We start from the raw sequence: 72089 nt of genomic DNA, 5'->3' as shown, positions 1-72089 counted from the left end.
TGGTGAGTTTTTACTCGGGTCTTGGTTCTATATCATTTGGCTATATGTGAGAGAGTAAATTATGTAGTGATGACCAAGGAGCTGAAGGGAAGAGCAAGGTAACTTACCCAAATAAGTCTGGGGATGTGAAGATTGAGGACGTAGAAGAGTGCTTGGTGGATGGAAGAAGGTGTCCTGTGATCATCCTGGGCCCTCAGGCCAGTATATCAAAGCAGCTGAAATATGCAAGGGAGGGGTGCACACAGGGTGCAAGGCCAACAAGAGAACTTGATCCAGGTCACTGGCATAAATGAAAGAAAACTGGCATATGACTGATCACGATCACACAGGCACACCAAAGATAAAGGCACAGGCATATTTATTGTCAGGCCTCTGACAGGCTGCTCTACACAGAGAGAGATCAGTAGCACCAGCAAGCAAGAGAGAACAGCAGCAAGAGAAGGAGAACAGCAGGAGAGAGAAAGCAGCATTGTCTTTTATATGCCAGAATCACGGTCACTGTTAGTGGCGCATTTAGCCCTTATGACTGGTATAGTGCCGCAGTCTGGCTGGGCACAATCAGGAGCCACTTGTCAAAAGAAACTAACTTTATTTTTAGAACCACACACGCCAAACAAAACAGCCTCTCAGGAAAAACCCTCAGAGCCTCAACTGCCACCACCGGCTTTCCACAAGCCTCTCTCTCCCACACAAGCTTCTCTCCACCTCCCACAATCCTCCTGCTCTTGAGGCCAATTGGCTGGGTCACGTGGGCGGAGCCAAAAAAGTCCCCCAATGAGCAGCTCCGTGGTCTGAAAGGGCAGGGAAACAGCCCAATGAGCATCACCGCAGAGGAGCCAATCAGCTAGATGTTGCGGGGGCCGCTGTGAGCCAATCATCAGCCGGCAGCTGGAAGTTTGCTGGCAGCTGGAAGTTTGCTGGGGCCCCTTCGGCTGTGGCTCTCAACATCTCCCCCTCTCTGTTTAAACAACAAGCACGTGGCTTAGGGACCGTGCCTGCCTTAGGTTGTCCAATAGTACATATGGTCCTTAGGTTGGTACCATTGCAATTGGATCTTACCCGTCACTGACTACCGGTGCAGTATACAGCCACACCTGTGGAGAGGTCTTTGTACCAGCGGGGGGGTGAGGTTCTTTGCCTCACCTCTGTTGGCCCCCAAATTTTAGCTGGACGATCATGACAAGCAGAAGGGAGGAAGATACACCAAGCCAATTGACGGCTCCTTTTGGAAAAATTGTACCGCCATTGACATCATCAGCAAAAATACCCCAACACTACCACAAGTCACTGCACCAACAGATAGTTCACAATGCATACAGGTGAGCTCACAATGTGTCCAGGCAAGTTCTGCAAGCAGTTCAGTGATGGCTATTGTAGAAGCTGTAGATTGGTTTTATCTTTGACTTCACCAGCACTGGGATGAAGATAGGAATTCTGGCAATAATGGCTAAAGAAAAAATTATGTAACATTACAGAAGGCACTAAAAGAAAACAATTTTCTTAACAATTTACATTATCTTTAAGAGAATTATTAAATATAATGAAAAGGAAAGGTGAAAGTAAACAAACAGATCTGTTAACCTTCTTTTTTGTTTACATATTAAAACAATCCTCAACAGTTGTTTACCCAATTTAAATTAAACCATATAAATCACGTGAAAAAAAAATATTTGGATCCATTTTATCATGAGCGCTCATCATATATGATATATGGACATACGTACTTTCAAACATATAACACAAAACACAAGTGTGCACACATAATATAATACATACAACACATAACATTATAGTAAAGGCCTTATAACTTTTTACAGGTGAAATCTCCATTGCAATGTTTAAAAACTATATAGTCAAAAAATAGAACTGATCAGCAAAACATTAACCTAGGTCTGTATGAGCTCAAAAAACAAAATAGAACTTCATGATATGGCAAAGGGCAATAATAAAATAGATATTGAAAAAAGCATCCTGGTTCTGTTGCAGATGTAAGAATAGCCAAACTGGAGTTTTGGATATCAGTTGTTATGGATTTGAGCCAAATCATCTTCTTTTTGGTCTGTAGAAATCGCTTTAGTTAATCTTTCTGGAATCCAAATCGGCTGCTGTTCTCCCTGTGGAAACACACAAACAGACCCCCGACTCCAGACAATTACTGGGTCAGGACCTTTCCATTGTCCTCTTAGAATATCCTTCCAAAGTACCTTGGGCTTATGCACATTTTTTGGACACATATGCCTTTCCGCAGCACTAAGTCCTGATGAATCCAAATTTAAAAAGTTTAGAGTAAAAAGGGTTATTTTAAGTTTATCTTTGGGGAATATATACCCCTTCCCAATTCCTTCTTTTTGCTTTAATAAGTACATTTTAATAGTTTGATGAGCTCTTTCAACTATGCCTTGTCCCTGTGGATTGTATGGGATTCCTGTTATATGAGTAATGCCAAATGTTGAGCAAAATTGTTTAAAAGAGGTAGAAGTATAACCAGGGGCATTATCTGTTTTTAACTGCTTTGGAACACCCACAGTGGCAAAATTTTGTAAGCAATGAGCTATAACATCTTTAGTTTTTTCTCCGGCATGAAGGGAGCCCATCAAAAATCCAGAAGAATATCAACTGTAACATGCAAATATTTTAATTTTCCAAATTCTGGCAAGTGTGTGACGTCCATCTGCCAAATATGGTTAGGTATCAATCCTCTAGGATTGACTCCAAGATTAACTTGTAGTAAAAAGGTCACACAATTTTGACATTGTTTTATTATTTGTCTAGCTTGTTCCTTAGTTATTTTAAAACACTTTTGTAAAGTATTAGCATTGACATGGAACTTTTTATGAAAATTTATAGCTTCTTCTAGTGTAGAAAAAATATGTATGTCATGTGTAGTTTTATCTGCTAAATCATTGCCCAAACTAAGGGCTCCAGGCAATCCTGTATGTGCCCTGATATGTCCTATAAAGAATGGATCTTTTCTGTCCCAGATTGGACTTTGTATAGTGGAAAGCAAAGAGAAAACAGTAGAGGAAGGGGAAATCCTACCAGCATCTTCAAGAGATACTATAGCATTAACTACATACTGACTATCGGAAAATAAATTAAATACAGAATCTTTAAACATCACAAAAGCTTGTAAAACTGCATTAAGCGCTACCTTTTGAGCTGATTGTTTGGGTATTAAAAATGTAAAAGTTTGATCAGGGGTAACTACTGCTGCTGTACCATTATTTGACCCATCAGTGAATGTATTTGGAGCATTCATGATAAGTGTTTTTCTTGTCATTTTTGGAAAAATTACAGGATGCAATGACCAAAAAGACAATAAAGGATTAGATGGTAAGTGGTTATCAAATGAAACATTAGATTTGCACATGATTATTGACCAAGTATTTAACTCATTAGCTAACTCATCAATTTGATTCATAGTATATGGAGTAATAATTTTATAGGGAGAAATTCCAAACACTCCCTTTGCTGCTTTTATTCCTTTGAGTATTAATTGTCCTACAGCCTCAGGATACCTAGTAAGAATAGTGTTAGGAGAATAAGATAAATGTATCCATAATAATGGACCTTCTTGCCAAAATACTCCTGTAGGAATATTTTTTGTTGGTAGTACAATAAATAATAAAGGCAAACTTATATCAATTCTGTCCAAATGCATATTTTCCATATATGTTTCAATGACTTTTAATGCCTTTCTTGCTTCAGGCATTAACATTCGGGGTGAATTTGGATCTGATGGACCTTTTAGGATATCAAATAAAGGTCCCAACTCTCCTGTTGGTATACCTAAATAAGGCCTTATCCAATTTATGTCTCCTAATAACTTTTGAAAGTCATTAAGTGATTTGAGTTGATCTACTCGTATTTGAATTTTTGGTGAACGGACCATGTTTGAGGATAATAGAACTCCTAAATAATTAATTGGAAAATTTAATTGTACTTTATCTATTGCTATCTCTAGATTATAATTTTTTAATAAGTTTGTAAGTGTGGCATAACATTCCAGCAATGTGTTTTTATCTTTGTGTGCTAATAATACATCATCCATATAGTGAAATATTTGTAGTTCAGGATTTTGATTTCTAAGTGGCTGGATTACTTTGTTAACATAAATTTGACACATAGTTGGGCTGTTAGCCATCCCTTGAGGGAGTACTTTCCATTCATATCTCTGATCAGGACCTTCCTGATTCAGTGCAGGGATAGTAAATGCAAAACGTGGACTATCCTCAGGATGAATTGGAATTGAAAAAAAACACAATCTTTAATATCTATAACTAAAACATACCAGGTTTTTGGCAAAGCAGACAACTGAGGAATCCCTGATTGAGCAGGTCCCATAATAACCATCTCATTATTAATGGCTCTTAAATCTTGCAATAATCTCCATTTACCAGATTTCTTTTTGATGACAAAAATGGGAGTATTATGGGGAGATACAGAAGGTTGTATATGTCCTTCTGCTAATTGTTGTTTGACCAGGCCATGGGCTGCTTGTATCTTTTCTTTAGTCAGGGGCCACTGAGGAACCCATACTGGTCTTTCTGATTTCCAAGTAATTTTTATTGTCTCAGTGGCCCTTTCTGAAAATCCAACCCATGTCTGTCTGTTACTTGATCTATTGGTATTGGTGCTGCTATACTTTGTTCTTGTTTTTCTAATCTTTTTCCTTTCCTAAAACCTTGTCTAGTCATAATAGTGGGTGCATTTTGGTTGATGTTATTTGTTAATGTCAAACCTAATTGATCTAGGACATCTCGTCCCCATAAATTTACAGGAAGATGATCCAATACATATGGCTGTATAGTTCCTTCACATCCTTCAGGATCCTTCGAATCTAATACCATTGCACTTCTATGGGGATTAGTCGCCACTCCTAGGCCTCGAAGCGTTTGAGTGGCTTGTTGTAATGGCCAATGTTTTGGCCATTTTTGACGAGAGATGATGCTAAGGTCTGCACCTCTATCCAGTAGCCCATTAAATTCATGTCCTTGAATATTTCGTTTTAGCATGGGGCGAGAATCTAAATTTAAAGAAAGCATAGCCCAATCTACACCTGTGGAGCCTAATCCCTTGGAATCTCTTTCTATAGTACGACTGGAAAATTTATCATGTAGGCTGGGTATTATTAGTAACTGTGCTATTCTATCTCCTGGTGAAATTACTGATATACCCTTTGGAGAACTGGCTATAATTTTTATTTCACCTTCATAATTGGGATCAATTACCCCAGGACTTATCATAAGTCCTTTTAGAGTAGAAGAGCTGTGTCCCAATAATAAGCCTACTGTTCCTTTGGGAAGAGGTCCTTTCACCCCTGTGGGAATGATTTGAACTCCCATCTCTGGAGTTAGTTCTGCTCTGGCGGAGGCGCAGATGTCCAACCCTGTGCTCCCTCTGGTTTGTCTGATGAGGGATCTGATGGAAAATGTGCCCTGGGCACTATCCTGATGGGGTTGCTGGGTTCCTCCAGTGCTCCGTATATTTGTGGTTTTGGGCCCCGGAGCATTGGGCCCCCCTGTCCATTTTTTGGCAATGGAGCCCGATGCCTTTCTCCACGATATCGTGGATAAACACCTGGTCCTTGTTCGTTTTTTGATAATGGAGTACCCTCTATGGTGGTTTGAGAACGGCATTCATTAGCCCAATATCTCCCTCTACGGCATCGTGGGCAAATACCTGGTATTCTACTCCTTTGATACCTAGTTTTGTTAAACCCTCCTCCAATGGGGCAATTCCTTTTAAAATGTCCTGTTTGTTCACAATTGTAGCATGTTCTTGGCCTGGCATCTAAAGCCTGTTTTACTGCAGCTGCCACAATTTGCCCTTGTTCATTGATGTCTCTGGCATCTAAAGCCTGTTTTACTGCAGCTGCCACGACTTGCTCTTGTTCATTAATGTCTCTACATAATTTAATATATGTGTTTAAATCTTCATGTTTCCATGGTCTAATGATATCTCTGCATCAACGATTCGCTTGCTCATAAGCCAGGTGTTTTAGTAATGGCATTGCTTGTTCTGTATTCCCAAAAACTCTGGTAGCTGTTTGAATAAGCCTATCTACAAATTCAGCATAAGGTTCATTAGCTCCTTGTATTACCTTAGATAATTGACCTTGTAAACCTCCATGTCCTTGTAAAGTCTTCCATGCCTTAATTGCATCTGCAGCAATTTGTGCGTATACGCCAGGATCATATGCAATTTGTTGCCGCTGATCCTCATAAGGTCCCTTTCCTAACAACATATCTAGATTTCTCTGAGGATAACCAGCTGCTGCATTTCGCCTAGCCGTCTCCTTGCAAAATTCCTCATTGGCAACCTTCCATAACAGGTATTGTCCTCCATTTAGCACAGCTTTACACATATTAGCCCAATCTGCTGGCGTCATGTTCAAGTTGTTAATGGATTCGACCATGCTTACAGTGAAGGGTGCTTGAGGACCATAGGTTGTTACAGCCTCTTTTAGCTGCTTCACTCTTTTGAAATTTAAAACTTGGTAAAATCGCTGCCCTCCTGCCTCAAATACAGGGCATGTTAATATTTGAGATCTTGTCTCAGGATCCCAACTATCAACTGCGGGGGTTGGGGACCTCCCAGCATATGGAGGTGGCCTTGTTAGTTGGACACTTACGTCCTCTGGTGATAGAAAGGTGTTAGTAGCAGTCTCCTGTTGTAACTTTCCCCCTGATGCCTTTTTCTGTTTTACACTTTCTTTCTCTGTCTGACTAGCTTGAGAGGCCTTCTCTTTTACTTGAATCTTTTCCTCTGTCTGACTAACTTGAGAGACCTTCTCTTTTACTTGAATCATTATGTCTTCTTCTTCCTCTACCATTGTCTGAACTGAAGGCTTTGGACTAAGCAAACAAGATATGAACGTCCACAATGGCAATGTGCCAACTGGCAGAGTCCCTGGGCTTTTCTTTTCTATTCTTTTTAAATCTTCACCATGATGGTTCCATTGTGATATATTTAACAACTCCTCCTTAAAAAGCCAGGGGCTACATTTTTGTATTGTATCAACGTATGCCCTGATTGTTCTTGATTTTACTGAGATGCCTCCTTCCTCTAACAATTTACTGAACACTCTTTCAGTTTGTTTTTTACTAATTTCTGATCCCGTATTTCTACTATAATACAACCCAACAAGATAACGCCTAACAAAACTGAAACTGAGTGAAACAAAATTGGAACAACACAAAATCATTATAATAGCCTCCTGAAATGTCCATCCTTCCTTTCTCCCTATCTGTTCCTCAGATGTGAGCGGTTTTTCTTCCATCTTACACATCTCCAGGGACAGGCAACTTAAAACAAAAGTGAAACAAAATAACAAAAGAAGAACCTTAAAATGGCTACCCATCCTCTCGCCCTGCCCTCAGGGGCGAGCAGTTCACTTACCCTCAGTCGCTCCCCGTGCGAGCCACCAAATGCCCGCAGTCTGGCTGGGCACAATCAGGAGCCACTTGTCAAAAGAAATTAACTTTATTTTTAGAACCACATACGCCAAACAAAACAGCCTCTCAGGAAAAACCCTCAGAGCCTCAACTGCCACCACCGGCTTTCCACAAGCCTCTCTCTCCCACACAAGCTTCTCTCCACCTCCCACAATCCTCCTGCTCTTGAGGCAGATTGGCTGGGTCACGTGGGCGGAGCCAAAAAAGTCCCCCAATGAGCAGCTCCGTGGTCTGAAAGGGCAGGGAAACAGCCTAATGAGCATCACCGCAGAGGAGCCAATCAGCTAGATGTTGCTGGGGCCGAGGAGCCAATCAGCTAGATGTTGCTGGGGCCGCTGTGAGCCAATCGTCAGCCGGCAGCTGGAAGTTTGCTGGCAGCTGGAAGTTTGCTGGGGCCCCTTGGGCTGTGGCTCTCAACATTTAAAGTTGTGTCCTTTGCCAGTGCTCAGGGGGCTGGGGTCCACTCAGAGCGCCACAAACTGCACAAAGCTTGACTTACAATTTTCTAATTGCTAGATGTTGACCATATTTTTCAGACCTTTTATATTTTTTTCTTCTATGAAGTGCCTGTTCATTTCTATAGTCCATTTGCTGATGAGGTTATGTTTTTGGTGTTAACTTTTTTGAGTTATTTGTATATCCAGAGATTAGGGCTGTATCTGAAGTACATGTGGTAAAGATTTTTCCCATTCTAGTTGTAGTTGGACACAATACATTTATTTTATTTATATGTGGTGCTGAGGATCAAACCCAGGGCCTCACACATGCTAAGCTGGCACTTTACCACTGACCCACAACCCCAGCTCCCCTCTCCCATTCTATAGAATTTCTTTTACATTCTTGATTGTTTCCTTTGTGGTGAGGAAATTTTCAGTTTCAAACAGTCCCATTTATTGATTCTAGATTTTTTTTTTTTTTTTTTTTTTTGCTTATGTAGTATTTTTATGCGTATGTAGTATTATTAAAGAAGTTGATTCCTTACTTAACATGATAGAAAGTCAGGCCTACTTTTTTTTTTTTTTTTTCTAGTAAGTATATTCTCTGGTCTAATGCCTAAGTCCTTGATTCACTTTGAGTTTGAGTTGAGCTGAGAGATAGAAGGTTCAATTTCTTTCTACTACATAGGGATTTCCAATTTTTCCCAGCATCATTTGTTGAAGAGGCTATTTTTCTTTCATGTATGTTTCTGATGCTTTGTCTAGCATAGCAAAAACAGTTTTTATGTTGGATGCCTCAGTGTATGTCTTCTTCTCTGTGGTGTTCTTGTCTTTTTATGCAAATACCATGCAATTTTGTGACTATATTTCTGTAAGATAAAATTTAAGACGTGGTATTTTGATGCCTCCTGCATCTTTTTGTTTTTTTTTTTTTTTTTTGGTCAAGGATAGCTTTGGCTATTCTGGGCATCTTATTATTTTTCCACATAAACTTCATGACTGCCTTTTCTATTTCTATAAAAAATGTCATTAGAAAGAATTTCAACAAAAAATTACATTAAATCTGTATGGTGCTTTTGGTAATATGGCCATTTTAACAATATTAATTCTGCCTATCCAAGAACATGGCAGGCCTCTCCATCTTCTAAGACATTCTTCAATTTCTTCTACTGTTTTCCTTGTGTGGGGTTTTTACTTCTTTTGTTAGATTATCTGAGTCCCTAAATTTTATCTTGAGGGTACGATGAATGGTATAGTTTTCCTGATTTCTCTTTTAATGGATTCATCATCAGTGTATAGGAATGCAACTGATTTATGGATGTTAATTTAATATCCTGCTACTTTATGAGTTCTAGAAGCTTTCTTGATGAAGTATTTTGGGGTCTTCTAAATGTAGGATCATGTTGTTGGCAAATATGGATAGTTTCAAGTCTTCTTTTTCTAATTATATCCCTTTCTTTTTTCTAAATGCTCTGGCTAGAGTTTCAAGGACTATGTACAACAAGAGTAGTGAAAGAAGTCATGCCTCTTTTTAGAAAGAATGTTCTCCACTTTGGAATGATGTTGTCCTTGGGTTTTGCAGACACAGCTTTTATAACATTAAGTAATGTTTCTACTTTCCCTAGTTTTTTAGTGTTTTAAGCATGAATGAATGGTAAATTTTGTCAAATGGTTTTTTTACATCTACTGAGATAATCATGTTTAAGTCTATTGATGTCAATCACATTTATTAGAAACAACCCTGCATCCCTGGAATGAACCCAACTGATCAAGGTACAATGCTGGAGATTTTTCTGTTATATCCAATGGCCTGATTCCCAGATCTATTTTTTTTTAGATGAACAATGTTTTAATGCAAATTTTTAACCATAAAAACCAAATGCTCCATTCAATTAATAAAATTACAAAAAGATGTAATGATAGCAATTAAGTCTTGAAAATGCAAATTTTATAGTCAAGGACAATTACCTCATTTATAGTATATTGGAATGGTGCCAGATGAAGGTAATTTAGATTTCTCCAGCTCAGTTACATCATGATGGATATCTTCACTTCATTAGTACAACAAAGATGGGGAGAAGTTAGACAATACATTTTTTAAGAAAGAACTAAAGAGTATTTGACCTTTTTAGTATAAGTAGAACCAGAATTCATTCACTAATTTATCAAGTGAGTAATGAGTACCAATTATCTAAAATATTAGTGATGTATTTTTTTTCTGCCTTAGAGGAAAGAAAAAAAGTCCTTATTTTCAGCATCCACAAAACATTGGTGTATAGAGATCAGATTTCTTCAAAATCAGGCCAGGTTCTTGGTGGTTGGTGAGTATCACTATGCTCTATGCAGATGACCTAATTCCATGTTGATTGGAGCAATACCAAGGCTCCGGTTTCAGAGGTCTTAGTCCATAGAAGGTGGGCTCCATTCCTCAGGGCTCAATGTGAGGCTGATCATCATGGTGGGAGAAGGTGGCAGAGGGAAGCAGCTCACATCACAGCAATCAGGAAGCAGAGAGAAAGCCCAGATCTGTTTTGAGTGTCCAGAATTAATTCCCAAAAATGCTTTCTTCTCACCTTGCTGAGAAGCCTGAATATCTGACTTCACACCACAGAGCATCCAAGACAGTGACCCTCTCTAGTTAGCCATATAGAAGGACTGCAATATTTGAACAATGTGTTTTGTACTATTAATGTGAAGGTAATCTTTACCCAATTAACTTTTTGGTTTCATAATTTTGTTTCTTTTTTTGGTCAAAAATACAAGCAGAATTGCTTGCCCTCCCTACCATACAAGTGATCACTGGTGTTATGATCTAAATATTTGTGCCCCCTGCATTTCATATTGGAATATAAAAGCCTATGCAATCATAAAAACAGATGGAGTCTTTGGGGGTGATTAGGTCACAAAAGCACAGCCCATAATTGAAATACTTCTGAGAGATCATGAGGAAACTGTTTATATTCTTTTATCTTTCCACTTTATGTCATATTCAAGGTTATCATGTTGCAAGCAGACTGTTTCTTTAGTGGATACTGACCTGTGCACCTTCATCTTAGACATCCCAGCCATCATAAATGTAGGCTATTTGTAAATTACACATTCTAAGGTAGTTTTTGTAGCAGGAATGGACTAAGACAGAAATTAGTACCCAGATGAGAGTATTATAGGAAAAAATATTTGAAAATGTACAATACATAGAGGCAGAAAGAATTTGAAGAACCATTCTAGAAAAACCTCTACTATCTTGAAGGAACTGCACAGAGTGAATCTAATGTGGGCAAGGAGAAGCACGTCAATCTTCTTGGAGATTACACAGAAGTCTTTCTAATGATGTCTTACTGGAAATGAGGACTATATCATTTTGGAATTGAAAAATGGTTATAAAGTGGCAAATAACTCTGTTGACTTGTACTCAAAATTCTTTATGGAAAATAGAATTTTAGAGCAATGAAATGTTACTTGGCAGAAGATAAATGTGAGCAGTGGGTGATCTGGCTTCTCTTTACTGCTAAGACAGAATGCTTACTTAAAAGGGAAACAGATTTTAGAAAATCCACTGACAGGCCATATTAACAATGAACTATATGTTGAGGGAAGAATTACAAGTGTGGGCCAAGCAGATATTTTTGATAGAGATTAATGAGAATATAAGGGGACTAGGGTGATAACGGAAAATGACTTCTCATGCATTTTTAGAATCTTAAGGGTTGCCAATCCCATCACAGGGCCACAGGGCCACAGGGCCAGGACCTTGAACACAGAAGGCATCAAAAGAGAATTCAAGGCACCTTGGAACTGTAGAGCTTATCCAGTATTACCTAAAATAGACACAGGCGTATCTCAATCTACAGCTGTTAGTAAAGGTATTACTGTTAAAGCAATAAAGTCACACTGTTTATAATAAAAATTGGCCCAAGGTATTTTTTAAGAGCAGGAATGGATTAAACATGTGACTTTGCTTAGTAATAAATATTTGTTGCGACACCTTGCCCGCAAGGAAGACGCAACTCAGGAATCTTCTTTCAGCAGTTTATTCAGGCCCTTGATATTTCTTCTTCTTCTCAGATGCCCCTCCCAGCCTTAATAAAGCATCTCAAGCCCCAATGCGAAGCTGCCACGTGGAGCTTTCTCATAGGGTGGTGAAAAACCATGTGCCAACTCTCCCAAATAAGGAGTTGTTTGTCACAGACCACAGCGGAGCCAGCGCCATCTTGTAATGGCGACCATAGTCTGCAGAAACGGCAGAAGCGGCTCACCACAAATATTTATTACAATTTTTTTTTTTTTGCATTGTCAATTAAACCCCAGGGCGTACTCTACCAGTGAGCTCCATTCCCCTCCCTAGTCTTGTTTTAAGATTTTTAGATAGCATCTTGCTAAACCACCCAGGCTGGCCTGGAATATGGAAACCTGCTGCCTATTTCCCAAATAACTGGTATTACAGGTGTGAGTTATGTCACCTGGTTACGTCACACTGTCATTTCTATGGCTTGAGACTAATGTTTCCTAAGGAACATATTCAATTCAGTATAATACCCTATAATTAAAGGGTAAATCGTCATTTACACACAAAAATTAATGTTGAAAGTTTGTGCATAGTTTCTGTGGTATTAGAACTTACTTCTTTAGTGAGACTAACACAGGAACAACTAGCAGAGGTGTCTTATGAAAAATGTGCAACTGTCCTGACTTCTGCCACTGCCTTAGTGGGAAGTAGATAAGTAATTATGAGTCAGTCCCTTTTTGAAGATATTTTAGGAAGTGCTCAGTCTATTCACTACATGCTTAAGTACTTAAAAACTTCTTAAGGACCTGTTTTGAAAATCATAGCCGTTCCCTCACATTTATGAGTGGAAGGGGGAAAAAAAGGATCAAACATTTCTCACATTTAGGTAAAACATCATAAAATTTCTTTGTTATCTCAATTGATTTCTATAATGAGGTAAGGCAGAATTACTGTATGTTGAGGTATAAGGAAACTATAACTTGAGAAGAGGATTATGATTATTTCCAGTTAACAAAGCTCTGCTTAGAAATGAGTAAAGTGGGAAAAAAAGGGGACAAGTAGTGTAGGCAAGAAGGGAAATAGTGATACAGACGTCAGAAACACCAAAGTCTACACTGAGTAGTACCAAAAAAATAAACAAACAAATAGGAAACTATTTAAAAGATTCAAAATGAAGAGAACAACATGTAATTACCATAAAGATTAAGGGAAGCATAAGAGTTTATATGATTGGATCATGAAAAAACGCAAAGAAAGAAACCTGTATTGCTACATGGGATTAATTGGTCTTGTCAAAGCTGCATAAGCAACTGGACAGAGAAAGGACAACCTTTCAATTTAATGATCCTGGAGCAAATGGACAATCATGAAGGGTGGATAAAATAACCTTCTCCTAATTCCTTACATCTTATGTGAATATTACTTACTCATGACTTCCCTCTGCCACAACAGAGTAGAATTTGTGTTGACTCATTATTGGGATGTGAACAGATTTCAGTCCTCTACTCCAGTGTTCCCAAAACTACAAGTAGATCCAGAGATTCATAATACAATCATATTTTATTTTTAACAAAAAGAAGCACATTAAAAATATACAACTGGAACCAATACTTTCAAATTTTTACCCTACTCTTTTGCCCTTAGCAAGTAATTACAACATACAATGTTTTTTCTTACAGTGTAAACCAAGGGAAGAAAAAAAGGAGATGATGAAGCCTTGAAGCACCAAAATATTTTAAAGATACAAGATCAAGAAAGAGTGTTTCAAAGTGGACTAGGAGAAGGTCTTAAGCTTGGCCTTTCTCAAATTTTATTTGTTCCTATCCTTACTAGAATTAAGCTGGGTGAAGAAATCACTTTCTCTGTGCTAATCCCAGGGTTGTTGCTGGCAAGAGATTTCTGGCAGGAGGCAAAAAAAAATGGTTCTTGGGAACAGAGGACCATTAATATGGTATTATGGTATCATTAGGATTTAAAATCTGTTGACAGATTCTGGATAGGAAATAAGTCTACATCTCTACTTAAGTCCTGACCAGGAGGCAGAGCTTAAAAAGAAAGTAAAACCACCATGTGTGCTACTGTCACAACTCTTGCTGGTGATGGGAGGATTGAGGGAGCAAAGGCATTAAAGGAGAAGCTGAAGGGTACTGATCTTTCTGTTGTAAGCTATCCTGGTTCCCTTCCAAGATGGGACTGTGGTCTCCAGGGCATGTCAGGAACAGATTTTCATTGTCTGTTTCTTCTTTGAATGACTCTTCCTGAAGTTTAATCCCTGAGCTTCGGGCCCTTTTTGACTGTACCTCTTCTTGAATAAGATCCTCACCCTTCCTTCCCTGATCCACTTTTTGCCTCCGCCTCTGCTGTTGTCTCCCTAGTGCCTGGCCCCGTGTATGACTTCTTTGATGACCAGGCTTCTCAAGCTACAATACACAAACAGAAAGAGGTTGTGGGTGAAATGTTAAGACTCAACTTCTTGCCTACTTGGCCCCCGGCTGTGACCTCTCTCCTCACCTCCAGAAGTGTGCGGATCCGCTCTATGTCTGGAGGCTGTCCAGCCTGTAGCAGCTGCCAGATGCTGTGATTCTCATCCAGGGACACCTCAAGCAAGTCCCCCTCCATCATGAGCTCTTCTAGGGGAATCCGGGTTGCCTCTGGCAGTTCCAACACAGGACCGGTCAACTGTGGCAACAATGAGGATAGCAGTTCCAGATCTAGGGAGTTGGGAAACAAGTTCAGTTAAATTTGTCCTGAGTCTTAACACCACAGCAGAGCTAAAGACCACAGGCATCATTCTTATGATACCCAGTCAACAGCCCACTTACACACATCTATACCTACCACTTTTATCTGAGACCTCCCTTGAAGCTAACTTCTCAAGACTGGTCATGCTTTCTCCAGTCTCCGGAAAACCCTCCACCTGCCAAAAGGACCAAGAATGGGTAGCAATAATTTAACTGAAGAACCAGACCTTATATTTCCTCTCCCAATTCTAAATTTGGGGTCTGCCCCTCCTGGAAGAAGGCAGAATCAGTCAGCTGGCAAGGAGCAGTATTTACAGACTTTGGCTGGATGCAGAATTATGCAGGCAGGAAGGGTGGAATATAAATCAAAACAGGGCCAGAAGACAAGAATTTGAGGACAAGGATTGGGCTGAGCAGCTCACCTTAAGCATAGTATTGCTTCTGGCTTCTCTGACAGATTCAGAGGCAGGGGCTGAAGAATTCGTATGGGGTATCTTGGACTTGTGTTCAGTCTGTAGCTGCTGACGAAGCTCAGCTAGTTGTCCCAACAGAGGAGTCACATCTTTAGAGGCTAGAGCTTGTCTGGCACGGCCCTGCCAGCCAATGGCCCTCTCTGTGAGGCACTGCAGAGCTTCACCCTCAGGTAGACGGACAGGCACTCTCTGCAGGGCTACCAGAAGTGTCAGGATGGTTTCCAGGCGTGGGCGCCGTGAGCGCATGCACAGTGGGCACAGAAATTTGGTGTTCCATTCCCACCAGGCCAGAAGTGGGGATGAGGTAAGACTAGGTCTTTGGGAGCTGAGGAGATGAGGCACCGTCACACACCGACCATGGAACCAATCCTGACACAGGTCACACTGCAGTGCTCCCACCCTCGCCGGCACCTGTCCACACACACAGATGGAGCCTGCAGAGACTGGGGCAGATGATGCCAGTGGACTGCGCTTGGCTGAGTTGATGCGACGAAGCTGCAAGATACCTTCCTTTTCCTTCTGTTCCCCCTCCTTGAAGGCTATGATCTATTTGCCAGGAAGAGGAGGGGGAAACCATGTCAGCAGCCCATTCTCTCTCTGTACTGGCCCCCTGAATACTTCTAAACCAGGAAAAAGCCTCAAGCAGCAAACAATGCTCATGGTCATTCTGTTCAGATACATGCCATTGCTAGGTTTTTCAGGAAGACACCCAGAACCTAACTCACCCCATCTGTATCAAGTTCCTTACCACAGAGCCTGGATCCCTGAGATCCTGAGCAGACAGTCCCAGTAGCTCTGTGTCAGATTTGTATAACCCCAGCTCTTTCTCCACCCAACGACTGCGCTTGATGCGATCTGAGCCAGCATCTGCACATGGGCAAAGGACCTACAGCAGACAGACAAGAGAGATGACTGGCCTGTCTCTCCCCATTGTGCCCAAAGCTCACCTTCTCCTATGAGCTTTTCCAAAAGCTACAGGCAGGCACAGAAAGTGCTGCCAGGTCTCACCTCCAGCAGGGTGTAGCAAGAATTCTTCTTGAGAAAGGTCTTGGAAGCCCTTTCCTTCCAGGAATGTGCTGTCAGTACCTGAAGCTCCAGCTGTTTTAATTCCTCCAAACCTACAGGCAGGTCCCGGCCCACTGCTACCAAACCCTCCAAGTCATCTAAGCACGGGTAGTGGTCACCATTCTGGAAGATGGACAAGAAAGAGCTCAGTTAAATTATGTCAATAATTATGTCTAGACTTGTGTGAACAAGGCTGGCATTATGCTGTATAATCATAGTACAGGGCAAAAGAAAACTGGACAGCAACAAATTATCTTCTGGGGATCCTACTTCCATTAACTCAGAACAAAAATTTTCCTAAGCCAGTAACTCCCTCAAAGTTTGCTTTTTTTTTGGTTTTTCTTTTATACTGGGGCCTCTGCTCAGTTCTTGGCCATGTTTCTTCTTTCCCCACTGATGTTACGTTTAATTCCTCAGCTCTTCAATTGAGCTCTTCAACCTCCCTCTTCACTATATAGCACAACCCAATGGAGTACGAAAACTGAAGTAGAATTCTCTCTTCTAGTGGAATCTAACCCTCAAGCCCCCATCATCAGTTTCTACAACAAACCCAACTAAGTAAAAAAAAAAGTAGATTTTTTTTTTCTCCTAATTGCAGGTCCATAGCAGGAAAACGGAAAGCAGTCCTCACCTGAATTTCATTCACATCAGCTGTCCAAGCATGTGCCTTAGTTAAAGCTTCTTTGAGTGCCTGAATGTTAGGCAGGTGAACGGGGATGTTTTCTGCCTCACGAATTATAGCTTCTAATGTGGCTAGAGGATGTTTCTGCCTATGAATATTTGGGGAAAGAAATACACTATTAAATATTTTAGACAATATTTGCATGCACTTTTTGAGCTTGGTAAAAGCCTAATCAATATAAGTCTGACAAAGAAAACAGCAATGGCCCACATCTGAGGAATGTTCTAATTACTCATGAGGAGTTCCTGGAAACTTACAGCATATACATACATTGAAAACATCTTCTATTATTCCACATTTACTTAGAAGTTTTGCATCTATGATCAGAAAACAAACTGGGCCATGGCATTCCTCCTGGATTATTACCTAAAATAAGGTAAGGGACTGCCAAACATGTCAAAGGATATGGGACTGGATGATAATTTGTTAGGAGTTTAGCAATGCCTAATTGGTAGTCTGGTGTCAATGACACTTGTAACCAATGCTTTGGAGTACCCCTAAACTCTAAGGTCAAAATTACTGTAAGGGTTCAGATGGGAGAGTTTGGGCCCCACCTGGCCTCCAGACAGAAATGGGCTTTTTCTTCCCAGCGTTCTGCAATGGTCAGCAGTTCTTGAAGCTCAGCCAGCGCCTTGTCCACAGAAGGGCTAGAGGCTATCTTGGCACCCATTACCAACAGCCCCTGCATGATAACAAGAGACCTCCTTTTGGTTGAGGGGGCCAATGTCTGCTTCACTTCATTTAGCCATTGTGCCTGCTGCACCTGTTGCTGAAGCTGATGGGCTTCAGGTACTTCCACACCCAGCTTCTGTCCTTTCTCCAATAAGGACTGCAACAGCCCTAAATTAGGGGGCAATGAGGTCAGAGCCTCACGAGCCTCAACCTGGTAGGCCTCCACCTGTTCCAGGACATCCTGTATAGGAAATTAGGAGACAATACACATTTTTGCCATTCAGTCACTCAAACGACCTAGTCTTAACCCATTTCCCATCTTCTCTCAGACACTTTCTTTTGATTTACACTTGTCCTAAGCCATGATCTTTAGCTGAGTAAAAAAATATGTAAAAAAATTATATTAATATATAATATCTGTTTACTATCTTTAACATTAAAGTTGTATTTGGAAGAAATCCCTGGGAACTATAACCTGTAGAAACAAAAACAACAGGGAACCATCCATTTCTATATCTTCTAGAAAAGAATCTGACATTGTAAGGGTTGTTTAGAACAAGCAGGTTTTGAAATTCCCCTTGTCCTCAGAATTCTCCCCATATATCCTGTTCACAAAAATTCCAACTGGAAAGGTCTCTCTTACCTTAACATCCCTAATCTGATGAATTGCACAGGGCAGGCTGCCCATCTGTTCAAAAAGGATCTGAAGCTCTGGCAAAGTGAGTAGCGGGGCTTCCATCCTGCAGGAGCCAGGGAGGAAAGACTAGCTCAGTGAACCTGCTCAGGTCACACATGAACATTCTTATTTCTCGTTCCATGTTATATACTTACAAAGATCTACCTTATAAATTCAGATACTGAACCAAAAAGTTAAGACAAGACTTGAACATTTTATAGCTGACAGAAACAAAAATGAAAGAGCCTTAAAATAATAATATGAGAGTATTCAAGTTTCTGAGGAAATATAGTGTGGAAGCTATTACCATTAGATAGATGGTTAGTAATATCAGGCAGAAGAAACCACATCAATATAAGTAGGTTACTTTTTAATGAGAACAAAAATATGACTGTCTCTTAAAGAGCTTTTAGATCTATTTTTTTATGGCAATTCAGTTTTAAGAGTAGAAAGGAAGAATGAGAAAAGTGTGTAAAAATAAAGAGCCCATCAGACTTGAGTATTAGCTTTCAAACTGAAACTAAAAATAATAAGTCTAATAGAAATGTTTTTACATTAATTTTTATAAAAAAAGGAGTTTATAGAGTAATGATATGAACACTTAAAAGAATAAATATGCTCTAGAAAAGAAATAAAAGTTCATTTTGTCAGAAATGGAAGAGTTCTAAGGGAAGATCAAGTTCTAAGATAAGAGTCTCACTGTCTAAAAATGAAAAATAATTTGGGGAAAACTTAAGATCAATTAAAATCAAAACCATACAGATAATTTATGATATAATTCAAACACAACCAAGAGAAATGATACAACATCTGTAGAGATAGACAGGCTCACCTTTATCTGATCATTATGCAGCATACACATACACTGAAAACATCTTATGTTATTCCACATATATTTACAAGTTTTGTATGTCAATTAAGAAATCAATATTTTCAAAGTTTTATAATTTTTAAAACCCAAAGCCTTCTGATAACAAGTGTCACAGGGGATCAAGGTGAAAAAACTTGGTTTCTTTTGAAAATAAAACAGAGAAAGAAACTAAGAAAAGGCAATTTATTTAATTTAATATTTTAAATTTTTCATCTCTTCAACAAATTCAGTATTGAGAAGACAGGTTCAAAACAAAAGCAGAAGTGAAATAATGTATTTCTAAAGTATGGCAGTTATGAAAATGAAGACATTAGAAGAAAATTTGTTTGAAATTAATGTTATTGAAAATCAACGTGGTAGAGAAAGGTAAAAAAACAAAAAATACCATCTTAATATATGGATTCCTCATTATAGATCAAGTTCATGATTTATGGCTGAGGCATCCTTGTTGGAACTATCCTCCATACAGGTCTGCAACATTGAACTTTCTATTTTTTATTGTACTTCTCCATTTCAATTTTTTTTACTGTCTCCTCATATCTGGAAAATTTATTCAGATTCTTCGGTAGAAGTGGTTTCAAAGAAACGATACACTTATTTTATCTTTTTGATTCTCTGATAGTGGAACTTAACCAAATGACCATTCCTGATGTAGTTTACATTCCTTGTTACTTTTTATCTTTGTAAATATCCTTTTTTATCTTTTTATCTTTGTAAAATTTTATTTTAATTTCTTAAATTATACTTGACTTAATACTGCAATTAGCTATTAGTATTTCTATTTTTTACTAAAACATACACAATATAATCATTTGAATTTGCAAGTAGATGTACCTAATATCATCTATATTTGACAATCCAATAAAATCTGTGGATTTAATCACTGAAATTCATCCAGCTACAGAGCCAGGAATAGATTTCCAAAGAATTCTGATTCCTGAATCTTTTTGTAAGATTTTCTATAAAGTTGGGCAGTAAAGAAATTTTGCTGACATCTTCATTGTTACTGGCATTTATGGTATAATTCCAAACTACATCTTATCATAGTTTGAAACTGTCTACTTACATGATTTCTAGTTCATACTCCACTCGTAACTTAACGCTCACGTGTTATGTACATTCTTTCTATAACTTGCCCAATATTGAGTCTGTATTTCTTAAACTGGGCTATGTAAGTTTCATTTACCAAATAGCCATATATAACATACTAATTTTTGTTCAATAAACTCCTCCTTGTGGCCTATCCATTTTTGCTATTCACTGTTACACACTACACACTGTTATTGCTCTCTCCTCTACATACCTGGTTTCTTGGCCACTGATCAGCCTCAGGACTTGGGAAACACAAGCCTCTGCCTCATGCAGGCAGTTCTTCAACTGTTGAAGGAGCTCACTATTAGGAAACCTCCTTTCATGGGCCTCAGACTCCAGTGCCTTTAGCTCTTCAACACCTACAGAAATAATCCAATTTGCAAGAGGAGGGCAAGGTTATAAAAGGCAGAAAAGAATGTTTAGGAATACTGAAGAAAGAATGTGCTGAAAACATCCTTCCATTTCCCATTACTCACTGCGCTTCCGTCCATCCTCCACCTTTAGGGCCACTCGCACTTTGCTGGCCCAATTGTCAAAAGACTCAGCCCTAACCTTCAGCTTATGCAGCATGGTTGGTAGCTCATCCAAGGTATACCGATATCTGGAGGAAGAGGGTTGAAAAACACATCTGGCCCAGTTCTGTAATCTTTCACCTCTTGAAGACAGACTTCAGACTCACCGTAGGTACTGCTGGCTACTTGAACACTTGCAAAGATCATTGATGTGTGACAGGCAGACAAGGCCATCTGGGCAGTTGTAGCATGCTAGAGCTGATAGGAAACACGTGGTCTTGCACTTGATGCACTGACGTTCATCATCTGGAAGCAGCTCAAAAGCCTCTCGCTCAGCCTCCGTGATGCCCTGGGGGTGTTCAACCCATATATACTGTAAAGACTAGGAGCAGGGTTGTGAACACCCCACCTCAGCCAACACTGAGCCCCTGTTGTGGGCTCAACCTTGTAAGGACAGCTGTAGAGAAATTGGAAGAAGAAAATATGAACACATACAGTCTGCCCTTTCATTTCAAAATGCATGATTTAAAGATATGTCATAGAGTGCTTATACAATGCAGGTCTGTGTCTCTCTACAATAGGACATCCACTGAATTCTGAAGCCCTGGTCTTCACCACCCACCTTCTCTAACAAGGCCTTTCGTAGACGTCGCTCCTCCTGAACCATAATGAACATCTCCTTGTGCACAGCCACTGCTAGATTCAGATCCAACTTCTCTGGGAAGGCAGCCATCTTGCAAATAAGCTCCTCATGGGAGAAGACACAATAGCGCCGAAGCCGGCGGTAGTGTTCAATACACTGGCGTCCAGCAGGTAGCTGCAAGTGTGTTTAAAACTGCATATGGCTAGCTGGAAACCACAATGCTTACCACAGCCACAATTACTCAAATTATTTTTATCTTTCTATCTGCAGGTTCACTATGTTTTAGACTTACCCAGTCAGCAGTACAAAAGTTGACAGCCTCAGCAAAGTTGTAGCCTTGGTTAAAGCCACTGTGGTAAGCACGGGGAAAAGTGATGACAAACTCACCTGCACACTGATTTGTGCGGACAACCTGAAAAGAAGAAAATAAAAATAAGTAGTGTGGGTGAAAACTAATGGCAGGATGTTGACTTACGAATGTTACAAATGCTGTTTTTGATGTTGGAAGCTCTATCTTCATGTATAGGCCCTAAGAAGAAAAGATTGTGAATATTAAAAATAATATTCAGAGAAAATCACAAAGAAAAATAATACACAATTAAAAATACAAAATGTTCACAAACAAGTAAAGAAGATTCTTAGCTAAACAAGATGTGTATTTCAGAAGTCACCAAAAATGATGGAATTAGAAGGTATAAAAACTTTGTCCCTCCACAAAAATGTTTCTCTGGTAAAATGTAAATCATTTAAAAAACTTTGTACTAAATTCACAAAATTCTGCATTTAATTTCTTATAAAGTCCAGAATACTTACAAAAGGAAAAAACAAAACTTGGGGTATGTTTTGATCTATCTGATGACTTCTTGTAGGAGCAGCTCAAGGGCCTGATTTTAATCTTACTTGCCTGATGGCTTCCTCAGAATAGGAGAGACTTTCCTGGCTGTGTTTGATGAAAATATATAAAAGCAAATGAATTAGCCACAGCTGCTCTTGAGAGAAGAGACTCGACAAACAACAGACACTCTAAAATATCACAGAGGGATAAAATGGGGGGAAAAATACCTTGAGGAATAAAGACTCTACAAAGCTCCCTTCTATACTGTGAACTGACACATATAATCAGAAAAGAAGTCGGAAAACTGTAGCTCTTGACTCTGATTTTTCAAGCACTGCCCAAGTAGGAGGAGAAGGCTGAACAAATTTAAATAGTACTAAAAATGATTCTAAAACAGATGCAACTTGGGAAGACTAGTAGAGGGATCTAAAGAAAACCATGACCACTAGATAAATATTCTAGGAAGAATACAGAAAAGCAAAGTAGACTTTAAAAGAGCATATAAGAGGATTCAAAACATTGTACATTAGAAGGAAAATGTAAATCAAAACCATATGAAGGCCACTGTAAAGAAAATTTTTACCATGATGAATACATGCTGGGGCAGGGAAAAAACAATTTTGGTGAGGATGAGAAGTTGGAACTCATAAGCACCATTTAGGGGACTGAGAAAAGACCCTGGAACTAATATATATTTTGGAGGTTTTTCAAAAAGTAAAAGTGAATTATCATATGACCATACAATAATATTTATTACTTTTGGTGTATGCCCAAAAAATTGAAAGCAAGGGCTTAAACAGGTTTTATAAACAAATATTCACAAGAACATCATTCACAATAGCCCCAAAGTGGATAGAACCTTATTGCCCATCAGCTGATGAAGGATAAACACAATGTAATTTGTTTTTATCCTTCATTATCCTTCATTATTTTTATTCAACCATAAAAGCAAGGAACTACTGACATATGCTGCTACACTATGGATGATCACACCTAAAGTACAAGTAGTCTGACAGAAAAGACCACATATTCGGTTTATAAAAAATATCTAGAATAAGTAAGTTTATCATAAACATAAAAACAAACCTATGGTCTCAGACCTAGCTGAAGAGGTAAATGGGAAATAACTTCATGGGTTTGAGATTTCTTTGGGGCAGTGGGGTGGTGATAAAAATGTCCAGTAACTGGATAAACATGGTGGTTACACACAAATACTTGAATCGTGTAGTGTCACATACTTTTTAAAAAAACATTAATTAATTTTACACCATGTAAATTTTACTTAGTAAAATCCCACAAAAGAAAGTAAATTCAGAAGTCATTAATTATACAAGCACTACAGAAAAAAACAAGAAGAGGGCAGGAGGAATAATGCAATTGCTTGAGTTGAAAAACACACACAAAATTGGCAACACATACTTAATAAACCCACCAAGTATGACTATAAAACAAAAGAAAATAAAAGAAAACCAAGCACAAAAATTGAAATACCAGTGCACTGTACTTACAACACTGAGACTAAATAAACTCTATTAAGTACTCTCAAATACTTAAAGAAGCGATGCATAAATAACCAAAGAAAAAGAATGATGTCTCCCCCAAAGTCCCAATCAATCAATGATAGCTACAAAAATTAAACAATTAAAAAAACTGGTTCTGATAGCCCTACAAGTGAGTGAATATTCATTACATTCCAAAGCAGGTCTTAAAATGTCCAATAACTAGATAAACATAGTGGTTAAAAACTAGTAGGCAGAAAAAAATTAGCCAACTTTAAGAGGTTGATTTAGGTTCAAATCTGAGAAGCAGAGAAAATAAAGGCTGAATAAAAACAAGAGTCTATGAGACCAAATGCACCAGCATATGCAGAATGCATGTTCCAGAAGAGGCAGAAAGAAAACTGAAGAAATAATGTCTCAAAAATTTCCAAACTCTATGGAAAACATGAAACACAAATTCCAGAAATTTAGTGCACTTTGACCTAGAAAAAATGAAAGACACATCTTTGGCCAAAAGAAAAGACATAAAGAGAATCTAACATGCAATAAAAGAAGAGATGCATTACAGTTACAGATTCTCAATAAAATTCTCATTAGAAATCAGTCTAGGAAGATGTGGGGTGACATATTCAAAGTGATGGTGTGTGGGCCAGGCACAGTGGCACACTTCTGTAATCCCAACAACTCAGGAGGATAAGACAGGGGGATTTACCTGTTCAAGACTAGCCTCACCAATGTAGTGACAATGTAGTGTCTCAAAATTAAAAAAAAAAAAAAAAAAAAAAAAAGATCTGAGGGTGTAGATTATGGTAAAGCATCACAGATTCAACCTCAAATACTGGAAAAAAGAGAAAGATGAAGATGGTGAATTCAACCCAATGTCAAAAATGAGGCAGTCTGTCTCTAGTAGGCTTGCTTATAAAATGCTCAAAAGAAATCCTTTCAGACTGAAATGAAAGTTCACTTGAGTTTAACCAAGGATATACAAAGGAAGTAAAAATATTGTTAGAGGTACATATACAGGCAAATACAAAACATAGTGCCAGTATATGTATCATTTACAATCTTCTTGTCATCTTATACTAAAAAGAAAAACATGAAATAAAAAAGGACAAACGTTTAACAATAAAATTGGTGGTAAGAAAAAAGGATAGATCTATAAACCTGAAAACTGTATAATTCAATTAATCTGTTATAAATGGAAATAATGTCTATAGTATTGGCCAGAATGCAGCTATTTTAAACAAGTTAATTCTAATAAAATAACTATATTTATTAAAAAAGAAAAATAAGATGGACAACAGACAAGTACTCTAGAATAACCAATTAATCACAAACAAAAAAGCAACTGAAGAACCGAGGAATAAAAATATACAATATGTAGAAAGGAAATACCATAAGTGGCAGAAAGAGGTCCTTTCTTAGCAATGATTCCATTTATATTAAAATCACACTTAAGAAACCAAAATGTTGGTACCAAGAACAAAAACATGTTGCAACTATCTTGTCTGTAACACAGTAATCTTATTTGCAAGGGCACATAGAGACTGAAAACAAAAGAACAGAATACTCCAAACACCCATTGAAAAAATAGGACTGGGATGACTGGAGGTGTAGGAGACAAAAGGAACAAATGACAGACAAGCTGATATATATTGATGGGCTGATTTATCAAGAAGATAAATGAAATAAAGAACAGAAAAACAGTAGACTGAGAAAAGCAACTTTACTCCTTGAAACAACTAAGAAAACTAAGGAGCTTTTTTTAGTTTGACCATGACAGAGAACGCAAAAATCTGAATTAAAAATGAACATAAAAATCAGCTTAGGAACTGATTTCCAAACAAGACTCCTAAAACATTAGAAGTAAAATTTAAAAATCAATAAATGAGATAAAATCAAACTAAAAAGATTCTTTATAGCAAGGAAACAATGAAGACATGAAGAGAGAGCCTACGGAATGGGAGAATTTTTGCCATATGCACCTCAGATACAGCATTTATCTCCAGAATATACAAAGAACTCAAAAAACCTAACATCAAAAAACAACCCAATCAACAAATGGGCCAAAGAACTAAACCGACACTTCTCAAAAGAAGAATTATGAATGGTCAACAAATATATGAAAAAGATTCAACATCTGTAGCAATTAGAGAAATGCAGTTACACTGAGGTTTCATCTCATTCCAGTCAGAATGGAAATAGTCAAGAATACAAGTCAATAAATGTTGGTGAAGATGCAGGGAAAAGGGAACATTCATACATTGTTGAATTAGTACAACCATTCTGGAAAGCAAAATGGAGACGATTCAAAAAACTTGGAATGGAACCACCATTTAACCCAGTTATCCCACTCCTCTGTATATACACAAAGGACTTACCATGAGCATTCTAGAGTAATGCAGCCACATAAATGTTTATAACAGCTTAATTCATAGTAGCTAAGTTATATCAATAGATAAATGGAAAAAGAAAGTGTGGAATACAATGGAATATAACTCAGCCACAAAGAAGAATGAAATTATGACATTTGTCTTTAAATAGATGTATCTGAATAGTATTATGCTATGTGAAATAAACCATTCTCCAAAAGCCAAAGGTTAAATGTTCTCTCTGATATGTAGAATTTAAACCACAATGGGAGAAAAGGAGTGGGGAGGTTAGAAATAGTAGTTCAGAGGATTAGACAAAGGGACAAAAGAGAAGAAAGGGTGTTAGAAATAGAAAAGAAAGTGGAAAGAATTTGACCTAACTTTTCTACTGAGTACATCTCTGTGGTTTCACAGCAGATCTCACCCCTGTGAACATCCACAAGACTGGGACCTCATCAGAATACAATACATTCCATCCTTGTATAAGTTGATTAAAATGAACTCTACTCTATAACTAAAAAGAACCAATAAAAAAAGAATGTGAGGATATTAATATCATATTTATAGAAATGCAAACATTAGAGAATTCTATGAGCAACTGTATAACAGCAAATAGGTTTCCTAGTAAAAAACAAGTCCAACCTAAAGTGTGCATGGACTTTGTGCAGAGCATATGTAGGGCACATAGATAACAAAAACAAAAACAGAAATACACAAAATAAAATGTTATGATTTATGTGTAAGATGTTCCCCAAGAGCTCAAGTGTAACACAAAGCAAGAGGTTCTGAGTAATATTATTGGATTATGAGAGCATCAATCAGTGCATCAATCCCACATGATAGGGATTAACTAACTAGATGGTGACTGCAGGCAGGAAGAGTGTGGCTGGAGGAGCTAAGTCACTGGGGTGTGCCTTTGGGTTATATTTTGTCCCCCATCAACAAAGCTCTATGCATTCTGCCTGTGATGTTCTGAGCTGCTTTCCTCTGCCACATCTTCTGCCTTGATGTTCTGCCTCATTTAGGCCCAAGGACCTCTGAAACTGTTGAATTCTAAATATGTTCCTCCTCTAAAATTAATTTTGTCAGATCTTTTCTTCACATGCATGAAAAAGCTGACAAAGTAGAACTAGAGTCATGAGGAAGGAGAAAAGTGCAACTATAGAGAGCTGGATGATTTCACTATCTTTAACATTCTATTTTTTCCGTATAAGATAAAATAATATTACGAAAAAGAGGAAAACCACGCAAGATAGCATTCAGGAAACATCAGATAAGGAAGGGAATCTTGGAGATGCCAAGTCCATTTTGTTCAGATGGAAAAACTCAAGGAAATGGCAATCAAGTATAAATTTTTTTTTCTAGAAGTTCAATAGTTTAGACACACTGAAATGAGAAAAAGTATTGTGTAAAAAAAGCATAGTGTGCCAAAAGAGTACCCACCTTCATTCATCTCTGACAGACTGATGGCTTATTCCTTTGCAGAGCAAGCTGATAAAAATCAATCCTGGAGAATCCCAAAAGTTTACAACCACCCCCTCATTCCATTGAGTTTTCTTAAAGTTAAAATTAGTGCCTAGTAATGCTAAGAGGAAAATGATTGTTCACTAATTAAGATGCAGGATTCAAGTTTCCATTTTCACTTTTATGTTTCTAAGTAATCCTCTCATATCTCTTCTTTGCTACAGCAGTGGCTTACACAGGACAGCAACTTGACAGCAGCATGGAAGGGGAGACATATGTGATGATAAATCTAGTCTACCCAGTAAAGTGCTTATAACTTTACTTCTTCCAAAATTGAGCTCTTATTATGTCTTCCTATTCCTCCAGAGATTACTGCATTTTTTCCCCTTTCCCCTTACTTCCAGGTACTCACTGGCACACCATGTGACATGAGGGTGTTGGGATTCATGAGGGTGACAAGTTGGTGTAGAAGATCAGGCTGGCTATCAAAGAGCTCGGGTGTCAGACTCTTCATCACCTCCTCCAAATGCTCTGCTGCCAATGAGGGTACTCCATACCAGGTCTTTGGCTCACCCCTGCTCAGATAGAGAGGACATATATTAAAGTCTACATACACTGTGCCTAGTGGGAGGAGTCTTGGTATTTGATATTTATCCCAGCCACTGTTGGTCTTGCTCACCAGTGCAAGTAGTTAATGGAGTAACTCCAGTGATCCTCAATATGCCAACAAAATGCTGAAAAAACCATGCCCACATACAGCCAGGGCACTTTCATGCCTGAGATGTCTGCATTGATGTGGCAGAGAACAGACTGATCCAGCACGGGCATCACATTCAGGTTCCAACCACAGGTTGCATACTCCTGTTGGGTCAGAGATTTGTCAGAGTGGCAACAGAGCAGGACTGAAACAGACCTATAGAGGAAGATAATTGTGTTCTTAGGGATGTTTCTAGTTAGCATTCAAAATCCTTTCATCCATGTATAAAACAAATCTTTCTTCTAGGGACAAGAGCCCTATAGCCTAAAGTATTAGTTATCCATTCTATAGACTAAGATACAACTGGCTTCAGAAACTTTTCATAAATATTCTTTAAGGTCACTTTAACCCATTTATTAGTTATCTGCTAAACTCCAGACCCTCTGTTGGCCACTAATTAACATTTATAGACAATGTAATAGTGTTACTTTCTCTTGATTTCTTCAATACCAAAAAATATATCATGTTTTTATCTGAGGTGGTGGTTCAAGTCTGCAATCCCAGTCATCTGGGAGGCTGAGACAGGAGGATCCCAAGTTCTACAGTCTCAACAAATCAGTAAAACCCTAAGCAATTAATAAACCCTGTGTAAAAATACATGAATAAACAAATAAATAAAAGACTGGAGATATAGTTAAACAGTAAACTGCTCTGGGCTCAATCCCAAGTATTAAAAAAAAAAAAAATGTTCTTAAGTCTTATTTTTAATCATAGTTCTATTTTACTTTAAATTTATTTTGTAAATTCTTATTAGTTACATGTAATACTGAGGTACATTTTGAAACAATTACAAAAGGATGAGATATAATTTGCTTCAATTCAGTCTCTGAATTGGAGAAGTACTACCACTTTTCTCTCCTCCTCCCTCGGCTATTCCCTTTCCTCTATTCTACTGGACTTTTATGTAGAAATTTGTATATACGATGCACATATATGTGTGTGTGTGTGTGTGTGTGTGTGTTAGATACCAATATTAGTATATTCACTACTTTCCTTAGGTTATTTTAGGTTCTCCTATTCCCAAGATTATAAATTATTAATTACATTGTCTTATTCATTTCTTTCTTTTCTGCGCTCCAAAACTAGTTATTAAGCATTTATTGCTACATCAAAAGCTGATGGCCAGAAAGGGATGTCTGTGAAATTTTAAGAAAGTTTCAGAAACTTCAAGGGACATCTCTCCACGGAAATATTAAAATAAAAGTGAAAAAATTATCAAATTCAAATTTATCACAATTTAGGATAAAACCAAAATTATACTGCATCAAGAGAAAAGAGAATCAAGCACAACAGAAAAGCGTCATAACATTTTAACTTATCCTTTCCCAAGCCTCACTTCTTGATTATTGGTAGATGAAGACAACAGCCTACATTTCTGGGGTAGGCACCATGGAACAGAATAGATATTTGCTCTCAGAGTTGTGTTTAGAACTAGTTGTGAATGTGCTTTAGAAATGCAAAGCATTTATTTTGATTTTGTGTAATTTTATTATCTTAGGGTCAAAGAGCAGAGACTTGAAGGGCAAAATATGATAATGAAAATGGTCTAGCCATTCCTCCCAGGGAAAAAATAGCAGTTGAGGCAAACAATGGACAAGATATTAAAATCTAAAAGTGGAAGAGCCCTAAAATGCTTCCACTTAACACAAGGAATCTAGAAAACCACATGTCTCCAGGATAGAGAATAAGCTCAAAAGAGGAACTAGAATCTGTAAGGGATAAAAAGAAAATAGAAACTGTCACTTGCTTCAAGTATTATGCAAGCAGATAGTGAAGAGAAAAGCTGTAAATGGCAGGCCATACGCCAACCTAACCAACATAAGGTCACAGTAGAGTCACACAGCAAATAATGAAAGAGTATTCAGGGCCAAAATGTGACAAAGAAAAGTCTTAATTAATAGATTAGAAAAGTCACTATAAACAATTTTAAGTCATGAAAGGCAGAAAAATAAAATTCAGATGTGCAAGTCCTGTTTTGATTTTCAGGATTATCACACGAAAAACAAGAAGAATGCACCATTCATTAAAAAACAAACTAACTAAAAATAACAAAAACAAAAATGAGAAAGAAGAATAAGAAGGAAATAGAAACTGTTACTGAGAAAGCAAACATGTAATCTATATTATATATGTTTATTTTATATTTTGTATACATAGATCCTGTAAAACAAAATCTGGGTTTAATATAATTATACAGAAAAATGGTAAAGAGAATTATTTAGGCAGAAATAAAGAAAACAACCTATCAAACAAAAAACACTGAAGGGTAACTCAAGACTATACAATAAGGTATGATAGAGATAACTACATATGTAAAGGTAAAGGTCATTAGTATTGATTGCACTTTTCTTTGAAACTTTTTAGCCCCATAAGACATGCAATACAGACATATATAACACCACTAATCATGTTAAGAAGCATACAAGTTATAAAAATTAATTTGTTATAGTAATGACAAGGGGATAGGAATAGAGGAACAAAGCTGTTGTACACCATGGAAACTAAATTGGTTTCATTTACTCTAGACTGTTGTAATTTATAAGACATTTGCTTTATTCACTGATGTATCTACTAAATAGATTTAAAATAATAAAAAGGAAAGAGAATTCAAATAATACACTAGAAAATAATGATTTTAAAGAAGACAGTGGGTCAATATTTTGAGAAGTATTAGGAACTAAGTTAAACTAAACTAAATTGTGTGAAGATTCCCAACCCTTTCCAGAAAGAAGCAGAGAGGGAAACGATGACCACAGTGGAAAGACAACCTCTAGGCCAACATCATACTAAACAGAGAAAAACTGAAAGTATTTCCTATAGGAACAAGACAAGGATGTCCACTCCCACTTCTATTTATGTTTAATCAGAAAAGAGAAGGAAATTAAAGGGAAACAAGCAAGTAAAGAAGTCAAATTATCTCGTTTCCTAACATTATCCCACACTTACAAGACCCAAAACACTACAAGACTCAAAACACTCCACAGTAAGACTTCTATAGCTAATAAACAAATTTATCAAATCAGCAGGATACAAGATCAACGTACACAAATCAACTGCTTTCCTATACTCTAATACTTAACTTACTAAAGATGAAAAAAAAGAAAAGGTAAAAACACTGTTCCATTCACAATTACCTCAAAAAAAAAAAAAAAATAAAAATAAAAAAAGGAAGGCTCCACAAGGAAAACTATAGAACACTAAAGATGTCTAAGACAATGGAAAAAATCTCCCATGTTCCTGGATAGGCAGAATGGCAGAAAATAGCCAAATGGCCATACTACCTTGAGTGTTATACAGATCTAACATAATTTCTATCAAAATACCAATGACATTCTTTACAGAACTAGAGAAAAACAGTTTTAAAATTCATTTGGAAGAATAAGACTTAGAATAGCCAAAGCAATCCTAAGCAGGAGTAATACTGGAGACATCAAACCACCACAACTCAAATTATACTACAGAGCTGCAGTAACAATAACAGCATGGTACTATCATCCAAACAGACCTGAAAGCCAATGAAACAGACAACGTGACAAAGAAACAGTCAAATAATACTTGATAAATATGCCAAAAATGTATGTTAGGGAAGACAGACTATTTAAAAAAGCACTACTGTGGAAACAGGATATCCATACATAGGATGAAACTTGATCATTCACCATGCACAAGTCAATGCAAAGTGGATCAAAGACCTACAACTTAGATCAGAACTTTTACAACTGCTAGTGGAAAAAATAGTATCAACTTCCTTGAGAAGACTCCTGAAGCACAAAAAATAAAACCAAGAATCAGAAAGCAGGCTGGCATATATCAAAAAGTTGTATACAGCAAAGGAAACAAGAACAGAAACAGAGAGCTTGCAGAATAGAAGGATATCTTTGCCTCCCACTCCTCAGTTACAGAATTACTACTCAGAATATATGAAGAATTCCAAAGACTTAACACCAATAAAACCAAACAATCCAATCAACAAATGGACAATGAACTATAGAGATGCTTCTCAAAAGAAGAAATACAAATGGCCAATACATGAAAAAATGTTCAACATCCACAGTAATCAGGGAAATGCAAATCAAAACTACACTGAGACTTTTCACTCCAATCAGAATGGCAATTACCAAGAATATGAATAACAGTAAGTGTAGGTGACAATGTGAATGAAAACATACATAATAAATTGTTGATAGGACTGCAGATAAGAGCAACCACTCTGGAAAGTGATGTGGAAATTCCTCAAAAAAACTAGGAATGGAACCCAGCTATCCCATTCCTGGGTATTTATCCGAAAGAAGTGAGATTAACATACTAAAGGGATACGACCATATCAAGGTTTATAATAATGCAGTTCACGATAGCCAAGTTATGGAATCAGTCCAGATGTCCATCAACATATGAGTAGATAAAGAAAATATGATATATGTACACAAGGGAGTTTTAATCAGTCATAAAGATAGATGAAATTATAGCATTCACCAGTAAATGGATAATACTGGAAATCATCATGCTAAATAAAATAAGCAACCATAAAGTCAAGGGTCAAATGATTTCTCTCATTTGCAGAAGCTAGACCAAATAAGAAAAAAAAAACAAAAAAAACTTAAGTATCTTTGGGATGGAGGAGGAGGAAATCCCATAAAAACAGATATCAATGGAATAAAGGAAGGAGACTGAGGGGCAGGAGAGATAGGAAATGGGAGAAACTGTGAAATAAAACTGAATAAAGTAAACTATAAATCCAAATATAAACATATACAAAATAATGAAATTCATTGGTGTTTGTGTGTGTGTATGTATGTATGTCATGTGCATGTGTGTGTGCATATGTATATGCACACATACATACATGTGTATGTATATATATTCACGTGTGTGTGTGTGTATATATATATATATATATATATATATATATATACACATCATATGTCTGTGTATATATGTATTTATATATATAAATCCATGTATGTACATAAATACACCCCAGTGAATTTCACTTCTTTGTGTATCTACAAAGCCACATACTTATAAAAAGTATGTATATAAATATATAAAGAAAGAAAGATCAAGATTGGAGGAAAGGGTGGGAGGGAGAAAAGGGAAAAGTACTTAGCATTAAATTAGAGCAAATTATGTTTTATGCTTGTATAACTATATCAAAATGATCCCCAAAATTATATACAACTATAATGCAATAGGAAAAAAATAGAGGAATAAAGAGAAAAGAGTCATTTTGACAAAATTTTTAGACTGGCTAAAATTTTAATCAGTTTTGTAAAATTTATCTTAGGGCACTCTCTGTACTTTCTTGTACAAGAAAACCCAGTTTTCATACAGAACCCTAAGTTAGCAAGAAAAGAATTTCTACTCTCAACATTGACCAATTTTTTCATCTACCATCCACTTTCCTACTTAAGTGTATATCCCACTTGTTTGGGCTGTATTTCAATAAGAGGTTATTTCTACATGAGATTTTTATTTTCAAAACTCTGGAAATCCTAAATAAAAGCTGCCATCAATATTTTAATTTGTCAGGCTCTGATCTTCTTTGAGACTATCAAAAAAGAAACAGAGAAAAAGAGAAATGAATCATTGACAGAAAAACAAGAAAGAAAACAAAAAACAATAGAATTACACTTACCTACTTTATTGCTGAACAATATACTGAAAAACATCTGGATTACCATTTAATATATACTATTTATTTTTCAAGGTGATTATAGTTACATGTTCAAAGAAATCACAAAGCACCTCAGGTTCTGCATACAAATTTTGTTTAAATAAGAAGAATATTTGAAAGACGAAACAAGACAAAGCACACATGAACAGAAGTTCTGAAACTGATGTTACCCTTTAGTCAATTAATTTTTGGATATCAAGTTTAAATAAGAAAACAAGACTTGGTACTTCCAAAAGACGGAATAAAATAGATTGCAACATAAAGTTACCATAGCTGTGATAAACATTACCCTCTGGCAGCAAAATGGAGGAATAAGACACTGAACATATTTGCCTATCTTAGCTTCTGTGAAGAGAAAAGAAAGAAAAATGTTTGTGAAATATTTTATCCAGATTTATTCATGGCCTATCAAAACAGACTATGGCTAGACTTCACACATGCAAATGTTAAGATAGAAGTATTTTTATAAATTTCTGGATTACAGTGTCCTTAGGTATTTAATAGAACCAGTGTTAAGTATCCTTGAGCAGGACATTTAAAAATCAACGTCAAAAAAAAAAAAGTTTGTTCTATGTATTTATATGGCTCAAAGAATTCACAATAAACTAACAGAATAAAGTCACAACATATGGATGAAGTTGTGAAATTAGTGAAAATTTATTGAGGAAAAAAACACCACTTAGGTAATTAACACTATACTGTAAAAGCACAGGAAAGGAAGCATGAAGAAGAAATGACCTCAATATTTGCTAGGTAAATCTGGTAAACAATCAACCAGCAATTCTAAAAATGAAAAATATATTTCAGAAATTAAAAGGGTCATTTAAATAAGAAAACATACATTTTGAAATTTAGAATATAATAAAAAAAAACATTTTTATAAAACACTTTTATACATTATATATATTATATATAAATTATAAGTACATGATTATATAAATATATAATATAAAAATATAAATTTTTATACATAAAAAATATAACATAAGAAATGTGGAAGAAGAAAAAATTAGAATAATAATTCTTAAAAGATACAGTCTGAAAGAGGGGTTAATGGCCACATATTTTCTAAAATTTATAAAAACTGAACTCACATATATGGGAAATCCTTTAAATCCCTAGGAGGTTAAACAAAAGGTCATATCTATAAGGAGAAACTGCATAGCTTAAAACAAAGAGATCTTAATAACCATCTAGAGAAAAAAACAGATTACAGTACTTTTAGAGTTGACTTCCTTTTTTTTAATGTATTCCAGAGTAAACAAGAGAAACTACTACAAGAATAAAGATTTTATTTATAAATAAAAAGAAAATAATTAACAATTCATTTTAATAAAGGAAAACAACCAATAGGAAAAAGAGCTGTTGTAGGAAAGGTGAGATGATGAGTAAAATAAGCCAAAAAGACACGAAAAAAACAGACAAATAGTAAGTAAAATTCTGTTTTTAAACAGAAAAAAGCATGCTCCCAAAATTTTACACCTCAGGAGGACTGAATAATAACAGTCTAACATTGCTCAAAAAAATAATAAGTACTCTTAAAACGTTAAGAAAAGTGTACTTGGACTTGCTGAATTAAAAGCAACAGATAATGGAAAGAGAAACGAATTAGAAACAAAGCAAAAACGAAGTATTAGAAATTATGTTCATAATGAAAATGAAAGAAAACCACTATTAATTCACATCAAATGAAAACTGAGTGATTCCTCAGTTAAAAGATTTTAAAAAAAGAACAGTTCTATATTAGTTACAAAAATAAACACCTAAATTCTAAGTACAGAGCACAATAACATAGGAGAAAAAAAAAAAAAAAAAAAAAAAAAAACCTACATCCAGAATCCAAGAGAAACTAAAAGGAACAGAATTGAGGGACATAAGAGAGAATGGTATTTATGTGTTTCATAAAATCATCAAATTAATGATAGTAAGTATATAAAAGGGTATATATACTATATATAAATATACTGCATATACTCAGGTCTCTATATACATACGTATATATTATACATGTGTAAATGCCTGAGAACTTCTAACAGTTTATGAAATATGAATCATATGTCTCAAGTTGTTCAACTGTACAATTAACCCTAATGAAAAGTATTTGGCCTCATTAATTAATAATATAAAGCATATTTGATTAAATTTATAGCTTCTAAATCAGCAGTATAACCATTATCATTGATCAAAATCTGAAGTCTTCTCACTAGTTTGAGCATAACTTGTATCTCACTTTATTAATCAATTCTGAACATACCTCAATTCAACTGCAAATATAAAGCAAAAATAAAAAATGATTCATATAGGAAAATATATAAATGTTGTTGTTAGAATAAATCTGGGATACAGTATTATACAATAGTGAAAAGCAAGAATTAAAGCTAAGAACAATGCAGATGAAACTTCAAAGCATAAAACTGACCAAGAAGGCTTTGTAGATATATATATATATATACATATATGTAATTAAATGCTAAAAAATTGTAAGAAAACTTATAATTTAAGATACTGGGTCCTTTAGTTATTAGTGGAAATATAATACTTATAGAAAAGCAATTTTCTCAATGTAATCATATTTGAAACTAATGAAATGTATATTTAAGAATTTGATTACTATGTTTTATAATTAATGAAAAGGCTACATATTTTTGTGACTTCAAACATCACATAATTTTTATTTAATTTCAAAACTCCACTGGAAATATACTAAAATATTATCAATGGAGACATAAGTGATTTCCTTCTTTTCTCATAAATATAAATCAGTATATTATGTTTTCCATAACAGTCTGTTTTTAAAAATCCAAGGCAAAATGATACTACATATATAGTAGAAATTATACAGATATATAAATATATTGAATATTTTATGGCTGAACTATCTTCTCAAAACACTACTTTTGCTATCTAGATCATCTGTCTAAAGGCCAATCTATACACAAAGCCAAATATTAATTCTTTTTACTCTGGTCATCTGATCAGCATGACAATAATTACAGTAGGAATTCCATATTATATTATATACTACATAATATATCTAATTATATTATATTGCATTCCCTATACTACATATGGAAGATTACTTTTTAATTTCCTCTTTCCAAATATTTTGCTTCTCTACTGAAGGAAATTTTTAATATAATGAGCATTTAGAACATCTATATGATCTAAGATAATATCTTGTATTAAAGGATAAAGTGAGTGGTCTGTCTTACACCTCAAGTAAAAAAAAATGGCAAATTTAATGAGTGCACTAATTCTGGCGGGGAACTGAATCCAAAGACCCTTTACCTTAAGCCACAACTCCTAGTATTTTAAGAAAGTATCTAAGTTGCTAATGCTGGACTTGAACTTGCAATCCTCCTGTCTCAGCATTCTGAGTTCATAGGAATGCATCATCATGCCAGGGCATTTCTTGAAGACCCTTTTAGTTCTTTTAAGCTATGACTATAAAAAAATTCATCATAGTACTTGTTTTTCGCTATATATAACTAAAAAGTGATAGCTTTAAATATTTACATTTAGAGAACGATGACAAAGTAGTACAACTCCTAAATGATCATATCAAGTTATTATCCTCTTAATGTAGAGAGTAAAAAAAGTGGTAGTAATGACAGCCGTTATACTTCTGGGTAACTAACAGATAAATTAATCTCTCATTGTGAAAAAAACACTGTATAAGAGCATACAAGGACAAAAGATTTTACTTTTCTTTATCATAATATTAACATAAATCACCAACTACATTACCTCTTCCTCAGGGGACAGGTTCCGTTTATTACTGCTGACAGGAAAACCACTGCCAAATTCTCTGGAATGAATGTCTGCTCCATATTCAACTGTCACATCTTCCTCAATGCTGCTCACCAACCTCCAGAATTCCTTCTCCACGACTTCTGTAGGCACCATCTATGATATCAGGTGAAAATATGAGTATAGCCCTCTATACTTTATTACCTTGTCTTCATGAAAACTAAGATTACCAGACACTACTCCATATCATCCCAGTCCCAGTCACATACATGTACAGGCATGTTGAAGTAGTCAGCCTTGAAGGAATCAGCCATCTCACCAAAACTCTGCAAAGTGTACTCCTGGGTAGCCTGTTCAAAACCAAAAGCTTCAGGGGGCCGTTTACACTCCTGAAATAAAAACGTATTTTAGCAAAACAAAAGCAACAGGTAAAGAAGTACTAGGAATAAAGCTAAAGAAGTTTCTTTAGGTTGTTCAATATCTTACTCTATAACTTCAAGTTTTCCTATGTTTCCAGGTAGGATAATTTCTTCAGTATCTACCAAACCGAATGTTTCTCTCTTTGCTGCCATCATTTAAGCCACATAATTACTGTCCTTTTTCTCTGGTTGTTCCCATCTTACGGATACTTTACTCATGCATTCTTGAGATACATAATTAAAAGGTACTCAGAAAAGGATACAAATTATCATATACTCTTAGTTTCCCTTAATTCAGGAAGACAAATGACAGAAATTAAAAAGCACTAAAATTAAAACATCTATGATGGACAAGACTTACTGCCAAGATGCATTTTGGGCATCTCCACACCCCTCTAGGAATCTCAGGAAGGGGTGGCAATAGGCAGAAGATATGGTAATTATCTTCACAGCCATCACAGAGAAGCAGTTTATCATCTTCATCCCCCCGAGAGCATATTCGGCAAACATATGAATCAATCTAACAGGAAAAATAAAAATATAAGGTACTTGCTCCAGGATTCGAAATTCCAGATTGTGAAATCATTCATTCTTTAGTTGTTGTTTAATTTAGTTGCCGTCGTTGTGGATGGACCTTTATTTTATTTATTTACTTATTTATTTATATGTGGTGCTGAAACTCAAACCCAGGGCCTCACACGTCAGGCAAGTGTTCTACCACTAAACCACACCCCGAGGCCCAGACCATTCATTCTTAACATTAACTACCATACCATGTTTTGCTCTTGAGTTCACTTTCTGGTAAAAAATACAACAAACAGGACATGAATAATTAACTAAGCAATATAACACATTAATAAATTAACGAACCATATTTAATGTCTTTGGGGGCAGTAACACTGAGGACCTTTTATTAAAGTTTCAGAAATGCAAACTAAAATCATAAGATATGAACTAGCATTGATCATTTACAGAATTACAAATTGCTGAAAATATTTGGTATAGATCGCAAAATAAATTAAAAAAAAAAAGATCAAAAGACTGAATAACCAACTATGCCTATTCTTTTAGTAAGTTTTAGTTTAGTAAATAATCATTTTCACTCTAAAAATGTCTGGTTTAAACAATGATTCAATCAGAGACCCAAATGGTAAGTCACAAGAATAAACATTAAGGACAGACTAAAGAACCTGAATTCTTAAGATACTATTGAAAAACTCTAGTGCCAAGGACTAAGAAAGAAAATGTGTAAATAAATTTTTATTAGGGTAGATTCACAATGAAAAATTATCTACATGTTACTTAAAGGCAAACATTTGAAAGCTTAATATTCATAGTGAAATTATTCTAAGTAGTCAAGAACTAGAGGGTGGGATTGTAGATCAGCAGTAGAATGCTCACCAGGCGTGTGAGACCCTGGATTGGATCCTCAGCACTACATAAATAAAAATAAATAAAACAAAGGTATTGTGTCCAACTACAGCCAAAAATAAATATTAAAAAATAACTGAAATCTACCAAAAATTCACTGAACAATAAAATAGATACAGTTATGGTACACTCAGAAAAATGAGAAATTATATCCCATCTGATTCAAATGTATGATATGTCAAGGTCGTTGTACTGTCATGTGTAATTATTTAAAACAAATTTAAAAATTTTAAAAAATAAAAAATAAAAAAATAGATAGTTGTGTAAAAGTCGGAGATAAGAAAACAAAAGCACAAGAAATCATTAAGCAATAAAACTTTTCAACTATAACAACATGAAAGAGAATATACTGTCCAATACTGAAAGAGCAAACAAAACTAATCTACTTATTTTTATGTATGCAAGCTATACTTTAGTAAAAAAATAAATAGAAATATAACTATACCAGGACTGAGAGAAACATAATCATTCCCAAATTTGGATAAGATCTATCTATGACAATCTATAAGAAACCCAGGACAAATGAGGACATGATAGTGGTATTAAAGATAATCTCTAAGTTATCAGATGAAGATTATTTGGAGAAATATGAAGAGTATGTAATGTGATATAAAACATACGTTCAAAGATAAGCCTTCCCTAACATAAATACTTTCACAGGAGAAGGCATAAGCAATCAAAATAGTGAAATTAGCTGAAGAGAAAGATGGACAATAAAAAAAAAGAAATTTAAAAAAACAGACTGTAGAAGATTATATAAATCTTTCAAGTAAGAGGAGAAAGAAAGGTAAAATAAAGAGAATAAATTGCAACTGTTCAAAGCACATAAGTAAATCAAAATTACAAAAGAACTACTACACAAAAATTGACAGACTCTCTGAAAGTCCTAAAGCATTTACCGGAAACAACTGTTCTTTCACATAATTTATATGTGACAAAATTATCTTCTATAAAATTTAACTATGAAAATTCAAATTTGTTTTTAAGGAGTTGAAAAGAGAATACAATTTGGTGGAAAATCCTAACCTAAAAATTAAGAGGAATTTTGCTCTTGCCTCTAAATACCTTAAAATTTTCTTCCTTTTTCTAGCCATAATCTTCTTATACAAAGGGGAAAGGGAAAGTAAGATGTGATAAAATATAATAACAACTGAATCTAATTTAAATAGTTTAAAACTGCTAAAAAAAAAAAAAGAAAACAGATGAATTCTTACAAATGGCGTAGTGTGGTGATTCTTCCTGAGTCGCATAGTCATCTTGGTGCAGGGTTCTATGCTGTGACTCAAGTCCTCTTTAGATAATGCTGATACTACTTTCCCATCCCCACTATGTTCTTCTTTCACCGTAAGAGTTGGGGGACACGACATAACCCCTTCTTTACCTGTGGAGTCAGAAATAACTCTGAAAACATCCTTTTCTGACATCAGGATTTATAAACCATTCCTCTCATGGTATTTTACTAGTCTATCTTTCACACTGACTTAGCCAGTTAAGGTTTACCTTTCTTCCGTAGAGTTTTATCCTTAGCCACAAGCCCCAAGCCCATCATCTTGGGGCCTGCCCCATATATTTGTAGTTTCTTTAGCTCTGGATTTTTCTCAATGTCCTCTTCTGTGGGCTCTGGCTATTAAAAGAAAGTTCAAACAAAGATGAGAGCTTTATATGTAAAGACACAATACTTTGAAGGTAACATACAGACTTTCATATTTAGAAAACACCCCTGTGTTATAAAAGTAAAAGAGATCACAAAGATTAAAAGCTTCCAACAATTTTCATCCATTTGTGAATGTTTTACCTGAGGGCAAGGTATAATCGGGTAAGAAAAAAATGAATAAAAATATTTCTAAGATAATTTTTCTCAGTTTTTTCATATTATAAAAAAGATATTGAAATAACCATATTGGCAACAAAACGGATGCTCAAATTTCATAAGTTACACCATATAGTAAAGAATCCAACATGAATAACCTTTCTACAATGATATAAAAGATACAAAGTTAAAAGAGGATTCCTTTTCTCTTTAAATGAAAATGATTAGAAATGAGTCTTCTCTCCAGTGTAACAAGAGACCTAGGAAAACGTAAATCCATAATTTGCCAAAATATGTATTTTTTATGTGTGTATGCATATATATCAATCATTTTCAGCATGTAACTATTTTTAGTGAACATTGAGAGATGTATTTTATTTATATTTTATCTGTATTACACTTTCAATTAATCCTATTACATTTCTCCTTCCCATGTAACATTTCTTAGATTATTTTCTATACATAAGTTTATATACACTTAAATCTATATGAATTTTCTCTATATAAAAACACACATGGAAACACAAATAACATTCTTTTTCTCATATTAATTTGTGTAACTAAGTACTCTGTATGAAAATATCAATGTGTATTCATCGGTCCACCTATATGCTGGTATTCTAGACACATCTTGGTATTCTAGAACTAATATAATCTATTCTTTCATTACACAACATTGAAGGTATTTCCAACTTTGGGGCATCATAAATAATAATGCTATTTATTCAATTAATTGTATTTTTTTGTTTTCCCTATTTTGTAATATTCTAAAGTTGAGAGAACTTATTGACTTCATTGTCAATAAGAAAATTGAAGGATATAAAGTCAACACACAAAAATTTTCTTGTTCCAATAATAAACTGGCTGAAAAACAAATGATAAAAGCAACAATCTCATGCAGAGATAACTGCCAAACTTGTTAAAGAGTTCATCTTTTCACACATAAATCAACCTATCTTAAATTATAACTACATCAATTTCTCCATCTAACCTATAAAACCATTATTTCTCCTGCTGAAAATCAACTTAGGGTCAGATACTTGAAAATTAAAAGCAGTCCCTATGCTCCAGAACCCCTACAATTATTCAAATTGGCTCTTTCTAAAATGTTTACAATTGCTACAACACAGGCTATGGTTGGTCCTTGCGCTTTCTGCCTCTTGACTAACTGATGTTGGTACGTACCCCTGTAATCCTGTGTACTATGCTATGTCACTCATTTTGAGAAGTATAAAAAAAAATCAAACTTTTTTTTTAAAGTCATTGATCTCTCCACGTCATCAGTCACTTCTATAGATTAAGACTGGCAAATAATTCTTCTCAAACTATGGTGTAGAATCATCAGAAGAAATCATTCCAAACTCATTCTATGAAGCTAGCATTAGTAGCCCATTACCAAAACTAGACAAGGACATTACAAAAAAAGAAAACTAGAAACCAAATTCCCTCCTGAGTGCAAAAATTCTCAACAAAACACTAGCAAGTTGAATATAACACATGAAAAACATCATTCACCATAATAATGTTGTTTTCATTCCAGGGACATAAGGATGCTTCAGCATGTAAAAATCAACAAATGTAATCCACCACATAAATAAAAATGAGAAATAAAAACCACATTATCAATTATCATGTCAACCAATGCAGAAAAGCATTTCATGATATTCACTGGGCTTTCATAATAAGAGCCCTAAACAAATTAGGTACAGGAGAATCATCTCTTGATAAAGGCACAACAAACTTACAGCTAAGATCAGAGTAAATGGAGAAAAACTGAAAGTACTTCTTCTAAAATTAGGAACAAGACAAAATCCTCTCTTATAGCTCTTATTCAATGTAGTACTAGACATTTTAGTCAGATCAATTAGGTAATAGAATAAAATAAAAAGGTATACAATCAGGAAGGGATGAAGTCAAATTATCCCTGTTTGGAGATATAATTTTCTACTTAGACAAAAATTCCATCATAAGATTATTACAAATGATTAACAAATTCAGGAAAATTGTAGGATATAAAATCAACATATAAAAATTAGTAACTTTTCTTGTTCCAATAATAAATTTTCTGAGAATGATAAAAGCAAACCCATTCATGATAGCCACACAAAGATAAAACTGCTAGGTATAAATTTAACCAAGAAAGTGAAAAACTTCTAAATTAAAACTGAAGGGGAAAAAAAAAAGCAATTAAGATGACACAAAAAAATGGGAAGAACTCCCATGTTCATGGGTTGGGAGTATTAACAGTCCACACTTCTAATTCTAATTGAATGTCTACATTACCCAAAGCAATCTAAAGACTGAATGCAATCCCAATCAAAATATTTATAGCATTTTTCATAAAGCTAGAAAAGAAATCATCAAAAAATTCACAAAAAGATTCCCAAAGGCCAAATAATCCTGAGCAGAAAGAGTAATGCTGGCGATATCACAATACCTGATTTTAAGATCTAAGTACAGAGACTAACAAAAAAACAAAAACATGAACCACCACCACCAAAAATCATATGATATTGGCATAAAAATAAGACACTTGTACTCTAGATCGAATAGAGTCCAACAACAAAAGTAAATAAATAAAGTTTGTCTACAGCCAACTGTCTCAAACACACAAAAGTATTGACAGAGAAAGGTCAGTCTTTCCATAATGGTACTGAGTAAATTGCAATCCACATCCAGAAGACTGAAAATTCACCAGTATCTCTTACTCCATATAAACATCAACTTAAAAGAGATCAAACACCTTAATATAAGATCTAAAACTGAAATTACTAGAGAGAATCTTAGAGCAAACACTTCAAGACACTGGTATAGGAAATGACATTCTGGATAGAAACCAAAGCACAGGAAACTAAAGCAAAAATTGACAACATTTCATCAGATTAAAAACTCAGAATAGTGAACAATAATAAAACAACAAGAGACCATTTATAAAGTGGGACAAAATATTTGTCAGCTATTCATTTGACAAGTTAGTATAAGAAATTCAAAATCAACAAAATAAACAAGCAATCCAATTTTTAAATGGGCAAACATTCGGGAAAGTTCTCAAAATAAAAAATATAATGCAAATTTAATTGCAAACAAATGAAAAATGTGCAATATTATTATTCATCACAGAAATGCAAATCAAAACTAGGAGATACAGTTGCATCCAGTTAGAATGTCTATTACCAAACCAAAAAAATATAAGAATAAATACTGGTTGGGGGGAATGTAAATTGGTATAGTCATAAAAGAACAGTCTGGAGATTCCTCAAAAGCTAAAAATAAAACTATTACATGATCCAGCTACACCACTCTGAAATAAATCAAAGGAAATAAATCAATATGCCAAAGACATTTCTAAGTCCATATTTATTTCAGCAGTATTCATGGTAACTAAGATAAGGAATCAGATGCTTCTATGCAATTAGATATTATTAACAAATAAATGAATAAAGAAAATGTGATGGAAAGCTGGGAATGGAACCACCATTTGACCCAGCTATCCCCCTTCTTGGACTATTCCCTAAAGACCTTAAAAGAGTGTACTACAGGGATACTGCTACATCGATGTTCATAGCAGCACAATTCACAATAGCTAGACTGTAGAACCAACCTAGATGCCATTCAATAGATGAATGGATAAAAAAAAAAGTGGCATTTATACACAATGGAGTATTATGCAGCACTAAGAAATGACAAAATCATGGCATTTGCAGGGAAATGGATGGCACTAGAGCAGATTATGCTAAGTGAAGCTAGCCAATCCTTAAAAAACAAATGCCAAATGTCTTCTTTGATATAAGGAGAGCAACTAAGAACAGAGCAGGGAGGAAGAACATAAGAAGATTAACATTAAACAGGGACGAGAGGTGGGAGGGAAAGGGAAAGAGAAGGTAAATTGCATGGAAATGGAAGGAGACCCTCATTGTTATACAAAATTACATATAAGAGGAAGTGAGGGGAAAGGGAAAAAAAAAACAAGGGAGAAATGAAGTACAGTAGATGGGGTAGAGAGAGAAGATGGGAGGGGAGGGGAGGGAGAATAGTAGAGAATAGGAAAGGCAGTAGAATACAACAGACACTAGTAAGGCAGTATGTAAAAACGTGGATGTGTAACTGATGTGATTATCTATATACGGGAAGAATTGGGAGTTCATAACCCACTTGAATCAAATGTATGAAATATAATGTGTCAAGAGCTTTGTAATGTTTTGAATAACTAATAATAAAAAAAATTAAATAAAAAAGGAAAATGTGACTGTTAGAAAATGTAACTGATATTCACCACATCAGTCAAGAATAATCATTACAATTTCCAGAAAAAGGGATATTCCGTTACAAAACAAAAGATGTCTATATCTGACTGATCTTAAAAAATTTTGTATACAAGACTGGAAATTTCAACCTTTATTGGTTTCCAAGTTATTACATGCTACTCTTCTTTCTTTTTTCTTTTTCCCAGATGCAATTCCTTCCATAAGGTATTAAAGCACTAATGTAGAATCCAGCTGAATTTTAATAGAAAATTCTCAATTTTTTGTTCTACATGCTCAAGTTTAAAATTTTCAAAATTTAATATTATTTAGACATAAGTCTGTAATTCCAGCTAGACAAAAGAGCAGAGCACAAAAATCACAAATGCAAAGCTATAAAGGGAAACTCAGCAAGACCCATCTTAAATTTTAAAAAGGTTTGAAGCTGGTGCAGTGGTACATGCCTATAATCTTAGAGGCTCAGGGGGCTGAGGAAAGTGGATTATAAGATCAAAGGCTTCCTCAGCAATTTAGCAAGGCCATAAAACAACTCAGTCCTATCTCTAAAATAAATATGAAAAAGGGCAGGAAATATGGCTGATAAGTGCTCCTGGGTTCAAATCCTGGTATCAAAAAAAGAAAGGTTTGGAGATGTAGCTCAACTGTGCAGTCCTTGCCTAGCATGCAAGGCCCAGGATTCAAGCTCCAGTACCATGCACACACAAAACAAAGCCACAAAACTCCTAAAAATATACAACTTCAGTCTGATTTATTTCACTGTAATTTATGTTACAGACATATAAAATAGTATGAGAAACTGTATGCAGAATATTCAAAATTGGCTTAGCTAGAAGATAAGTAATAAAACTATACTGTTCACAGTTTCAACTCTTTGTTACATTTGGCAATGGTAAAGCTTGCTGTCCAGTTCTTAAGACACCATAAGGCACAAGCTTGTGTCTCTGGTAAATGCTAATTAATCCAGAGCCAAGCTTCCTCTAAGAGAGTGGCATAAACACCTTAGAGTTAGCCTGTCTGTCCAGCCTTAGTTAGGGGACTATAATATTCTACCTTAATTATTCCAGACTAGATGTCATACAAAAGGGAATACCTGCATAGCTTATATAGCTTAAGTCTCCTAACCGTATTCCAACGACTCAATCCTCCTAACCTGTTTACTAAGACTAACTCCTGACTAAGACTGCAGTTTCCCAGTAACCTTGAGTGATATATAGTGACTTATTTTTGAAGACTTATCAGTATGAAAAACTACTTAATTGAGCCTCTCCTGTGTCCTTCCTTGCAGCAAGGTTTTATTAACCATAACTTAAAAGATCACAGAACAATAGTTAAAAAAACAAATTGTATGATCTACTTTACAAAACTCATCCTGTTTCAAAAAATCAAGTGTATTAAAAGCTTTATGTTTGCTTTTAAAATGTGAAATAGTAAAATTGCAAAAACAAAATAACTGTAAACAATAATAATAAAATAACTGAAATTCATTTCCAACCAATTTCATATTGAACCAGTGTTATATTAAAAATGGGAGGAAAAAAAAGAATACAATACAAAAATGAATTTTCACCAAGAGCAAGTTTAAGATAAACTTTATCTACTTATAAAAAGTTAAACATATACTCACTTCAGGTTGTAGTCTTTTTGCCCGCCGACTGTAGCTGCTGAACTTTGAAGGCTGGACAGACTGTCTAAGGGGGATGCTGTGGGGCTTGTATTCCTTGTCTTTTTCCTCACTGTCAAATGGATGTGTATTACACTGCTGAACAAGAAAAGGATTGGGTCAGGAATTGAGTGACCATTACAGTTAACCAAAGACCTCTGGAGTAAAAAAAATATAATTCAAATAAATCTACTCATTCAGCAATAGAGGATATTTAAGTAAATACCCTCTAATTTCCCTGGACCTTTATGAGCAAACTGAAAAGCAGAGTGAAACAAATATGGTCTTTGGACTATGGAGATCTGAACCTTAAGTTTTATCACCAGTCTTAAGATCTGGTTCATTAAAAGGTCTTAGCAGACAGGGAACTGCTGAGTTAACAGGGTAAGTACCCTCTATTGCTTATATAATTAGCAAAGCAGATATAAGATTTCTTTATACAAACAGGTTGCCCAGGGCTAACTTCTGTATCTCCAGACTCTTTATACAAATTTAGAACATCACAATGTAGGAGAAAAGCACAAATTAAAAAAGGGAAGATAACAACAAAAACAATTAAATCATATTAGGGCCCCAAACCATCTAAGGGTCCTTACCACAAGGTTGGCTCCAGATTGAAACATTTCATAGGGGTAAATGATGCGTTCATAGTGAGATCGTAGTAGAGATCCGATATTTTTTCCTGGTGGGTAATTAAGGCGCTGGGCTACCCGAGCCCACCGACGGTCCTTGCATATGGCTTCATACCCACCCTCTTCCATTACAATCTGAAAAAATACAAAGGAATGTGAATAAACTGTGACAATACTGGAGAGATCTCCCCCCCCACCCAAAAAAAGAAGAAACAGCACGAAAACTTGAAATCTAGGATGTAATCACCCCCAATGCCAACCATTTTAGGACCAAATATATTAAAAATATTATCAGGTTCTACATTCATTCCTTTACTACCACAAAGATACAATGTTCTACTACCAAGCACAAGCATCCTCTATAAAAGAACACTTTCTTTCTTTCTTTCTTTTTTCCTTTTTTTTAAACACATCAACTACTCTTACCTTACTAAGACTGTAGAGGTCCAAGATCTTCCGCTCCACATTGGGAATCTTTAATGAAGAGCCTTGGATTTCCCAGAACTTTGCAATCTGATCCAAATAGTTCAGTTTCACTCTTGTCTGAGCCTGAGGAGGAGAAGGCCCTATGAAGCTGGTTTATTCCTTAACTTTACTTTGTTCCAGTGCAAAGTGGGTGAAGAAGCAGTATCTTTATAGTACCAGTTCTCTACTAATATACTACACTTAAGGCTTTACTACGTACCTTCCTATGAATATCCACAAAAAGCTCAAATAAGCTGGGTCTTCAAGAGGAAATAAGGTGATACTTTAAATGAAAAAGTCTTCAGAGCCTACATTTAAAGAATTATGCAGGGCTTAAAGATGGCTTGCTCAAGACTTTTTAGGCTCTATTTAATGTTTTCCTTCAGATATCCAACTACAGATAAAGCAATCAAAAAAAAAAAAACTAAAATATTTTTCCATTCTATGTCAAATATTATCAAAATTCATTTTCTGAAAATTATTCCTTTTTAACTTTTCAGTCAAATGAAGCTTCCAGTACCCATTCTACTGAAAATCACAGCAGTAAAACAAAGTGTCAGTAAAACAAAATTGAATAGTAATTTGAATATGAACACTTGGTTGACTGTTTTAAGATGCAATCTTTGCTTCTCAGAGTCTACTTTACTCAAGATGTTTTAAAGGCCCTTTTACTACCTTGAAAAAATTCAAAATGATAAGAAAGGTTGATATAGGAAAAGAAATGAGAAACTAGTTATTTATCTATTTTTGATAGCTCTAAGCTCACTCTATTGCAGAACACATGAATCATTTCCAAAAATTTAAGGCCTTCCTCATAATCCCACCTTTTACAACAGTAATAATACATTTTCAAAAGACTTCCTGAAAAATCAATACTCTAAGAGGAAACTGTAGTTAAAATGAAATATGCATGATTTCAAAGCCTAGATCCTTAACTACATTATTATAAAACTAACAGACAAGATTAAAACTTAGGTTCCTCTATAAAAGTGAACTTCACAAACTTACTTCCAGTTCATTCAGCCTCTGGATTCGAGGAGTAAATCTAAAGTTGTCAACTTCTACTGCAAAAGGAGGTTGCCAATTCTAGAAGGAAGTTTAAAAAAAAAAAAAATAGGTGATTACAGCGCAAAGGAGAAGAAAGAGGATGAGAATTGTAATCATTTGTTTCTATCTTCCTGGTACTTATTTGCATTTTCAAAAGCTTCCAATGATTGCTTCTTGAAAATAAAGTTAAAAAAGAAAAGCCATAAGGAAAAAAGCCTATTAATCAATGCTCTTCCTCCTTAACACTCAAAAATCAAAACGAATAAAAAACCTCCACATCCTAAGAGCCAACTTTACAGAAGGAAAAAAAAGAAAAGGCATAAGTGAATAAAAGTATGTCTTAAGAAGAATGAAAATGAACCTAATGTGAACAAAATTTATTTTCAAACCTAACCCAATATTTCTTCTTATCCTCAGCACTCTGGAAAAGTTGCATCTAACTATAATTATGAATTCTAAGAGAAATATGAACATATAAATAAAAAAAGCAAATGTGCAGAAAGTAAAAACCTGCCAAAAGAGCAGTAGGCTGTGCATAAATTTAGCCATCATTGTAGTTAGAAATTTAAGGCCTTAAACATTGTTTTGTTTAATAATGATCCATCTGTTAGCATTCCTTATTTTTAATCAAAGCAGGGTATGTAGCGCAGTTGGTAGAGTGCTTGCACACGGCCCTGGGTTCAATCCCCAGCAACTCCAAAAACTTAAAGAAATATTTTTTTAAAAAAGATACACTTTTAATTAAGCCAAATTCCTACCAGTTTCAAACCATCAACAGAAGAGGCCTTTCCGCATGCCCCGTGCCTTTTTGTTTTTACACACTCCCAAGTTAAGGGAGAGAGAAAAAAAATCCCAGGCCAAGTTGCTAATAACAACACAAATTTCTGTCTTATTCGCTGTTTCTGTTATTAAATCAAGTACTTCTGACTACGTTAATTTCTTCAGCGTATGGCTCTTTGCAGAAACATTCCACGTCAAATCTTCATAACAAAAAATGTGGCAACTGGGCAAGTTTCCTGAGGCCCGGACTTAATAAGTAAGATAAAAAATGAGTTAGAAAGATTCAAATCTCAACTCTGAGGATCTAAACTTCAGATTCATAAATCTGAGGCCTTGTTAAATAAGGGAAGCCTAACGCAAATGAAAGCACTACCCTATTCCACGTTAAGCATACTTACCGCAGGTGGGCGTATTTTGCAAATGCCGGACTTCTCTGCGATCGGCCTGATTTTGGCTATGTAGCCAAGGGGGTCTCGAAATTCTGCCCAGCTAGGTTCGAACACAGGGCACTCAGGCGGCGGTAGGAAATCTTCGGACGCCGGCTCCATGTCCGACCTGAGTACTAAGACGCAAAATGAAATTCAATCTTTTCAGCGATGCATGGAACTTCCAGCTAAACACCGCGGCCGCAGGAACTTTACTTGCTTCCAAATTCCAGAGTTAGTTTAATCCCTGAAGCTGTTTACCAAACCTCGTGGCTATCAGTTTTGCAGCCACCATCTTGACTCTTCAGTGTTATGCCTACTAATTCCGTGTCACTCCGCGGATCTATACTTCAGGCGTTATCTCCAAACCTGACACTCGTTTTACATGCTAAGTAAAAGATGAAAATGGAGGACCGAGTTCACCACGGGAAAATATTTTCAGCCTGACGGTTCGCCCACCTAACTTACAGAGTTCTCCAGCGGAATGGAAGGGAAGATTTTAAATAGTATCGCCGGATCTTTTTTCAAGGGAAGCATTGCGCACGTCACGCCTGCGCAGTAAACAAGAAGGAGTGTAAAATGTTTCTATTTTTTCTGCGGGTGCAAGCTACAAGGAACTTAATGTGTTTACGAAAGTCCATGCCAACAGCATATTAAGCCTTAATGTATTTCCAGATACGTACCTGTTTGTTGGCTTTTGTGAAGAAAACTGTTACTACAATTTTATGATCCTGTTACAATTATGTTCATATACAGTGTTCCACTTACACTTAACTTTCCTTGTGTATATTTGTTATCATTGCACTTCAGACAGGAAAAAGGTGCTAAAAAAAGTTGTATAAAATGTGTTATCCAACGTATGTAAAATATACAGAACATGATTTTAAAAGAAGACACTATGGGCAGGGGAGCAAAGCAAACTTTTGAACTGGCAAGAACAGTTCTTTCATGTTTAATGTTGAAGCACAACGCAAATAACTAAAAAGAAACTGCCAGAAATCCAGTCTGTCAATACAAACAAAACTCCGAATCTCCCACTCCCCCGCCCCAGCCAAGGACACACACTTTATCAACAGAAAGTGACCAGATAGTAAATACAGCATAGTAAGTGTCAAATGATGAAATAAAATAAAAAATTTTCTAGTTCCATTTCTCTCAGAGATAACATATTTAAGAGAAAAACCGGAAAATGGTTGATCAGATTGATAAATGACGAAACATTTCTTTTTAGAAGTGTATTTCAACTACACCTTGATAAATGAGGAAACATTTCTTTTTAGAGAAAATATGTATATTTGACTGAGTCTGGCTTAGTTTGATCAACATAATAATCTCCTATTCATTTTCCTGCAAATGGCATGATTTTTTCTTTTGTATGATTACAATTGCATTCATATACCACATTGCATTCATATACCACATTTTATCCATTTACTAATTGATGGGCACTTAGTTTGATTCCATTACTTGGGCAATGGGAATCTTGTAGTGATAAACGTGGATATGCTGAATTCACTTCCTTCAGATACATACTAAGGAGTAATGTAGCTGGATCATATGATAGTTCTCCTTTTAGTTTGGTGAGAAACTGCCATACTATTTCCATAGTGGATGAACTAATTTACATTCCCCTTCATTTGTTCCTATTTTTATTATTGATGATTGCCATCAGACCGGGATGGGAGGAAATCTCAATGAAGTTTTGATTTGCATTTTCCTGATGCCTAAAGATGTTTGAAATAAATTGTGTAACATTGGTCACATACTTTATGGAGAATTATTTGTTCAATCTATTCTGTTCAGTTTATTCTAAACAACACATTAAATGTGGATTTGGGACAAACTTGAGTTCAGGTTGCCCTCTAGTGCTGCAATAGTGACAACCGCACTAACCTTAGTCTTGGGGCAAACCTGGACTGTAACCTTGCAATAGTTTAAAGATCCACAGCATAGAGAAAAGGAGCAACTAGCCTAGAATTTCTTGAAGGACAAGAAAAAACAAATTCAAATTATGAAGACTAAAATGAGTACTCAATTCTTTAATGTGCAGATGGCATATGCATTTAAGCCAACAAAGGTCAAAAATCTTCAAGAAAGCGTGACCTCAACAAATGAACAATTGATGTCAGTTGTTATGAGCCAGGATATAAGTGCCTTCACCAGACAAATTCCATTTTACCCCAAGACACCATTTCATAAAGAAATGCTTCTCCCATGAGAAAACTCCCACCTCTGCAACCCACATCTCGCTTAGCACACCCTGTTTGTCAATGGCATAGTGGTATAGTGATTGAAAAATATTTCTTTTATTCTTGTACAATGTATTCTCGTGTAGTGTACCCTGACTTGGGTCACTCTGGCCCATTTCCTATGTTGCCATGGTATTGAATTCCTGGCAGCTTGTGGTTTGGAGCTTTAAAAAGGTACCCTACCTTCTACAAAGGGTCAAAGTTTGCAGAGGTAACTTGCTTGCTGCCCTTTTCCCCTGCCAGCAAATAAAGTTCCATGTTCCGCTTCAAGACTGACCTGGTGATTTATTTCAAACATGCCATAAACAACAAACTTTTGGATGCAGAATTCAAACAGTTTCTTTAAGGAAATTAAGTGAGCTTCAAGAAAACACAGGAGAAGATTCAATACTCTGAGAAATTTAGCAGTGAGTGAGTAATCAATTGAAAAAAAAGAGAACAGATTATTCAGTTTAAAAGTACACTAAGTGAAATTTACAACATGATAGGAGGCATCAGTAACTGATTACATCAAACAGAAAAAGAGATACTGAGTTTAAAAGCATGCTACTTGAAAATATAGTCAGAGAAGATTTTGAAACGGAAAGAAAGAAGAATGGAAAAAGCTCACAAGACATTTTATATCTCATTGAAAATGCAAATATTTAAATTCTCAGAGTTCAAGAAGGAACTGAGAATGCCAGAGGAGATAAAAATATAAAGCTAAATGGACTGGGGATATTCCTTAGATGATAGGGTGTTTGCCTCACATGCACAGGGCCCTGGGTTCAATCCCTAGCACCACCCCCTCCCCCAGAACAAATATATATATGGCTAAAAGCAGGGGGAGTGTAAAAAAACAGAAAGTGTAGGGAAAGAGAAAAAAACACTTAGGAACAGGAAGATCAAAAGGCCCCCCAGTATACCCTAAAATATCCAGCGGTCAATCTCTCCAAGTTTAAAGATTAAGATTTAAAGATTAAGTTTAAAGATTAATTTCCTGGCAGTCAGAAAAAATAAATAAATATTGTACAAATGCTGAAAGCAGACTTCTCAGCAGAAATTCTACAAGTCAAAAAGAGAATGTCATGATATTTTCACAGTTCTGGAGGAATTAAACAAACAAAAAACACTGCCAACCAAGAATACTGTAGCCAGAAAAGATATTTTTTTAGGTGGACACAATATCTTTATTTTACATTTATGTGGTGCTGAGGATTGAACCCAGTGCCTCATGCATGCTAGGTGAGCACTCTACCACTGAGCCACAACCCCAGTCCCAAGATTTTTTTTTTTTTTTGAAAAGGAGAAAATAAGAAATTCTCAAACTGAAGCTGAAATAATTTATCAACACCAGAACTGCCCTACAAAACCATGTAAAAGAAGTTCCTCAAACCAAAAGAAGTGATAAAGACTAAAGTGGAAATATTAGAAGGTATAAAAAGGACAGGTAACAATATATAGATTAAGTAAGAATACTTGCATATTTTACATGGTAGAAACATGGTTAATATCTTTATTATGAAGACTAAAAACACCCCAAAATGAAAGTAGTAACTACATTATTGTGCCAAAAAGTAGAAAATAAAGAAAGATTAATTGTGAATGGATTAATTTACCTAGTTAAAAGGCAAAGAGTAACTGATGGAGTTTGAGTAAAGACCCACTTGTATTATGCTTCCAACTCTAAGAGCTCACTTCAACTCTGAGAACACACATAGACCACAATAGTTGGATGGCATAAGATATTCCATGCAGAATACAAAGAATACAAAGAATACAAAGAATACAAAGAAGGCAATAGTAGCATTTAAAGTAGCATAGACTTTAGATCAACCACAGCAAAGGGAGGGGAAAAGGCCATAAGGATGGTAGATGGATCAACTCAGCAAAAAAGAAATAATTTACAAATCAACTTGCATGCAATATTGAAACCCAAATATCTCTGGGACCCCTTGGGGATTCCAGTACACTACTTCAGTTCGTAGTCACAATGGAGACAGTTTTGAATAATGACTTTATTTAAATATGATGAAAATTCTATGCTCTGGGAAAAGTGAACTAGGATGCAGAGAGAAATAAAATGTTCTGCCTTCCAGAATCAGCAGATCAGGGAACATGCCATCTGAAAGTAGAATATGACCAGCAATGTAATGTTCCCAAGACTGAGAAGGCCAAAATAATGAGTAGCATGTCACATGGATCCCATCCCAACCACACCCAGCATATATCTTGGCAATGGAGACATTGAGAGATCTGTCACATGCTACCTTTGCCCATCCCCAGAGAAACAGCTTAAAAATTCTGAAGTGTATGTATGCCTGTAAATATTACATACCATAGGTCATTCTGGCTAACAACACAGCTGAGTTTCAGCTAGTTTCAGCAACCAATCATTCCCAGTATATATTTCATAATTACAACTGAAAAAAATTGAAGGCTGAAAAATTCTTAGCTATCACTGAATTAAAGGGTGAAAAATTCGTAGGTATCATTCTACCTGTTGGGCACATAACCTAAGGAGACCTAGATTAAAGGGTACTTGGAATAAGTTACAATTGATCACTGTGTTTTTAAGACATTGTTAAAAATTTAATTGTCGGGGCTGGGGATGTGGCTCAAGTGGTAGCGCGCTCGCCTGGCATGCGTGCGGCCCGGGTTCGATCCTCAGCACCACATACAAACAAAGATGTTGTGTCTGCCGAGAAATAAAAAAAAAAATAATAAAATATTAAAAAAAAAAATTTAATTGTCTTTTTTTTCTCTTTTTTGAAATAAAAAAGGTTGTTGTTGTTGTTGTTATTATTATTATTATTATTACTATTGTGTATTTTGTTTTTGTTTGTTTTGTTTTGTTTTGGGCAATAAGCCTGGACACGTTGGATGGATGCTTTATAACTAGGCTACCCTACAAGCCCAGCTGACAGATATCTAGTGATTCCCTAATCCATCCTAACCTTGCAAGATACTTCAAATTAAAGAATAGGTAAGGAAAAAAATACGCCACTATTGATTCTTCCCCACGTAGGCACAGCTTGATTGGTAACAGAGAGACATGGGCAGTGGGAACTAAAGTTGAAGGGGATAAATCTATAAACTGGGCACACTGCTTTGACCCCCACATGCCTTCTTTTAAAAAGCAGTTCATCTGGAGCCCTGCTTGGCTTAAGTCTATGAGATCTATCACACTCCTCTGAAAACAATCTGTTATCTAGAGAAATGCAGGCCCAAAACACAAATAAGAAGACCACAAGTGATCCTGAAGGGCAAATTTTTGTTTCCTTCCCACAGGTCAGAGCCCAGAACCCTTAGAGTTCAGACAGAACTATCCTGCTGTCGGTCAAATTGCACAAGGTATATCTGGGTGGAAAAATTTCCTCGGGCCCCCAATAAAATAAAAGGGGAGGAGAGGCATGTTGTTTTCTCCTAAGAGGACTCACTGTCTCCCTAGACAGATTCCTCTTTTCTCTTTTTCCATCCTTTCCATGACTTCTACTCTTGAGTGATATGTCTGAAACGTGATTGCGATTGTTAAGAAACATTGAGAGTACTACCATGGCTGCTTTGTCTCTTTGGCAGGTCCTTGCCCTGTAACAAGAAGAAAGAGGATTCTTGGATCTTGCTACTGTGAAGACACCTGTACTGTAGGAGCAAGGGGAATAATGCAACTTTCTATTACATCTCACCCATATGGGTGCTTTACATTGATTGCATCTGCATCCTATTCTCTCATGTGCAGCCCAGTTGTGCCAGAGCAGTAGGGGAGGCTTTCATGCAGACATGCCAAATAAAGTGTCTGGACACAGCATTAGGTGTACAATTTATTGGGGAAAACTTACTAGAAATCAGACTATTCCAATAAGAGAGGCTGGTAGCCCCTCCATTTCTTGTGGTGCTTTAATAAGGAGCACCTTCATGGTTCAGGCTGGATGAGTGACACATATGCCTTGCACAGTGTCCTCAGTTTTCTGCCTGTGCCCTCTCAGTGAGGGGTTTTATATGTTAGGCTGCAGAAGCAGTGACATCAGTAGCATTAGCTTAATTAGTTTTCCTATTTAATCAGCATGAGAAGGGTACACACAAGAACATTTTATGAAAAATGTTAATTGCAGGAAAGATAGCCAAGTCTTTTAAGATAACGTATATCTGGATTTCTGGCCCCAGGTTGCTCTTATTATTCTCTTAACTTAGCTACAATTCTGGGAACAGAGGTGAGGAATGTTTTTAACTATTCCCCATTTTTCAAAACAATATACCTCTTATTTGCAGGAAAATGGGTGAAACCAGAGGACATCATGTTAAGCACAATAAGCTACAGAAATATGAGTATCACATGCTTTCTCTCATATGTCAAAACAAATGTGGAAAATGACCCAACTTTAAAATAAAAGAGTTATTATTTAGGAAGAAGGCCAGAATGGGAAATACAGCAGAAAATAAAATAAAAATGGATGGGCATGATCTTATAAGATGTATGCTTATTTGAAGTAGCACAAAGATCACATTAATCTGTAGAATTAATATCATAACATATATTAGGAAATCAAATGAGTGGGTGTCAAAACTGTGATGTTTTCACACAATGGAACAATATTTAGTCTCAGAAAGTTATGAAGTATTGATATTTGCTGCATCATGAATAATCCTCCAAAATAGATAAAATATGCAACATTTTGAAAAGGTAACTCAATTAAAAAAGAAAGATAAATGTTTATTTGGGAATAGAGAAGTAGTACTGAGTTCTAGTTTGCTTTTGGATAAACACAAGTATTTTGGAAACAGAGGGATTCACAGCATTAAGAATGTACTAATCTCAGGCTGGGGTTATAGCTCAGTTGGTAGAGTGCCTGACTCACATGCTCAGGACACTGAGTTCAATCCCCAGTACCACAAGAAGGAAAAATAACAAACATACTAATTTCATTGGTTTGTACTTCAATGTGTGTATTTATATGGTTGGTTTTCTGTATTACAAAGTTAAATCAAAAGAGAATGTTTTAATTTGCTATAAAAAAATTTAGTTTTCTCAGTAAGTGCTCTAAAATTACTATGTCCTAAGTTCTTTATTATATCATCATTGGATTTGCTGCTTTCTATTTTTTAAAATCACTCAATTTTAACCTTGTAAAATATAATTTTAGGTTACATGAATATAATAATGGTACCATAATCTCATTTTACTCTGCTTGAAAAGGAACTGCAAAGCTTTTCCTTCCTGTGTCTTCTAGAGGAATGAGAGGAGTCTTGAATACATCATTGTTCCTGATAAGAGGAATTACCTTTTTTTCTCTACCTGTAAAATTAAGAAAGCACTCCAAGAACATTTAAACTGTAGTAAAACTGGAGGACAGTGTAAGAGTATTGCTTTCTTCTAAAAATAACAGTTAAGAAAAAAATTATATCAATCTACACTTTTTTGATGGAGATGGTGGCATCATGGTAGACTTAGAAATTTGAATAGATATTCAGCTGCCCTACAAAATCAGAAGACATTAATTTATCCATTTTTATAGACACTTATAAACTATTATAGATTTGTTGTTGTTGTTGTTGTTGTTGTTGTTGTTACTGGGCATTGAACCTAGGGATGCTCCACCAATGAACCACATCCCCAGCCCTATTTTGTATGTTATTTAGAGACAGGGTCTCTGTCTAAGTTGCCCAGGGATTCACCATTGTTGAGGCTGGCTTTGAACTGGAGAGCCTCCTGTCTCCGCCTCACAAGCTGCTGGCATTACAAGCATGTACTGCCAGGCCCAGCTAACAATTATGGATTTTAACATGATACCAAGCAGATAATTTTATTTTTAAAAAATGAACAAAACTTATCTTTGAAAGTCTGGACTAGTTCATGTACCACAAACTCAAATGAATTTTATTCATGAACCGCAATAACAACTCATTTTTTTGTCTAAAATCAATGCCTACATAAGGATCAAGTGTAAATGTCAATAAACAAAATGTTCTCTTTAAAGACATTCTCCCTACAATGGAGAAGGAAAAAATAGAAAGTAGCATTTAATTGTATGACTTTGAGAAGAGTTTTTGTAAAGTTGCGCTGTCTGGGTAGGTCACCATATCTAATAGAAGCACTTTTAAAGAAGACAAGGATCCTAGTATCCATGCATGGTCAAATAAAGATAAGTTCTAGACAGTGAAGGGAGTAAACATAATTATCATTTTTGCCAGGATTTCCCATGTTTAGCAATATTACTATATGATAATCTACACTTCATCTTTAGTTATAAAACACTCTCCATATTTTATTTTTTAAAAGCTTGTAAATTTAATCATAATAAAATTAAGCAACTCTTTTCTTTAGCTGTTCGGCTTCTCATTTTGAAAAATCTTAGTACCAAAAAGCAAGTAACCCAATCAGTAAATGGGCAAAAGTTGTAAAAAAGACAGTTGCTAAAAGAAAAAAATGCATATGTCCAACCAATAAATGGGAAAAATTATTCTATATCCTCAGCAACCTGGGAAATATAAACCAAAACTACATAGATATTTCATCTCCAATGGCAATCATCAGGCAACAACCCACCCCTCACCCCTCCAACGCGTGCACACACACACACACACACACACACACAATAAATGCTGGTCAGAATGTAAAGGAAATGGTACACATGCATTTCTGGTGGAACTAAAAATTAGTATAATGAATTTGGAAAACAGTCTGGGATTCTGCAAAAGACTAACAATAAACCACCGTATGACCCAGGTAAGTACCCCATTTATCCAAAAAACTAAAATCAACATGCTTTAGACATACATGCATTTATAGCAGTGTAATTCACAATAACCAAGTGGTGGAAATAAATTTTTTATCAATATACAGTTTACTTAGAAATAAAGAAGAATATAACCATGGCATTTGCTGGTAAATGAATGAAACTGGAGAACATCATACTCAGTGAAATAAGCTAGTCTTAGAAAACCAAGGGTAAAATGCTTTCCCTCTTGTAAAGCTAGAGAGAGTAAAAAAGTTTTTAAAAGGATGATCTCTCATGAAAATGAAAGAGAGAATAGTGGACTGGAGGAAAGAGATTGAGAGTGAGGGGAAAGGGGGCTGGAAAAGGGGAGAAATTAGGGAATGAATTGCCCAAATTAGGCTATGCGCATGACTACATCATAATGAATTTTACTTTCACGTATAATTATCATGCACCAATTAGAAGACTAAATAAATGGAAGAAAGGAAGAAGACAAAGGGGGAAGACAATGAGGAGGAAGAGGTTAAAAGGGAGAAAAGAAGGAGGAGGAAGTGAGACTGAAAAGTATAAACAACTCTGGAAAGCAGTATGGAGATTTCTCGGAAAACTTGGAATGGAATAGTCAGACCCGGCAAGCCAAAGTTGATCTTTGATGCTGTTGGGAGCTCCCAAGCACTAGAGGTTTACTGGACTGATGGGACCACGCTGCTGCTAGGAATCCTGGGGATGACGTCCTTCTACGGGCTCCGCTCTCCTGGGACTCCTGCTTCAGGCCTAAAACGCCCTTACATCAAAGATCGCCACAAGCTAAGGACCCCAAATCATAAAAGAGACAAACGCGGCGTCCACGACGAGGAACAGCATACAGATAGAAGCTACCAGGTTTGGGGGATTTGTCTACCCCGCCAGGATCCCCAGAGCCCTGAAGGCGGTGGTCATAGAAGCAGCCCTGATCCAGCCACCGGTAGACAAGCTGGAGCAGCAGTAGCGGCACCCGCAGCTACTGCCAAGGATCCTGGCCTCTGGGCAGTGAAGCGTTCCAGGCATTGGATGCTAATCCGGCCTGCGGATCTAGCCAGAGCAGGCACTACTTGCTTCTGCAAGAGGTCTTCTAGTGGGAGGCAACCGAAAAAGGCCTTCGCCCCGCAAGGCATCACCTCGGGAGCCAACGATAATTGGCCAGAGGACTCAGAGCAATGTCGGAGTCCCCGCGCCAGGGATTTTCGCTGGCTTTTTCTTAGAAGCTTCTCTCCTCAGGAATCACTCCCCCTGACTCGATATCTGAAAGCCACTGTCGCCCCGCTGTAGGGATTGGGACTCCTAAATCCTTCCCTGCTAGGATTGCCTTCCCGTGGCATCCTTGGACAGAACTCATAATTACTATTCGTAATTATGCATGAACGAGTCAGAGGGTCTTTGGAGGTTGCCATTCCTCCTGTTCAACCCTACTTGTGCATCCCGAGGGGGCGCTCACCACAGCACTTGGCCTTTGGGGCACAGCGCTGCCGAACCTGAGCCAAGAGGCTGCGGAAAGCTTACCTCTAGATTTTGGTGCACAAGCCGGCTCCCTCTTAATTCTAGAAGGAGGATCGTACTAGCAGAGGTGTAGGCAGAAAGTGGAACGTCCATCAGAACTCCAGCTCCTCTGCTCCAGACTTGATTCGCTTGACTCCTACCACACCACGCTGGCAGCTTTCTAGAGAGCAGTTCTCACACTCGGCTCAGAAAAAGACTGTCAGTCCTCCTAGCCCTCCCAGCCCGCTGCCCAGGGTCCCACAAATCTCCTGCTTCAGGTGAGCTTGCCAGGCAGAGCGCCATCTACCGAGGATGCTCAGAGGCCTCCTCGCTGCAAATCCATCTCCCTCTGACAGGCTCTTCCTCGCTGGCCTGCTGGTGAATTTACCATGGAAGTTTCAATCCTGGAGGATAGAGGAGAATCCCAGTTCAGTGGTCGTCTGAATGGTGGCCTCGAGGGCACCAGGCCAGCTGCGAATATATTCTGCCTTCTGCTTCTAGAATGCACCAACCAAGAAGTAGCAAAAATCACTCTTTAAGGACGAACTTCTCATCCTAGAATTTCAACTGCTTTTTGTTGTTCTACCTGTTTATCTACAGTCGACCTAAGTTTGATGTAAATGATTTCTATTTCAACTCTTGTGGAGAGTGGATGAGCCCCTGCCTTCCGCTGACCTTGCCGTGTCTTCAAAAAGCCAAGCCCAGGAAACGTTCCTTGCCAAAGGTGAGGATGTTATCACCTTTGTTTCTGAGCTCAAGCTCTTAACAGTTATCAAATGTCCCAGGACAATGAGTGTCCTGGGTACAGCAGGATAACTGCAGAATGTTCTTAGCATTGCAACAGGGGGAGAGCTGCAAAATATCTTTCTAGCTCAGTAACTTTTTAGGGCACAAAGAAGCCTTTGACAACTTATAAGCTTTGAATAATTTATCATGCCTCTGTAGTTTAACTTCATGATTATGAAACCCTATATATTAACATTGTGAAACTTGTTCTGAGTCACTGTACCTCAGTCAGAGTACAACATCCCACCCGGCCCCACCTTTTTGTGAAAATATCCATGTTTCTTCTTTGTCTCTGTGCTTTTCTTCATCTCCTGTCACTGCTATAGATAATCCTTTGATGATGCTGCACTGGTCAGGACAGTCAACCCAAAGTTTCACTATAAAACACGTTGATTCCTGGGGCTGTGGCTCAGCAATATGGCACTTGCCTGGCATGTGTGCCTCACTGGGTTCAATTCTCAGCACCATGTTTAAATAAATAAAGGTCTATGGACAACTAAAAGAATTAAAAACAAACATCAACAACAACAACAACAAAAAACCACGTTGATTCCTTAGGTACCGTGGTCATTTTTCAAAGTGGCCCTAATACTAATAGTTTACAGAATTCATCCCAGGGCTGGTTCTTCAACTTTTGATTAGTATCTGTGCAGCTCAATGACTCCTTCCTTTTAGAGGCCTCTTAGTCTAAAATGTTTAACAATCACACTATTTTCAATCCAGAAATTTTCTTCATTTCCTATATTCACAACTTAATATCATTCAACTACACCTCTAAAAGAATTTAATAGTGCAACATTTGCTTATATCTACTAAGAATAAGAATTATTTATCAGTAAAAAGATTGTTATATTTTTTATTTGGGGATTAAAAGAAATACAAGCAAAGCTACTTAAAAAGTGTTGACATAAAATGTTAAGAAATATCAGAGAGAAAAATGACAAGTTAGCAGAAAATGGTGGTTCTTACAGCTGGTCTATGTCCTAGGTCTTTGATCCACTGAATTAGCTTTTTCATTTCATTTTATTTATTTATTTATTTATTTTTTTTTTTTTTTGCAGTGTGAGTGATGGGATCCTACTTCATTATTTTACATAGGAATATCTTGATTTCTTAGAACCATTGGTTAAAAGGACTATTTTCTTCCAATGTGGGTTTTTTTTTTTGTTTTGTTTTGTTTTGTTTTTGATGATGAATCCAGCCTAATTCCAATTTAAGTTTTGGAGCCATCTCTTCAAAAACGTTAATTTCTGTTTCACTATAAATTATTGAGTTTTTAAACTTGGAATTTCTGCCTGTGCTTTGAACTCACCTATGCCTAGCTTTTCAGAAAACAACCCTCTGCAAAACCTTAGTAGCACCTCATAAATCCTGGCTCCTCCTGACCAGATAATAACCGTCTCTAAAACTTCAGTGGTGCCTCATAAATTCTCATGTTGGGATCTGAATTTACTCCCTACCTTAAAATATCATGCCATGTAGATAATTAACCTGCAGTCTGCCTTTGTATTACACTTGTCAAAATCTTGTTATCTGTAAGCTCTCAAGACCCCCACCCCTTTGCAACTTTTTGTACCATAAAACCATGTTCCTGGAAAGCTGGGGTACTAATCTCTAGCCCAGGGTTTCAAGTGAGACAGTTGCTGACCAGACTTTGTGTACACAAATATAAGCTGGCTTTTATTTGATTTAAAATTGGAGTCTGTGGTCTTTTCTTTCATCGAAGTTCAATATTTTGTTGTTTTTGTCAAAGATCATATTACTGAATATATGTGGATTTCCACTGTGTTTTCTGTTTTGTTCCTTTGGTCTTGATATCTGTATTTTTTTGAATACATGCTGATTTTACTACTAGAAATCTTTAATGTAATCCAATTACAGTATTTTGGTGTTTCTTGCATCTTATTGCTTTAGAATTGCTTTGGCTATTCTGGGTCTTAGTTTTCTTCTATAGAATTTTAGGATAGTATTTACTTAGTAATCTGTAAAGAATGACATTGGTTTTCCTTAATAATTTTATAGATTTTATACAGCACTTTTGGTAATATGGAAATTCTGACAAGATTAATTTTGCTCTCCAAAAATTAATGGGTATTCCATGTTCTAAATTTATTTTTTCAGTGCTTTGTAATTTTTATTGTAGAGGTTTTTAATTTCTTATGTTAATTTTTTTGGGGGGTGGAGGTACTACAGGGATTGAACTCAGGCATACTTGACCACTAAGCCACATCCCCAGCCATGTTTTGTATTTTAAAGACAAGGTTTCACTGAGTTGCTTAGTGCTCTACTTTTTGCTGAGTGTGGCTTTGAATTTTGATCCTCCTACATCAGCCTTCCAGGCTACTGGAATTATAGGCATAAGCCAGCGCACTTGGATCCTTTGTTAAATTTATTCCTAGGTATTGTAATTTATTATTTGAGGTTATTATGAATGGACTTGTTTTTCTGATTTCTTTACTAGAAAGTTAATTTTGGGGTTTGGAAAAGCCATGGTATTATGTGTGGTCTTATATCATAGATTTGTTTGCCAGTTCTAGCTATCTTCTTATGGAGCTTTTAAAATTGTCTGAGTATAGGATATTGTTATTCGTGAACAGATGATTTGATTACTTTTTTCCATTTATTATCATTTACATTAATTACTTCTTCAATGTCTGGTAGAACTCAGACAGACACTATCTGGCTCCTAGAGTTTTCTTACTGACTCAATGTTATTACTTTTATTGTTTATTATTATTTATATTCCTTTATTATCCTTCCCTTGTCTAATTGCTCTGGCTAAAATCTTAAATGCTCTTTTGGATAGGAATTGAGAGAGTAAACATCCTCTCTTGTTTCTGATTTTAAGGCAAAATGCTTTCAGTTTTCCCTCCATCAGTATGATGCTAGCCTTTGGTTTGTTGTATATTTTCTTAATGATTTTGAAATATGTTTTATCTACTCCTAGGTTTTTTTTTGTTGTTGTTGTTCTCAGGGTTTTTACTATGACTTGTTGGATTTCACTGAAGATGTATTCTGTATCTATTAAAATGAGCATATGATATTTTTAGTTCTTAATTTTCATTATGTGAAAAATTACATTTACTAATTGTGTATGTTGAACTAAACTGACATCCTTCAGAGAAAAACCTCACTTGATCATATCATACACTCTCTTTAATGTGTGTGTGTGTGTGTGTGTTTGTGTGTGTGGTGTTGAACCCAGGGCCTTTATAATTTGAGGCAAATACTCTATCAACCAAGTTATATCCCCAGGTCATCCTTAATGTGTTTTTGAATGCAAATTTATTATTGAGTTTTTTTGCATCAGTGTTCATTGGGGATATGGGTCTGTAGTTTCATATCTTTATCTTGTATTACTATCAATGTGACATAGGATGATTTCAGGTCATTTTCATCTGTTTATATTTCATGAGATAATTTGAGAAGAATTTACATTAATTACTTTTTCAATGTCTGGTAGAACTCAGCTAAGACACCATCTGGTTCCTGGAGTTTTTTTTACTGGAAGAATTTTTCTTACTGACTCAACGTTATAACTTAATTTGCATTAGATTTTTTGTATGTACTCTTGTTTCAATTTGGTTAGGCCAGATGTGTCTAATTTTTTTTTCAAATTTTCTATATTTAGCATTTAAGTTTTTAACATATTTCCAGTGATTATTTAATTTCCATATATGTCTGTGGTGGCTGGCATCTTCATTTTCATCTATCATTTTGCTAATTTGTATTATCATTTTGCTAATTTGTCTCTTTATTTTTGTTAGTTAATCTATGGACTTTTCAAACTTGTTTATTATTTTAAGGGACCAACTGTTCATTGTATTGAGTTTTTTACTTTGGAAAATTTCTTTTACTTCATTAATTTTGACTCTGATTTTAGTTATTTACTTTCTTCTACTGCTTTTGAAATTTGTTTCACCCTGATTTTTTGTGGCCTTCTGGGCAAAGACTGAAAGTGAAAAGATGAAAAAAAAATACCACTTAGATAAATTGCATTAACCAGCAGAGGTGTCCATACTCATTTAAGATGAAGTGGACTTTATACCAAGGTAATAGAAAGAGGCACAGAAAAAAAGTTAGGAAATTACATATAACAATTATAAATATTTATAACAATTATAAATATTTATGCCCCAAACAATGAAGCATCTATGTAAATCAGCCAAACCCTTCCCGATTTCAAAAATTAACTAGACCACAGCATAATATTAGTGGGTGACTTTGATACAAGTCAGTTACTAGTGAACAGATCTTCTAAAACAAAACTAAATAAAGAAATTATAAAACTAAATAATATAATAAATAATTTAGACTTAACAGATATACAGAATAATTTACCCATTAATTAATAAACATATTTTTTTTCTCAGCAGCACATAACTTCTTCTCTAAACTAGGTCATATCTCATGCCACAAAGCAATTCTTATTATATACAAAAAAGTACCCTCTATTCTTTCAAATCATAATATAATAAAATTAGAAATCAATGATAAAATAAAAAATAGAAGCTACCCTAACAAATGGAGAATACTAAATGACGAATTAATAGTAGAAATCAAGAATAAAATAAAAAATTCTTAGAGATCAAAGAGACCTACAACACAGCATATCAAAATCTCTAGGAAAATATGAAGGCAATAATAAAATAGAAGTTTATTACATTAAGTTCATCTGTTATGAGAATAAAAATCAACAAATAAATGACTTACCATTACATCTCAAAACCCTAGAAAAAGAAGAAGAAATCAACAGCAAAAGCAGTAGAAGACAGGGTATAATTAAAATGGGAGCCAAAAATAAATAAGTAAATTTGAAACAAAAGAAATGATTGAAAAAACACAAATTTGGTTCTTTGAGAAAAAAAAAAAACAAAAAACAACAACAAAAAAACCCTGCTAGCTATGCTACTGAAGATTGAAAAATATATAATTTAAATTACTAAAATTTGTGATAAAAAAGAAAATATTACAACAGACACATCCAAATACAGAAGATCATTAGAAAGTGTTTTAAAAATTAATACTCTAATAAAATAGAAAACATCAAATACATTGAGAAATTTCTAGAGATATATGACCTACCAAAACATAATGAGGAGGCCATATATGTTTAAAACATATCAATTGAAAGTAATAAAATGGAAAATGCCATCAAATGCCTACAAATCAAGAAAAGCCCACCACCAGACAGATTCTTACTTGAGTTCTACAAGACCTTCAAAGAAACATTAACACAAATACTCCTCAAAGTCTTCCATGAAATAGAAAAGGTGGTAATCCTTCCAAGCTCATTCTATGAGGCTAATATCACTCTGATACCAAAACCCAACACAGATACTTCAGGGTTAGAACATTTCAGACTAATATTTCTAATGAACATAGTTGCAAACAGTTTTATAAGATTCTAGCAAAATGCAAACAAAAAGATATTTAAAAATAGAGCACTCTGATGAAGGAAGGCTCATCCCAGGATGCAGGATTAGTTCAACATATGGAAATCAATAAGCATTATTCATTATATCAATAGAGTTAAAAACAAGAATCATATGATTATCTCAATAGATGAAGAAATGCACTTGACTAAAGATAGCATTTCTTCATGATTAAAACACTAGAGAAGTGGGAGCATACCTCAACATTGTAAAAGCTATTTGTGATAAGCCCCAATATAATTATAAAAAGAGAAAAATTGAATGCATTTCCTCTAACAACTAGAATCAGACAAAAATGCCCCTTTTCACCATTTTTATTGTACTTGAAACTTTAGCCAAAGAAATTAGAATAAAAATTTTAAGAGATGTGAATTTTAAAAAGTACTTCAACTATCACTATTTGTTAATGACATGGTTCTATACTTGAAATATATAAAAATTTTTACCAGAAAACTTCTAAAAGTAATAAGGGAATTTGCTAACGTAGCAGGGCATAAAATCAACATCCATAACTCACATCAGCAATGAACCACTGAAAGAGGAAAAAGAAAAAAACTACCCCATTTACAATAGCCTCAAAAAAATAAAATACTTGAGAATCAATCTAACAAGAGAGGCAAAAGACTTCTACAATGTTTAAAACATATCATTGCAAGTAATAAAATGGAAAATGCCATCAAAAGCCTACAAATCAAGAGAAGCCACCACCAGACAGAAGAGAATTATTAAAGAATAAAATTAAAGAAGATCTTAGAAGATGGAAAGATCTTCTCTGCTCCCAATTAATTAATGTTGTCAAAATGGCCATACTACACAACTATTATACAAATTTCATAAAATTTCTATTAAAAATCAATGATATTCTTCATAGAACTATAAAAAAGCAATCAAATTTTACTTGGAAAAATAAGAGACCCAGAATAGACAAAGCAATATTTAGTAAGAAAACTAAGCAAGAGACTTCAAAATACCAGATTGTAAACTACACTACACAAAAATGGTGTGATATTGTAGAAAAACAGACATGTAGACCAATGGTACAGAATATAAGACACATAGACAAACTCACATAAATATAGTTACCTCAAACTAGACAAAGGTGCCAAAAACATTCACTGAAGAAAAGATAGCTTATTTAAAAAATGGTACTGAGAAAATGGGAAAGCCACATGTAACAAAACAAAATTAAATGTCTCTCCCCCTCACTGAAACTCAACTCAAAGTGTATGAAGAACTTAGGCAGCAGAATAGAGACCCTGCACCTACCTAAAGAAAATGGAGGCCCAAGTCTTTACCATGTTGGCCTATCATCTGACTTCTTAGCAAGAAATTTAAAGAGCAAAAAGTAAAATCAAGAATCAATAAATGGGATGGATCCAAACTTAAAAAAGCTTCTTCTCAGAGAAGAAACAAACAATAATGTGAAAAAAAGAGCTTGCAGATTGGGAGAAAATCTTTACCACATGCATCTAGAATAGAGCATTAATCTCTAGAATATATAACCCCCCCAAAAAAAAAAAACTTACTACAAAAAAGAAACAAGAAACCTAATAAATAAATGTGATAGGGAACTGAACAAACACTCTACAAAAGTAATAAAATCTATCAACAAATATATTTTTAAAAATGTTCAACAGCTTTAACTAATACAGAAATGCAAATCAAAACTACTTTAAGATTCACCTACTTCAGTCAGAATGGCAAACATTAAGAATACAGGGAACATTAAATTTGGTGAGGATGTAGGGAAAATGTATGCTTATACACTGCTAGTGTGAATGCCATCTTGCGCAACCACAATGAAAAGCAGTACAAAGACTCCTTAGAAAACTTGGAATGGGAAAACCATTTGACTCAACAAACCACTCTTCAGTTTATACCACAAGACTTAAAATCAGCATACTATTGTGATGCAGCCACGTTGATATTTATAGCAATTCAATTCAAAATAGCTAAACTATTAAAACAAACTTGTTGTCTTTCAATAGGTGAATGGATAAAGAAATGTGATATAATATATATATATATATATATATATATATATATATATATAAATTGATATGTTAATACATATTTTAAATATATATACTTAAAATATATATATTTAAAATATATATATATATATATATATATATATATATAAATTGATATGTTAATACATATTTTAAACATATATATATATATATATATATATATATATATATATATATACACACACACACACACAATAGAATATTATTCAGTTTTAAAGAATAAAATCATGGCATTTGTAAGTAAATCATGAAGTTGAGGAATATCATGCTAAGCAATATAAGCACATCCCAAAAGATCCAAAGGCTAGATGTTTTTTCTGATATCTGGATATGAATTCTCAACAAGGGGTAAACTAGGGAAAAAAATAGAATTACTTTAAATTAGATAGAGGAGAGTGAAGGGAGGGGAGGGGATATGGGTTAGAAAGGATAGTAGAAAGAACCATATATAATTACCTTATGTATATGTCTGACTGCAGGAACAATGTGATACCCAATATATGTACGATATATCAAAGTGCATAAATGCATTCTACTTTGGTATATAACTAATTGAAATAAAAAATTAATAAGAAATGTAAAAAATGAGTTTTTAAAATTTTACCATACATGTTCTATCTTTGCAAAGTTGATTCAGGAATATTAAATAGAAACCAAATGTTCCTGAAAAGTTTTTTTTTTTTTTAATTTTCCAACATTGCTAATTATTTTTAAGCAATTATTAATTACTTTTACAAAATAAACAAATTTGAGAGGGTGCAGCTGGTCCTTGTTGGAGCAGGAGGTTGAGGAGCCGAGATAGTGGCAGACTGTGCACAAGCTGGTCCTGGATAATGAGAGAGCAATGTCCATCTTGGATATGTCTCTGTCTTCCAGAAGTAGTGGAGTACACACCTCTTAGAACCATAGCCCACCAGACACTCAACAGTTTCCTCAGGGCACAGAGATGTTAGGGACCTTTTTGGTGTCTGCTGAGGCACCTGTGCAGAACATGGATGAAGTTCAATATGTTTCTACCTGAGCACTGTATGAACTGATGTCCCCAAGCGGCTCTCATCCCTTCCCAGATGACTTAAGTATCTCCCTCCCAGCCAGGGATGATGAGGTGCAAGGAGCCCCAGATGATGATGCCCTTAGGAGAGCCCAGTATTCCAGGAATGGCCAGGACCTTCAGTGAGAATCTAAAGACTGCCAGTCCCAGATTCAAGTGGCATCTCAGTGTCCCACACCTGTGCCCCAACAATGCCTTATTTTGATCCCCAATCTCAGACCAAGGGGAACTCAGGCAGCAGGATACGCCCTATTCCCAGCAGGAATAATCTTAAACCTGGAACGCCCTAAACCCGATTATCCTAAACCAGGAACACCCTAATCCACCCTGGTCCTTGAGCAAGGTCACCTACATGCAATGTCACTGCAAAATGTCCTATTTCCACGAGTCCTTCCACTAAGCAACATGGGGTACGCTGGCAAGGAAATTGTCATACCTACTTGGCTAATGGCTCCCAGCATCAGACCCTCTTTAACTCCTAAAATGTTATGGGCCCCAAGCATTCCCTCCACTGAGACCCGGGCTCTGCTCCTTTCCATGGTTCATATGTTGCCACCTAGAGATACCTATGACCTTGGGATGCATCAGATAGGTCCCAGTCATTGCCAACCTTAGACTCCTTTGATTCTCTTGTGGATAAGTCAGACTGCCAGGAAGACCTCTTCCTACCTGAGGTGCCCATGCAGGCTCCAAGGAGAGTAGAGAACTCCAGTGGCCAGAAAGGGGCACTCAGCCTCCATTTTCAAGGCCTTATTGCTGTCAATATAAAAACTGTGGAAAAGCCTGTACCAAGCACTCACCCTTGTGAGTCACCAGGGCAAACACACAGGTGAGAAGCCCTATAGATGCAACTGGGAAGGCTGCATGTGGTCTGTTTTTTGTTCTGATGAACTTGGACGACATATGAGGATACATACCAGGTATCGACCATATGGATGTGATCAGTGTGGCTGACAATTCATGATGGCCAACAGTTCATCTCCGGCAACACCAAGGGATTCATCAGCACCTGCTAGGGCATGCCAGCAGTGGACACACAGATGGTCCTCTTGCTCCTGGTCTTTAAGTCCATCTCTTCCTCAGTTTTGTTTTTCTACCCAGTTGCTGCCTGCCTCCAAACAACTCATCTCTTGGAAGGGAGCAGCTTAGATGAAGACCAAGTTTAAGAGGCAACATCAAAGACCACATGCAGCTCTGGACTCCATCATAGTTTCCTCAAATCCCTCAAAGCCTGTCTTGAATGGCCTTGAATTTTGAACCATCAAAATTCCCAATCTTAAATCATAGTACAGAGCTACAGTAACTATAGTAACAAAACCCTCACCATGTTAAACAAAGGCAGACATGAAAACCAATGGAACAGAATAGAAGTCAGAAGCAAACCCACATAAATACTTTTGTCTGATTCTAGACAAATCATCATAAGCATACATTGGAGAAAATGATTCTTCAAAAAATGATTCTGGAAAATTAGAAATTCATAGGTAGTAGAATAAAATTTAATCCCTGTCTCTCACCCTGTACAAAATTTAACTCAAAGGGAATCAAGCAACTAGGTATTAGACCAGAGCTCTGTGCCTACAAGAAGAAAAATATAGACCAACTCTCTATCATGTCAGCTTAGAAACTGACTTCCTAAAGCACAAGAAGTAAAGTTAAGAATCAATAAATTAAAAGGTATCAACCTAAAAAGTGTCTTCACAGCAGAGAAAGCAA

General features: G+C 35.8%; 1 protein-coding gene and 1 pseudogene across 7 annotated transcripts; one reads left to right on the top strand and one right to left on the bottom strand.

Annotated features, from left to right (window-relative positions):
• Positions 1 to 13441: 13441 nt before the first annotated feature.
• LOC124095513 (lysine-specific demethylase 5D) lies at positions 13442 to 61223 on the bottom strand. 7 transcript variants are annotated; one of them, XM_046448680.2, is made up of 27 exons: positions 61093 to 61223; positions 50583 to 50746; positions 49366 to 49443; positions 48319 to 48441; positions 47857 to 48027; positions 47225 to 47359; positions 41029 to 41152; positions 40743 to 40909; positions 38459 to 38617; positions 37948 to 38067; positions 37676 to 37834; positions 28177 to 28358; positions 27910 to 28072; positions 21620 to 21739; positions 21307 to 21501; positions 20852 to 21033; positions 20649 to 20773; positions 20384 to 20531; positions 18177 to 18273; positions 17416 to 17774; positions 16811 to 16949; positions 16123 to 16302; positions 15863 to 16000; positions 15064 to 15660; positions 14739 to 14817; positions 14412 to 14611; positions 13442 to 14320 (listed from the first exon to the last, which is right to left on the bottom strand). In XM_046448680.2, exons 2-27 carry the CDS (start codon positions 50730 to 50732, stop codon positions 13982 to 13984), a joined length of 4629 nt encoding a protein of 1542 aa, XP_046304636.1. In that variant the 5' UTR covers positions 50733 to 50746; positions 61093 to 61223; the 3' UTR covers positions 13442 to 13981. The 7 variants fall into 7 exon arrangements, with proteins under 7 accessions (XP_046304636.1, XP_046304639.1, XP_058436689.1 ...); XM_046448683.2 differs by lacking the exon at positions 61093 to 61223 and having other exon boundaries at positions 17416 to 17543; positions 17625 to 17774; positions 50583 to 51121; XM_058580706.1 differs by lacking the exon at positions 61093 to 61223 and having other exon boundaries at positions 50583 to 51121.
• Positions 61224 to 70820: 9597 nt separating this feature from the next.
• LOC124095514 (Krueppel-like factor 17) overlaps positions 70821 to 72089 on the top strand; it is a 1352-nt pseudogene continuing 83 nt past the window's right edge.

This window comes from Marmota monax, unplaced genomic scaffold (assembly GCF_021218885.2).
Source record: "Marmota monax isolate L192 unplaced genomic scaffold, Marmota_monax_Labrador192_F-V1.1 WCK01_AAM20220418_F8-fsc00864, whole genome shotgun sequence".
Lineage (NCBI taxonomy): Eukaryota > Metazoa > Chordata > Mammalia > Rodentia > Sciuridae > Marmota > Marmota monax.
This window is presented reverse-complemented; position numbering and strand designations above follow the sequence as displayed.

Excerpts from the sequence above, each read along its gene's own strand:
- LOC124095513 (XM_046448680.2), bottom strand. The coding sequence starts at position 50,732 with ATGGAGCCGGCGTCCGAAGATTTCCTACCGCCGCCTGAGTGCCCTGTG. Across the intron at positions 40,910-41,028 it reads TAAAACTCTACGGAAGAAAG|GTAAAGAAGGGGTTATGTCG; the intron begins GTAAACCTTAAC and ends CTGACTCCACAG. Across the intron at positions 14,818-15,063 it reads GAAGCAATACTATGCTTAAG|GTGGAGGGTTTTCCGGAGAC; the intron begins GTGAGCTGCTCA and ends TCCTTTTGGCAG.